Here is a 72,089-nt window from a genome sequence, read left to right as displayed (position 1 = left end):
CGCTTCTGAATCAAAGCCGAAAGGACGTTCAGCGGCCGACTACGTCGTTAACCGGGCCGAAAGTAATCACTAACATAGGATGTTGGAATGTAAGAACACTATACACCATTGGAAAATCTGCTCAGCTTGCAAAGGAGATGGAAAAATATGACATTGATGTCTTGGGAGTAAGTGAGTGTAGATGGACAGGGCATGGAAAGGTCAAGTTGAGCACAGGAGAAAGTGTGATTTTTTCTGGGAGAGAAGATAATTTACATCAACATGGAGTTGCAATAATGATGTCAAAGAAGGCAGAGCAGGCATTGATAGAATGGAAACCAATAAACGATAGGATCATTTATGCAAGATTCTTTTCAAAATTTTTGAAATTCTCAATTCTTCAAGTATATGCACCCACCAATGAAACAAATGAAGAGGATAAAGACAGTTTTTATGAGCAACTGCAAGCAATTGTAGATAGCATTCACAAACATGACGTACTTATTGTGATGGGAGACCTTAATGCTAAGGTTGGAGAGGATAATGAAGGCTGCGAAAGCATCATGGGAAAACATGGACTAGGAGTGAGGAATGACAATGGAGAGAGGCTTGTCGACTTTTGTAATATAAATAACCTTGTGATTACTGGAACAATTTTTCCTCATCGACAGATACACAAGCAAACGTGGGTTTCTCCAGATGGAAGAACTAAGAACCAAATTGATCATGTAATGGTAAGCAGACAGCACAGGACATCTGTACAGGATACAAGGGCCATGCGGGAGCTGATATATACAGCGATCATCAACTAGTGCGTACCAAACTCAAGATTAAGTTGAAAAGAAAGCAACAACCAAAAGTAACAAGAAGGAAATTTGATACAACCAAACTCCAACAGACTACCATCAGATCAAAATTCAAAATTGAACTTAAAAATAGATTTGATGTACTCCAAGATTATGAGGATGTAGAAGAGAGTGTAGAGAAGAAGTGGCAACATTTTGAGAATGCTTACAAAGAAACTGCACAGAAGGTTCTCGGGTACAAAAAGAAGGGCCAGAAACCATGGATCAGCAAGGAATCATGGGATTTAGTAGAGGAGAGGATAAAGCTGAAGAGTGACATTGAACAGACAAAGTCAAGCAGAATCAAACAGAACTTAAAAGTCGAATACCGGAGCAAAGACAAGGAAGTCAAGAAAAGTATGAGAAGGGACAAGCGGGAATGGGCTGATGATCTCGCAGCTCGGGCAGAACAAGCAGCAGGAAATGGGCGAATGAAGGAATTGTATGACATTACAAAGACTTTAAGCAATGATAAAAGCAGAACAAGCAACGCTGTAAAGGACAAATCTGGGAACATATTAACAGAACAATCAGCAAGGAGAACAAGATGGCGAGAACATTTTGAAGAAGTTTTAAATAGACCACTACCAAACAACCCAGTATCAGAGGAGTTAAATGAACATGAAACGGTAATCGAGGACATAAGTGATCAACACATCTCAAAAGCAGAAATTAGAGCAGCAATTAGAAAGATGAAAAACGGAAAATCAGGTGGCAAAGATGAAATTATGGCTGAATTGTTGAAAGTAGACATAGACACAACTGTAGACTGGCTCGCAGGCCTTTTTAACACAATCTGGGATAAAGAAGAAGTACCCAAAACATGGAAGCAGGGGCTCATAGTCAAGTTACCAGAGAAAGGGGATCTCACAGAATGCGGAAATTGGCGAGGCATTACGTTGACTTCTGTCCCAAGTAAAGTATTTGGAAGAGTACTTATTGATAGAATTAGAGATGGAGTAGACAACAAGTTGAGAGATGAACAGGCTGGATTTAGAAGTGGAAAAAGTACAGTGGAGCAGATTTTTGTTTTGCGGAATATTATTGAGCAAGTCGTAGAGTGCCAGTCAACCTTATACATTACGTTTGTGGACTTTGAAAAAGCGTTTGACTCCGTACACCGAGAAAGCCTGTGGAAAATTATGGCTAGCTATGGAATTCCATCAAAGATAATAAGAATGGTCCAGATCTTGTATGAAGATAGCGAGTGCGCAGTATTAGATGAAGGGGAGGAGTCAGAATGGTTTAAGGTGAAAACCGGTGTGAAGCAAGGAGATGTAATGTCTGGCTTTATTTTCTTGATTGTGGTTGATTGGATTATGAAACATGCAACAGAGGGAAATAACACAGGAATCAGATGGAAATTTATGACAAAATTAGAGGATTTGGACTTTGCAGATGATATAGCTCTTCTATCATCTACCATCCAACACATGCAGGATAAGGCAACAAAGCTATGTGAATTTGCAGCAAGAACTGGTTTAAAAATTAATACCAAGAAAACTGAAGTGCTTAGAATAAACAGCAAATCCAACACCAGGATAGTCTTAGCAGGCCAGCAACTAAACGAGGTAGAAAAGTATACATACCTAGGTGCAAATGTCAGCAACCAAGGTGGAGGGGGAAGACATGAGGAACAGAATTTGCAAGGCAATGGGATCATTCATGAAGCTCAAACAAATATGGAATGCAAGCAAACTCACTTTAGGAACCAAACTGAAGCTGTTCAAATCTCTGGTAATGTCAGTATTATTATACGGCTGTGAAACCTGGAAGATCAATGATAGTGATAACAGGAAGTTGGACACTTTTCAATTCAAATGTCTCAGAAGAATACTGAAGATTAGATGGCCATATGTCATTTCAAATAATGACTTACTAAAGAAAACCAAAATGAACAGGACAAGTGAAGAAGTAAAAAGAAGGAGGTGGAAATGGATTGGCCATGTGCTAAGGATGGAAGATAATAACCACTGCATGACAGCACTTTCCTGGGCTCCAGAAGGCAGAAGGAAAGTTGGTCGCCCTAAGACAACATGGAGGCGGACAGTGGAAAAAGAAAGGAAGAAATTAGGGTGGAGGTCATGGAGTGAAGCCAAGCCAGTAGCTAGAGAAAGGGACAGCTGGAGGAGGAGACTTGCAGCCTTATGGGCCACAGGGCCCGAAGAGGATAGCACAGCACAGCAGCACATAACGCATGCGTCAATTCACTTCATTCCAAGTTTGAAAGAAAGATCATTCAACACAATGCGCACTAGTGGTTAACTGTCAATGTGCTTCATTATTTTCTTCTGTAAATCCTTTTCGTTCCTTTTACACAATCTGTTTCTTGCAAAACAAGGTTTTTAAATGGGTTTTGTTCAAATTTGAAAACCTGCACGATATTGAAAATGAAAGCTTGTATGTAAGATGATGCTAAGTATACTTGTAAATATCTTTTTTCGTTAATTTTGATATAAATATTGCATAACGAATTATCGCATAAAGAATTCCAGCTGGCTTAAAAATTTCTAACACACGTTAATGTTTTTGGAACATTTCCAGTTTGAATTGTCTAAACTTCAACATGAATGTTGCATGGTATCAAATTCACACGTAAAGCTGTAAGCACTTGATCATTGTCATTCTTTGCTCAAATGTTCTTTAGAAAGTTAAAATATAACATTTTTGCACAACCTAAAGAAATACAGTTGGAAAAATTTTCTTGAACAAACTTCAGTGAAAGCATGAATAACATAACACCGTCAAATTATAAAATAGATAATGGGGACTAAATTTAATGAGATACACAAACTTTAGGAAGCGGTGAGCGAGTATGAAAAAAGCGCCTTTTGATCAAACTTGGAATGATCTGCATTGATGCTAGCATTATGTAATCGTTAATTTCTTTGCAACCAATGAACCGTGTTACGAGTCGTACTTGACTCAAGGCCAAAATCACCTTTTACCCGAACTCACACGAATGCACAACACAAATACACTGTTTGATTTTAAGCTAACAAATCTAAGTCTTTAATTGAAAATAGAGTATGCTTGGTACATATAACAACAATTACTAGTACAATAAAATCACACAATCAGTTTTATTATATCGGTACTTAACCAGCGGTCTTCTTGTTGGTGATTCTAGAGTTCTTGCAATGTTCTGGACGACTGATGTAATATATCCTTATTCACTTGTCCAGCGAAAACCAGCGAAGTCCAGTGTACACTTGTGGTTATAATTATTCTTGTGTATGAAATCCTCACACAAAAATGATGATGCTTTCTCCAATCTCCTTTGCGCTGCTTTCTCCACAAATATATCTCCTTGCGCTGCTTTCTCCACAAATATATCTCCTTGCGCTGCTTTCTCCACAAATATATCTCCTTGCGCTGCTTTCTCCAAAAATGGTGTTTCTTTCACCATTCTCTCTTTCTCCAGGGAACAGGTTTCTTTAACACAGCTCCGCTGTTTTTGACAGATGCGTTGTCTTCAAAATACCAGCAAACTCCAGCAATTTGACAGAAGAACTTTTAATCCTTTGATGAGGAAGAGCACATTTGTTTGCTCGCTATCTCCTTCGTTGCTGTATTAAAATTAGCTCAATTATTGGCTATATAAACTGGTTAAAATGTACTTCTTTTTTGAAGCACGAAGACCATCACACACATGTGGAGTATCTCAATCTCCCATGGCATTCTGTAAAGTCCCACAAAAGCCTCCAGCTTTTTATATCAGTACTCATGCAAAAAACCCATCATCTATTAATAAACCATTACTTCAATCACATTTTCACAACATTGCTGCAATCTTGGGATTTCCCAAGATTAATTATACACATTCACCTTTCACATTACATCACTTCCTGGTTTTTTTTTCTGACTATGGTGCAATATACTGAACTGGGGATTTCCAAGTTCCAAACATAGATCTGACTTTGTTTACACTAATTTGGGGAATTCCAAAAATGACTTTCCACACCATTATCTTGCACGTACAAGGGGCTTTCCCATCTCATGACATACCTTCAGCTTGTAAACAAAGTTAAATAATTAAATTAAATCAAATTACTCAGGGCACATCACAACCGAATAAAACAAAATTTTCGTATGTGATGCACAATAAAATTGGCTATGCACTACATTTTAAAATTTTTGATTCTGATGTCTATGTCTCGACTTACGTTCAATTTTATTCACTCGGTAATTTTTTCTGGGACACCCTGTATTATAAACAATTCTCATTATTAATGTTAATCATGTTCATTTATTATGCGCAGTACTTAATTACCTTATTTGCGATAAATAACAATATCTCTTGCATAATGCAAATTCATCAAGTGACCAGTTACATTTATAAAATTCTAATTCTAACAAGCGATGTCTCAGAATACAGCTGCTTCTTTCAAATCCAGAAGCCATTTGTTGTGACTGGTCACATAATTCTCTTTATTCGATTACCCTAATTATTAAAATAAATAACACAATATTTAATTTTGCACAGGCAAATTCGTCACATATTCACTATACTTGATTACCGACTTACAATACATAACAATATTACTTTACACAATGACCATGTTATAATAAATGACAATATATCTGTGGCATTTGGTTCTCTTCCCTTAAAGGGGCATTTCGTGATCCACAGCCTCATCCCCCACTTTTCCCAAAAAAGTTGAGATTTTTACACCACTGGATACCTCTGGCTACATAATGTTTATGTACCAAATATTTCTTGCAGATTAATTCGTTTAGCAAAAATATCGCCAAATTTGAATTTCGTTCTGGTATACCAGAACGAAATTACAACACATTGTCTATGGAGCAGTGTAATACACATAATCATGCATAACTCGCAAACGCAAAATCGGAATCAACTGAAATTTTGGAAATAAGCTTTTTTCGTGGATATCTACTGAAAAATGTCATAAAAGAGGATGCTAGGATCACGAAATCCCCTTTAATACATATTGGCTCCTTGTTGAACGTGATAGTGAATTTAGTGAATTGTGATTCACGTAATAATGAATTTAGTTAAAAATGCTTTTTTATTTCATATTGACATAATCTCAAGAAACATAACACTTCCTTTACATTTTAGTGCAATACTATACATTCACAAATGTGTGCCCTCTACGTTCCAAAAAGCTGGCTACGCCACTGTACCCACAAGCCTGTATTTGTAGCATTCAGGACGGTTAGTGTTATAGGTAAATATTTAATAAATAGCTCTGTCATTTGCACACGGGCACTTTGCTTCATTCACAGGCTAAGGAAGTGGGTGGACAGGGTGGACGAAGTCTAGGAGGGCCGAGGGTTTAGGGGCCCTAGCAAAAACTAGGGATCATAAAGGGCTGATAAAGGAGATGTTAAAAGGCCCGCACTGCTCTTTGTCCATAGGCCAACAAACAACTTGCTACGCCGGTGGCTGTATTAACAATTTCACATCAATTAATCAATCAATTTCCGGAAATCCCGCCTCTTATCTTAGGCGCACCACTGCTCAATCTATCTATATCGCCATTTTACAACATTATTATTAACACAACTAATCTACTACCATCACTGTACACACGACTACTACTGCCCTGGGGTATAGGGAGAATACAGGTAACAAGCCCGGGGATGATCCCACTACTCTTTTCGAGAAGGCCTGCAACTTTTTACATGCTCAGGTTTGAATCGTCTGACACACGATACCACCATTTTACGTGACTATTCGAGCCACGAGACGCCGGACACCCACTGTGTATATCCTGCACATTCTACACAGTGGATGGGAGCGAGGAGAAATTGTCACAATTTTATTCTACTAGACTGAATGAGAATATGCTTATGGAATTTCCGACCTATTAGAGCTATTTAGAGTGAGCAACAAGGATCGGACAGGATGAGGCTTCGAACCACATCACGTTTTGAATTTTCTTTACGCAAAGTTGTCGTTAATTTCATTAATAAATTGTGTATGCATCCTGCTGCTTTGAATCTCGGGTACTGCGTCATCATGTTTCCCAATATTCTTTAGTTCGTGTGCAGATTGGATAATATGGCCTTTGTTTTGGTTAACTTGGTTTTGTTCTCTTTTCATGTTCCGTTTTTCAGCTCGCTTCTGTCTATAATCAGAAATGACATCAACAATTGTGTAAACAAATGGATTAATGGCAGAATTAATAGGCAGCACAACAGTTATGCACCAAGCAAAAGCAGACGGGGATATAGTAATTACCCTGGTTTGAACTAAGACCCCGATGATGATTATCGGAGCCCAACAGCAGAAGTCTGTGGCAACTATGGCTGATACTTTTGTTGTGAGCCTGATCTGTTCTGTCATATCACGAGTACGTCCAGATTGCTTAGCGGATTTGTGAACTGCCTTGACTAATTCAATGTAACAACCAAGTATTACCAGGAAACATATACAGTTGAGGCCTAGGAAGATGGCTGTTGAATAAAAGAGACCATTCGTCAGACCTACGAATTCGGTATTAAAAGAGTCCATGAAATAATACTGATATCGCACATAAAGTGTACCAACTGTGAATTGTTTAGGACCAATGTTGTATGTCCGATATATTGTTGTCAAAGTTAAGGGTAGACCAATGCAAACATGAGAATTGTCATAAAATTCAAAACTTCTTCCTGACAAAGCGGATGGAACAGTGTCTAATGCAAATGAAATAATCCATATCAAAATCGAAACAATTGTGGCTGATTTTTTTCGTAATTTGCGTGTTGAATAAGGAAACTTGACAGCGATTAGCCTGTCTATGCTTATCAATGTCACAAAGAACACAGAGCCTTCACTAGATATTATTGACAAAGCTCCTGCTACTCTGCAGGTAATTCCAGATCGCCAGGTTTCAGATTGCATTGGAAAATTATCACCAAAATATAAATCGGCAGAAGCGATGATCATTAGATAGATTCCCATAAGTAAGTCTGACACGGCAAGATTACTCAGCAATATTTCATTCACTTTATTTTTCTGAGCCCTTTTCTTTCTGGTAACTAGCACAAAAATATTTCCTCCAAGTGCATTTAAACCGATGAGCCACATTATCACTATCAATGTTCTATCAGAAAGCAACCTATCACATGTAAGATACGGTGATCTATTTCCTGCAGCAACACACTGGATATGACTAGGGGCATAACATTGACATATTTCATGCTGACTAACAAGCAACATCAAATCATTTGACAGAAAAGAAAACGAATTGCGATTTATTCTTGTTAACGTGTTGTTTACGAGGTTTAAGGAGTTCAGACGAGTCAGGTGTTGTATGTTTGGAATCTCCTTCAATTTATTTGCTGACAAATCAATAACAATTAGACTCACCGTGTCTCTAAATATGTCCCTATCTAAATGTATCAGATCATTATTTGATATATTAAGCATTTGTAACTTCCCTAAACTGTCCATCACATATGAGTTCAATGATCGTAATTGGTTAAATTGAACATAGAGTATTCTCAAATTTAAAACGGTTTTGAAGATACCCGCAGGGAGTTCAGTTAACTTGCTGCCATTAATTGCTAGTATTGCCAGTCTTTTTAAATGTGAGAATATAGCCACGTCGAATATAAGAAAGTCATTTCCACCCAATGATACTGAATACAACTTGCGTATATCTTTAAAATATCCTTTATGTAAGAAAGTCAAATGATTTCTGTTTAAAAGAAGTACATCCAAATTAACTAAATTTTGAAATATTCCATCAGGTATTGAACGTAAGACATTGTTTTGAAGTGAAAGCACTTTCAGATTTATCATACGGTAAAATATTGTCACATTCAGATTCATTAATTTATTTCCATCAAGGTTCAGTTCCTCTAAATGGATCAAATTTTGAAATATCCCGTCGTGCAATGTATTCAACATATTATTGGAAAGCCAGAGTATTTTAAGCTTGTTTAATCTGTTCAATGCCTGGTGAAGTACTGATATTTGATTTCCATCAAGCTGCAGTTCTTCCAAATGTATCAAATCCTGAATTATAACACCGATTTCTGATATACGATTTCCGTCAAGGTTCAGTTGTTTTAAATTAATAAAATATCGAAATATATCAACTGGTAATGCTCTTAATTCATTATCCGAAAGCCGAAGAGTTTTGAGATTGTTCAAACCTTGAATCATTTCTATATGCAGATCTGTTATCTCATTTCTACCGAGGTCCAATTCTTCCAAGTGTATCAAATCTTGAAATATCCCATCAGGTACTGTACTCAAGGAATTAACAGAAAGCAGTAGTGTTTTGAGATTCTTCAAAGTTTGGAATATTCCTACATCTAGATATGATATCAGATTTCCACCAAGGTCAAGTGTTTTCAAATTTATCAAATCTTGAAATATTCCAACAGGCAATTGATTCAATAAGTTATCTGACAGATTTATTACATTGAGATTATATAAACCTTGGAATATTCGTACATCTAGATTTGATATTTGATTTTTAATAAGACTTAGAAACTCCAACATGATCAAATGTTGAAATATCCCGCTAGGAATTTTTTCCACTAAACTCGTGGCAAGTCGGAGCATTTTGAGGTTGTTTAATCCTTTGAATATCTCTACATCCAAATGTGATATCTCAGAGTTTATTTTAGTGCCGGATGCAACCGGAACATTGAAACTAAAGAAAAGTCCCTTTAAATTGTTCAAATATTGAAACATCCCACCAGGTACTTTACTCATTGAATTAGAATTTAGAAATAAGAAATGCAGGTCCCTGTTCAATCCTTGAAACATTCCTACATCAACATTTGACATTTGAAGGTTTAACATCTCCAAATTGGTCAAATATTGAAATGTTCCACCAGGTAATATACTCAAGACGTTGTCAAGAAAAGTTAGTGCTATGAGATTCTTCAATCCTCGGAACATTCCTACACTTAAACTTGATATCTGATTAAATTCAAGCAATAAATGCTGCAACTTTGTCAAATTTTGAAATATCCCATTAGGTAATGTAACCAAATGATTATGCCCTAGGTACAGATAGGTGAGATTGGTCAAATCTTTGAATATAAATCTGTCTAGTTCTGATATGTGATTCATACCCAGGTTCAATGATTCCAAATTTATCAAATTTTGAAATAAACCAATGGGTATTTTGGTTAATTCGTTAAAACACTAATATGTTTGACAGTCAACTCCTTTATTTTATTATACTTCAGATCCAGCCGTTCCAGATTTACCAAATCTTTGAAAATGTCATGAGGTAATGTACTTAAAAGATTGACATCTGCTACTAGGGTCTTGAGATTTTTCATACCCTGGAATATTTTTACCACAACATCTGATATCAGATTTCCTTTAAAATTGAGTTCTTCCAAACTTTTCATATCTAAAAATATCCCAGCAGGTAATGTACTCAAACAATTATCAGTAAGCTTAAGTATTTTGAGATTGTTTAAAGTTTGGAATATACCTACATCTAGATCTAATAACTGATTTCCACTAAGGTATAATTTTTCCAAATTTATCAAATCTTGAAATAACCCATCAGGTAAATTTCTCAAAATGTTATCAGAAAGTTCAAGTGTTTTGATACTGTTCAAACCTTGGAAAATTAATGTTCCTAGTTCTGATATGTGGTTTTTATGCAGATCCAGACTTTCCAAATTGATAAAATCTTGAAATATCCCAATAGGTAGCGTATTTAAATCGTTACTGTGAAGTAACAGAACTCGAAGTCTACTTAAACCACTTAAACTTCCAGCAGTCAAATTCTTTATTCTATTATTATGCAGGTACAGCTGTTCCAGATTTACCAAATCTTGGACAACTCCGTCGGGTAGTGTGCTCACCAAATTGTTATTTAGCTGCAGTATTTTAAGGTTGTTCATGCCATTGAATAGAGCTGTATCCAAATCTGACATCTGATTGCCATCAAGGAACAGGTGTTCCAACGTCTTCAATTCTTGAAATATTTCATGAGGGACTATACTTAAGTAATTGTAACCAAGGCGCAGTATTTTGAGGTTATATAAACCCTGGAATAATTCTACGTCTAATTCTGATAATTGATTTGCACGAAGGTTAAGATGCTCCAAATATGGCAACCTCCAAAATGTTTTTGGATTAAGCACAACCAGACGATTACTCTCCAGATTTAACACCTCTAAATATTTCAGGTCTTGTAAAGAGTTGCCAGAAATTTGCACAATGTTATTTCCTGATAAATCTAAATGGTTTATGTAAAATGGGTAACTGATCATAGCTGTATTATTTTGACCATGTGCGCAATCTTCATACACTACTTCTCTGTCACCAAGATAGGCTGCACAATTTGGTGGAAATTTAAGCTTACAGGAATCGATCAATTGTGGATCACACATAAATTTACTGTTGTACCCTTTAACATTATGACACTGTTTACTTACTTCTTTTTTGTCGTTTTCTTCTTCAGGACATCTAAATGAGGTATCATTAAAACGTGCCTCCCCTATGTAAAGACTTGTATTACCTTGCAAATGAACCAGGAAACTTGACTCAAACAATATTGAACTACACGTTTCATTTTGTATATTGAATACTATATACTTATTCTTACAGTCTTCAAAGTCTCTGTTTCGTTCAATATAAAGGAACGTCGCCTCTGTGTGGTCGTTATTTCCGTGTACGTGTAGCTCAGCGAAGGTTCCTTGCAATTTCACTTGAAGGATACATATGTAATCTGCGCTTCCTTTGAAAAAAACTCCTCCTTCGGTCTCGTTATCAATAAAGCATGGGTATGTTTCATTGAGAGGCATATTCCAAAGAGGCTCTATTAACATCTGAGCTGCAACGATCATCCCATTCATCACCGTGTTGTTGTTGATGGACAACGTCAAGATAATGACAGAAAGTTGAAGGAAAAATCGGAAACAGATGCATTTATTTACACCAGCATTATCAGCCATTTCGGTCATGTTGCTTTTAGATCGCTGAGGCAAAAATGCAAGAAATGAAATCAGCAACACCCCATATATTGAAGATCACTATCAGTCTGCAGAGTCAGAGTGAATTCAAAAATGCAAACTTAGTGCCCAGCTTGTAACTGTTCAAGTAAAAGAAAAATAAAACCACACAGAATATTTTAATACATACTTTTGTAACGGTGGGCAGGGGCAACCGTAGTAACATCATGTACTGCATACCTTGCCCAATCCCCTTACCCCGATTCAAACATATAAGGAAGGTTATGCCATAACCATACCCCAGCCAACACACTACGTTTTTACGACGTTCGCTGACGTTGTACTTAGGTTGTAATAAGTTAACGTCGCACAATGACGTATTTACAACGTTATTTTCTGTAATTCAAACTTTGTTACAACGTTCGGCCGGGCTTAATAGGGACGTTTGAATAATACGTTCATAACTTGACGTTGACACAATGTCATAATGACGTTATATCAATCAATCAACGTCCGAAAATAACGTTGTTACAACACGAATACGAATTCACAAATTGACCTATTTACAACGTAGATAACTTTCATACGACGTTGTAACAACGTAATTGTCAGGTGGTGGCTGACATGATCGAGCCGGCAACTTGTGAAAGCGCCCGGTCGTATGGCATTTTCAATATACTTGGTTAGTTTTGTGGGGTTCATTATCGAACCCCAACGGTTTTAGCTTGTATTTATATTATTTATTAACATAGGCCTATTTGTTTGTGATATTTCAATCGTTTTAAAATTTCAAAATAATCCCATTCAATAACACGGTTGACGAAGAAAATTTACTGAATTTAGAGAATGCAATGCGGCCACCACCTGGTAATTGTTGGCTGGCAATGATGTTGGAGTCGTTGGAAAACATATTGTGTGGCTAGAGAGATTGCGATTTTCAAACGTACGTATCATACGCCCGTGCACGTCACATTATAGAGTGATTTTGAATAGATGCACGGGCGTATGATACGTAAGTTTGAAAATCACAAACTCTAAATGGTGTCGAACGCTATTGACAGCATAGTGTTTACTAAACACGACGAACTATAGCCCCGGTTATCTAGCCTAAGTCCAACTATATAAATAAATAAAAAAAACATCTAACAACTCATAACAAATTTGTGAAAATGAAAATATTAAATTTTTCGATTATACGTACCTCATCCTCAACTGCACGGTAGATTTAATTACGGCTGTTGTTGGTTCTGGATGTGTAGAATAAGTATGTGTTCTTCTGTCCGTGATATTCAATATTATAAATATCAGTTAGAATTCAATAGCGAAAAGGTGTAAATCTGATAAATTGAGTACTCTGTCGCTAGTTGAAGTAGATGTTCAAGTCGATGACAATTTTAATAGGCGTCTTGTCTACCTTCATATTCTGAAATCTACGATTAATTTCAAAATATATTAGTAGTTGATGTGGATTAGACATGTTGGTGGTGGATCAAAGACAATGGGGTGGCCTACTATGTTCGGCTCACTTGGCATCGGCAATTCAAAGAAAATGACTCTATCTAAACTCAGCGCTAAACTATAAACAAGGTCTGGTTTTGAGGACGTGGCAATTATTGGTTGCTTAAAACATTCACCAATGGTGTGATTCTCAATGTCGGTGTATACCTCCACCAATGGTGTGATTCTCAATGTCGGTGTATACCTCCGCCAATAGTGTGATTCTCAATGCCGGTTTGCCACTTTGAATTGCCTGTTTGTTGAGGGTATAAACGGAATTGATTTTCGGTTTTAAATTTTCTAGAAAAGCGCAACTACTCACCACGCACGTCAAATATATCAATACAAATAGACACTTTTTGCAGAGTTAATTGATAACTGGCAGTAAAGCTTCCATTAACTGTTAATGACAGTAAAACTTCCAGTAACAGTTCCTTTTTCCGATGAGCTAATTATATCTCAAAAGTTTTTTTATTTAACTTAAGTTGTAAATCTCCTAGAAAAGTAGCTAAAAGTGCAACTACTCACCACGCACGTCAACAAAATAGACACTTTTAGCAGAGTTAATTGTAAAGTGGCAGTAAAACTTCCATTAACAGTTCCCTTTCCGATGAGCTAATTATATCTCTTGTTTCATAAGTTTTTGATTTGATGTATTTTGTAAAGGCAGAAAAATAATGCCAATAGTATTGATTTAGAGGAAGCTAACACCCATTAAAACTTGACATGCCCAATATCAAGTGACTCAAGATCTTAACCTTTTGTCGATTGGAGTCGGCAATTTTCACTATTTTCTTATATATAAAATTATTCAAAAGTAAAACCATATTATTTAGAATCGGTATGAAAAATGCATTCAAATCGTTCCAACAAGTATAATGTTGAGTTTAGTGGCTCTTGAAATATCCCTGCAAATATCACAAATATTTCTCAAAAATCTGTCTTATATAATTATGTTGACGCAAGTAGAAGTGTACAAAGTGCACTTTCTATTAAGAGCACGATACAATTCAATCATTAGAATCACGCGGTATAGCTGTGATAAACAAGTTTAAAAATAAACGACGGATAGGCCTAATTCACCTGTATTGATTTAGTTTTGTGAGGGAAAGGACGTCAATCCGAACTTGATCGAAGTTTATTTAATTAAATATGACCGCGAAGCATGAGCAGTTTGCAGTTCATTTATAATGGCGTTCCCGGACTTTTTATCGAGGGAGGGACAAAGAAAACAAAATTACCCAGTGAGCATTATTCCGGCCCGATTTTGCTGGGATGTAGGCCCCCTGTGCGAAAATTTCAGTTTCATTATTTGAAGTGAAAGTTGCCCGAGAAAGTTTATACACATTGGGTTTATTACGCGCGAAGGCATCTATAATTGGGAAAGTCTACATTGATCCTTTTGATTTGTGTTGTGAGGGGATCCGGAGTCAGGAAATTCTGTCTTTATCCTCTTGATTTAGTGTTGTGAGGGGGTCCGGAGTCAAGAAATTTTGCCTTTAGCCTCTTGATTTAGTTTTGTGAGGGCATGAAGAGTCGTGAAAGTCTAACTTGTTCCTCTTGATTTAATTTTGTGAGGGCATCCAGAATCGGAAAAGTCTACATTGATCCTCTTAATTTAGTTATGTGAGGGCACCCAGAGTCGGGAAAGTCTATACATGTATTTGGATTGACTACAATTATCATTCCATACTCTCTTAAATTGCCCGATTGAATATTCCATCACAAAGATTGAATTTTCTCGCCGTCCTGAATTAGGGACAAATCGTTTTCGATTGTATATTCAGTCGGGTGATTTGCATTTTTCAAACTTTCTTTTCAATCAAAAAGAGTGATTCTCAATCTTTTAGTGATTGAATTTTCAGTTGAAAGGATTGATTTTCATTTTTATTTAATCTTTTGCCGTCCCAGGGACAATTCCTTTCCAGTTGAAAAAATGTTCTCTCTAAAATAGTTTGAAATCTCATTTCAAACATATGCAACACATGTCATTTGGATTTGGCAGTACATTAGGAGTAACACTTGACTAGATAATGAAATCAGTCTACAGAGAGTTAGAGTGAAAACAAAAAACATTTCAATCTATTTAGATTGATTCCTATCATCATGATCATCAATCGTTAAAAGATTGACATATTTCAATCGGCCAATCATGGTCGGCCCCCCCTGCCAATATGATGACCCACGCAACGCCACTGACGAGCATTGTCATAACTTGACTGATGCTGAACATTTTAGTGGAAGATGGCTGTTGTAAGGAATGGGAAAATTAACAGAATTTAAAACAGACTCTCTTAAATTGGCCGATTGAAATATTTCAATCTTTTAACGACTAATGATAGGAATCAATATAAATAGATAGAAAAATAGATTGAAATGTTTTTTGGTTTGACTTTAACTATTTTTGTAGACTGATTTCACTTTCCACTCATGTGTTACTCCTAATGTACTGCCAAACATTGGCGTCAATCCCGGGGGACATGGGGGACGTGTACCTCCACCACAACCTTTCGGCAAAATGACCCATTTTTGTGTACTTTTCAGCCACTTTTTGACAATTTAGGCCGACCCCCTCCTCACAAAAACAGACACCCCCCCCACACACACACACACACGTCCCCACACATTTCAAGCCGGATTGGCGCAAATGCTGCCACATGACATGTGTTGCATGTTCGGAATGAGATTTCAAACCTTTTTTAGAGTGCATATTTTAAAACAAAATTTCAACTGATAAAGATTTGTCCCTAATTCGGGACTGGAAAAGATTGAAAAACAATGAAAATGAAAATTCAATCGAAAATGATTTGCATCTAACTTTAATCGCTAAAAGATTGAGAATCACTTCTTTTGATTAAAAAAAAAAGTTTGAAAATTTAAATGACCCAACTGAACATACAGTCGAAACCGATTTGACCCTAATGCAATCTTTTTGATTGAGTATTTAATCGGGCAACTCAAGAGAGAGTATAATCGTACTAATCCTTTCATGAAACAAATTCCACCTTGTAAAATATTGTGTCATATTATCCCAATTTCTGCTCCAAAAACCCACAACAAGCTCATTAATTCATTGTGTCAAATCGGAAATAATGAATTAAAACGGTACACCATGCAACGTTTTATTCCAAGTCAGGGGAGTAAAGGCCCCGGCAGACTCCAAGTATTCCACGTAGAATATTTGATGTAACATATCTACGTTATTTTAATCTATTGCCAAAAATAGTATCGATTTTACATCATTAAACATTAGTTAGAACTTATACATTACTAGAAATAGAATACGAATAGATTAAATAACGTAGATATGTTGAGTGGCAAATAGTAATGCATTGAATGTAATTATGGTAAAGAGTCCTTTGTGTTTGAATGTGACCAACAACCCACTCGGCAGAACAAAAGATAGAAACATTGCTGCAGTCGCTTTCAGATGGCCTCATTTTGATCGCCTGTTGATATACATGTCCTGAGTTAAAGCGTCAGGAGTCGAATCTAATTTGCAAACTGCATTTTGCCTAGTAGTCTCTAGTGTCTCGGTGCTTTTGACTCCTCTAGGCTAGGCCATTGGGTCTTTTGATAGAAATTGGTAATTTTTATTTTGCTTTTTGATATTTTTTAGCCGAATATGTAAAATTCAATTAATTAAATAATAAGAGAGAATTATATCACTGTTTATTCGTGCACTTGATGCTCCATCACTGCAAACCACAACATGTTATTGTATAATGCTTCTCAAATATGACACCTGGCAGGTATTGCAGATGGGGGCTTTCTTGCAATAAGTAACTCCTCGAATATGTTCCATTTCCTTCAGGTTATGTGGGGTACACCAGAATTGATGGAGACCAATGCATCGGTACAGTTGACACAACCATTGGAATAAAAACAGTCAGATCTAAAATTGATTGCTCCCAGCATTGCTTAAATGACGTCAGATGTCGTAGTTTCGATTTTGTTCAAGGGAATGGCAGTGCAGGTGGTGTGTGTCGTCTTCAGACGAGTAAAACAACTGCCGAGTTACTCGATTAAGAAAGCTGTGATTTTTACATAGAATCGCTTCTCATATAACAATAGATTCACAATATATTTCTCCAGGACATATTGACTTAGTTTGGATTATAGTGTATAATGCCGTTGCAGTTTAAGTTTCACGTTTTTGCAAGTGGAGGAATACCTACTCTGGAGTGGCCGCGTAATGATTTGGAAGGAGGGGGCAATAAGTGGTGGTTAATTTGTAGGAAATATACATAATGGCCACTTGACCACCCACAACGTATCATGGGTATTTGATGTACCCCCTCAGAAGAGACAAACTTTTGCAAAATGAAGGCCCATTTGAAGCCATTTGGTGGGCCATTTTTGGTACTATTATTGTGTACAATTAAGTTTGATAAGGCCAAAAATTGGTGTAACGAAGGCTGAATTTAATCCATTCGTGGACATGTTTGTATTATTGTATAAATTATTGCTTTAAATAGATAGTGTTGGGTGTCCAAATGAGAAGCGATAGAGGTGAGAAACCTTTGTAAACTGAATGTTCAATTGAAGCCATTTGTTGGGCTATTTTGGTACTGTTATTGTGTACAATTTTAGCTTGAAAAATCCGAAAATTCCCAAATAATTATTGATGCCATTCGTGGACACTATTTAAGAAATAAAGGGTAATGCCTTATCCTTTACACCCAAATAATGTGTCCGAGGCAGTAAAACGTAAATAATGGGTGAGGCGCAGCCGAACCCATTATTTAAACGTTTTTACTGCCGAGGACACATTATTTGCGTGTAAAGGATAATGCTGCACCCTTTATTTCTATTCTATTACCATAAAATAGTGCGATTTATAGAGAAAATATCATTTTTTGGCACAAATATTTTAAGTTGTTTACTTCAAGGTGGAGCGCGTACGCGTAAGTGACAGCGCGTATCGCGGAAATATTACACGCGTAACCAAGCGTGATGCTGTGCGTAGAATGTGTTACGGCGCTCGACCCATTATTGCAGAATAATGGGCTCTCACGTGACGCGTTTCAACAAATCACAGTGCGCGATTTTGAATTGGTCGTGGAGGTAATAGAATATAAATTATTGCTTTCAATATACAGTGTTGGGTGTCCAAGAAGCGAAAAATTGGTTTGTTTATCCATAAACAGGGGGTTCGAAAATCTGGCAAAATAAAGGTCCAATCGAAGCCATTTGGTGCATCAATTTGACATTTTCTTTCAGGGTCTTTCAGGGGGTACTACACCCTGGCCAATTTTGTGCTTATTTTTGCAAATAAAAAAAAAATTATAGCACATTGGTGACAGGTAAGACATGTATATTATAGGGCAAGGACTACAACTACTGCACTGACAATTCAGCAACTCAAAGCACGTAGTTATTGATGTATTGATCAAATATGGGTTTCCCCTCATTTTTGACTGTAAGTCCAGAACTGTTGTCTCTGCTGAAATAAAATTTCCAATGCAGTAGTTGTAGTCCTTGCCCTTATAATATGCATATCTTACATGTCCCCAATGCGCTATAATTTTTGAGAAAAATGCAAAAATAGGCACAAAATTGCACAGGGGTGTAGTAATTATCTATGTTCATCCAGACGTGTGACACACATCACATTATGGGTTTAATTAAAGTGGGAGGGCCAGGCGAAAGTGTGGGGGTGGGCACTGGCCACTTGGACTTGTACCTGTCAAAAATAATCCTCGATATAACGGGAATTTGAAAAACTGAGGTCATCTGAGGTCGAAAGTCAGTTATCATGGTTATGGGTAAAATGTTAAATTTGCTCGTTTGGGCTTAAACGTGACCACAATTTGTCAAGAAAAACACATAATTGAGATCAATAAATTGTTCATAATGGCTGCGGTCAAATTTCATGCAGAGGTCATGAAAATCAGAAGCCACCGTCTAACAGTCGTGGTTAGTGAGCCACAGCAGATCTAGTTTGTATTTGTCTTGCACACACGCCACTATAATATTTATGAAATGAAAGTCGCCAACATTTGTGTGCTAAATTCAAGCTCTCAGATTTTCTTGATAATTAATAAACAACAATCAGTAACGGTGATTCTTTATCGGTTAACTGACAAATTGATGTGTACGAGTTGATAAAGATAAACTGGTCTTCAAGTCTTCACGTATGGTTCTCCAAACAAAGCTAGGCTTCTCCAAGGAGTAAGGCGATGATGCTCATATTATGCAGATGTGCATGAAGAGTATATAACAACAAACGGTGTGAATAAAAAGAACTGGAGCGCTGATTAAATGACTTGGTGAGTAGCAGTGCAAAGAGGTAAATAAGATTTTCTAGATTCATGAGCGCACTGGGCATATTTTGTGGCTGAATTTTCTCAAGCAATATATGTTTTACTAATACACTGATAGGAAATTTATTCGGAAATACATGATATACTTTAATAGTGGTCGTGCGTCTTGAACTCACCATCCAAAAGAGGTGGCGATGTTACATTTTCCCAAATTCGACTCAAATTAAATGATGATATCTCTGCCAAGCAAGAAGCTATTGTCATGCTTGTGGTCACATTTTATTGCTAAATGCACTTTCAACCCTGTAAAAAGAATTCCGTTAGCCTTTTTAAAACTGACACTGTGCTTCATGTAATTCAGAATGGGCAGGATGGCGGAGGTGGGGGATGTGGTACACACAAACTCTATGGGATTGATATTTTAGTGCATAGTCTGCCTCTGTAAAGACTGTAAATTGGATTTTGACTCTGTTAAGGGTTGATAATTGTGGATATAATCTAATTAGAAACTCGATTGGTGTAAAAATTCATAATATTTGTGATGTAACGCTAAGGGTGGCGAGTTCAGGACACAGATCAAACTTCGGTGCATCCCCATAGATGTAAACATTAAAATACCGAAAGGAAGAAAATGTTCGCAAAATCTTGAAAAGCGCCCTCACGCTTAATTTTGTCCCAAAATGGCAATTTTTTACAAAAACGGAATGTCCGATTTTCATGAAACTTTCAAAATTAGGTACCCTTAACTCATTGACATATATTTAGACACCAAAATCATAGCAATATGCCAGAAAAAGGAGTACTTTGACGGATTTTGTACGCACATCCTCTCCTCCACAAAGATAAGGTATGGTGACACAAGAGGGCGCTGCACACTTTTTTCTCAGACCTCCTGCCAAATATTAGGTCATTTCATGCTGAGATAGATTATATAGAACAAAAAAACTGTTTAGAAATTAAAACAAAGTATGAGCTATCTATAGCCACTCCTACTAAAAGGCCCTTAAATTGCTCATTCCTCACATGATTTTGACTGTTTGCAGCTCGAAACGACCCTTTTACTTGTTCGCCGTCAGCTCCCAAACACCCACCACTGAAATGCTAATAATTTAATTGCTTGTAGGTTTTATATCATGAAATTTGATTTGAATCACTCGAAATTCGCATCGTTAATTATTCAGGTTTATAAAGAACAACCATGATTGGCTAAAATAATGACATAATGATATTTACCTCCAATTATCGAAATGTACGTTACTTTTGCGCTCGGCGCCGATATATTATAATAACTTTATACTGAATTTCCACAAACCACACAGTTGACTGGTTGGTCTAGCGGTTGGATTCTCGCCTTGGGTGCGAGAGGTTGAGGGCCGATACCCGATCAGGAGAGTTAGAAATTATTTTCTTTATTTGTCCATTTTTAACCCAAAATTGTTTAGTTTTATATGAAGATGTACATATTACACTGGGAAATATATTTTATGTCCTATTTCTATCGTGGGAAACTATACAATTTTATTGCGTTCAACATACGGGCGAGCAGTGGAGGAGCTACTACATGTAATAATCGTAGCTAGTAGATAAATAATAGTAGCTCGATGGTTTTCATTTAAAATGTAAATCCCTTAAATTGACTTGTCGTTATTCCATTATTCTTATTACGGTCTCTCTCTCTATTTTTATTTAGCTAGGTCTACAGCTGGATGAAAGTACACAACTGGTTCACTAAATGTCAAGTTAGCGGTTAACTGGTAAAAATATTTATCAGAATGCAAAAGCGAATAAAAATCAAAGTGCCTACAATAATATTCTATAAAATTGAAATCTCTGTAAAAAAAATTATTCAGAAAAGAAAATGTTTGTAGTCCAGGATATACCAGGCTTAAATGTGCATCCTCCCAGGACTCTACCAAACCAACTTTTTTAGCTTCCTTTTATGGTCCTATACCATATCAAGGTAAAAGGTCAACACAGTGGTCAAATTTCAAAATTGCTCAAATTTTGTTAAAATACACACCAAATTATTTCTCATTTCAAGGATTCAGGAAAAGTATAGTTTGACCTACCTGCGACATACCGTTCTTGAGTTATAAGCAAAAAGGTCAAATTTTTGGGGTCATATGAAAAGGATTGACTACAAAAACGATTCTCTTAGCATAGCATACTAGGTCAGATAATGTTGGTCAGGTCAAGATAATGTTGGTCAGGTCAAGATAATCTTGGTCAGGTCAAGATAATCTTGGTCAGGTCAAGATAATCTTGGTCAGGTCAAGATAATCTTTGTTAGGTCAAGATAATCTTGGTCAGGTCAAGATAGTATTGGTCAGGTCAAGATGATCTTGGTCAGGTCAAGATAATCTTGGTCAGGTCAAGATAATCTTGGTCAGGTCAAGATAATCTTGGTCAGGTCAAGATAATCTTGGTCAGGTCAAGATAATCTTGGTCAGGTCAAGATAATCTTGGTTAGGTCAAGATAATCTTGGTCAGGTCAAGATAGTATTGGTCAGCTCAAGATAATCTTGGTTAGGTAAAGATAATCTTGGTCAGCTCAAGATAATCTTGGTCAGGTTAAGATAGTATTGGTCAGCTCAAGATAATCTTGGTTAGGTCAAGATAATCTTGGTCAGTTCAAGATAATCTTGGTCAGGTCAAGATAGTATTGGTCAGCTCAAGATAATCTTGGTTAGGTCAAGATAATCTTGGTCAGCTCAAGATAATCTTGGTCAGGTCAAGATAGTATTGGTCAGCTCAAGATAATCTTGGTTAGGTCAAGATAATCTTGGTCTGCTCAAGATAATCTTGGTCAGGACAAGATCATCTTGGTCAGGTCAAGATAATCTTGGTCAGGTCAAGATAATCTTGGTCAGGTCAAGATAGTATTGGTCAGCTCAAGATAATCTTGGTTAGGTCAAGATAATCTTGGTCAGCTCAAGATAATCAAGGTCAGGTCAAGATAGTATTGGTCAGCTCAAGATAATCTTGGTTAGGTCAAGATAATCTTGGTCAGCTCAAGATAATCTTGGTCAGGACAAGATCATCTTGGTCAGGTCAAGATAATCTTGGTCAGGTCAAGATAATCTTGGTCAGGTCAAGATAGTATTGTTCAGCTCAAGATAATCTTGGTTAGGTCAAGATAATCTTGGTCAGCTCAAGATATTCTTGGTCAGCTCAAGATAATCTTGGTCAGGACAAGATCATCTTGGTCAGGTCAAGATAATCTTGGTCAGGTCAAGATAATCTTTTTGGACATTTCAACAAATAACTTCAAATGCATCAAGGAACAGCATTCATATTTTAATTATTTGGATGAAATGATCAAACTATAGAGGGCTCTAGTTTAGATTTTATATATTTTACACCATCAGCGCTAAACTGAATTTATTACAGTAAAAGTTAAGTCAACCCACTAGTATTTGAATTTCCAAATGATAGGAATAATAAATTAGCAAGACTTGTTTTGTTGTTATCCATTTTTCCTCATTTATTTAAGAAAAATAGTACTATGTTTTGATTTTCTTTTTGCACTTGATGTAAAAGTAAACCAAATAACTACAGGTTCTTTCATTTTGAAATTACTTATCTAGTCGGAGATTCTTATAGAGATGAATTGGAAAACTACGGGCCTACTGGTAACCTCCCTTACGATCGGACTCTCACTATGTTACATAGGTTAGTATCCTACTATTTAAAATGTTTGATTTTTCTTATGGTCGAAGCAGCAAAATCAATATATTATTGAAAAATAACACTTTGATGTTTTGTAAAACTTCATTCTACAAATCATATACTTTAAAACCTTGCTTGATTTATTGTTGTTAATGAGTTATGTACGTTTTACAAAAGTGTTGTTGTTTCAGCCCTCTTTACAACATAACTCAAAAACCACAGGACCTACAAAACTATATGATATTTGAATTCTTCTACACACTCGCTATGAAATGATCAATGCAAAATTTTGCCAAAGCTCCCCAGCAAACACAAAACGTTTTCGAAATCATTCGCAAAAGGTTACAAAAGGTTGTCAGAAAACGTTTAAATGTCGGGTTATATAAAGGGTATATTAAGAGTATAAAACGTTTCCATAACATTAAAAAACATTTTTTGATAATCTACAGCCCAGCAAACACAAAATGTTTTACAGAAAGGGTTTAAATGTCGGGTTATATAAAAACGCATAAAGGTATAAAAACGTTTTAGGGGTGGTGCAATAATTATGTGTACCCCTGGGGTGAATTTTCAAAATGGTCTGCCAAAAACGCTTGCCCCCCCCTTTGGCCATGCCAAAAATCTTTACCCCCCCTTTCGACGTGCCAAAAACCTTTGCCCCCCCCCCTTTTGACGTGCCAAAAACCTTTGCCCCCCCCCCCCCCCCCTTACACAAGCAAGATTTTGGGGAACCCGAATTTAAAACCTTAAATTGTCTTATCATATAATGCGAGCGCAGCGAGCAGGAAATTTTGCATATTTGAATGTGTTCCTAACGTTTTTCTATGCCTTTTTAGGGCGTAATGTAGAAACGGTACCCAAAATATCTGTGCCAAAAATAGCTTGCCCCCCCCTTTCGACCTGCCAAAAATCGCTTGACCCCCCTTTGACCTGCCAAAAATGCTTGCCCCCCCCTTCTGGCCTGCCAAAAATCTTTGCCCCCCTAAAATTCACCCCGGGGTACACATAATTATTGCACCACCCCTTAATAACATTCCAAAAACAGAATGTTATTTTGGGGTTGAAAAAATATTTTGCGAAAAATGTTTGCCCAAAATATGTGCAATAACGTTTTAAAAACGTTTTCATGACCTTTATATAACCCGACATTTAAATGTTATTAAAACGTTTTGAATTTAAATTTCAGTTTTCACGTGGAATGATCAACTTCACCATGTTTACAAGTACATTGATAGTTTGACGACACCCTTGCGTAGTCATGTGGTTTTCACAATATCGTAAGTAGAGAAATTAATCGCTCTCAGCCAAAGAGGGTCGCGGTCGGGGCCTGTATCAACGATTCGTCGGTATACCGTGCCCCAAAATTATGCGAAAGATGTGGCGCAATTTCATCTGATGCAGCGCAATATGATGTGCAGTCTCAGAACAAACAAAATTAATAAATTTACAATTTTTAAGACATTTACTTTCAACATGGTGGGCCTAAATATTTGTCAATAACAATGAATGTCAGTGTTTTGTTTAATTTTGAAAAGTGGTACAGTGGTGTGTGATAGGGCTTATTTTCCAATTGTGGCCGTGGGACATTTTAATGTAATATTACACACATCATGTAGCTAGTAGATCACCCGTCTTTCGCGGTTCGTAAATGCATAGGGTTTGGTGGTTGGAAGTTTACTGGGACTATTTTACCACCTACACTTTGTGAGACTTCACAGTTAAAAAGTGTTGATTTGGATTACACATTAAAATCGCGGTTTTGACTTAATTGCTTAATTTGGGTGATTTTTGAGACTTCAAAATTGTTAAATTGGATATTCTTTCAATGGTCCTACAACACAAAAGCATCAAACACTTTAACTATTTCAATAAACAAACACTCTAGTAGGCCTACTTTTGACAATATGATCTCCATAAAGGACATTCACCCTTTGAACACTGAATACATGCTAATGCTGACAAATTAGTTAAATAACTTGTGAGTTACTCCTGTGTAATGGTATTAGTGACCAAAATCAGACAAAAATAATAGGATCTGCAACACTGAATACATGCTAATGTTGACAAATTAGTTGAATAAACAATGCATGTTGATTACCTGTATGCTACTCCTGTGTAACGGTATGAGTGACCCAATATCAGACCAAAATCATAGGATCTGCGGGTGTTATGTTAAACAGCAACCCAATAGGTGATCTTTCAGTACTTTTGACACTAATTAACTTAATTTGACACCCTTATTACGTAAACAAAAACAAAAGTTGATGTTTTTGGGGTGCGGACGAAACCCGATATAATGTAGACTTACGATTTCGCCAAACTGCCTAAATTATATTAAGTGCTGTCCTAACTTGTGCATAAATGTGTTATTTCTCCTACAGTTCTTCGTCGAAATATTCAAATAAAGCTGTCATACGAGATCTATCAAACCAATGCAAACCCGTGCAAAGGATTGTTTACATCAACATTCATAAAACAGGGAGTGGAACAACCACGTCAATTCTAGACCGGTATGGATTTGCGCACAATCTGACATTTGTCGTACCAAAATCGAAAATTAATCCACCTGTCTCCATAAATATATACAAGTTTGATTCAATGATTGGTTGCTATGGCAAGTTTGATATGTTGACTAATCAGGTAATCTACCAGAAAGAGGAATTGGATAAAATTATACCAAATGCAGTTTACATCACCACTTTACGACAACCCGTCTCCCATTTTGAATCACTATTTTACCAATTTAACGTTGCAGATCATTTGGCCATTCCTGCAGGAGTCGAAGATCCGATAAAAGCGTTTTTTAAGCATGATCGTTTTGAATCTGACATCGAAGGTTTTCATAAAAACTTTCAATTACGCTATCTTGGCATAAGCGATAGTGAAATAAATTGCAATGATTTTGCACGTATATTTAATAGGTTGGATTCGGACATCCATCTTTTTATCATTCTAGAATATTATCTGGAATCACTGGTTCTTCTAAAGAATCTTTTATGTTGGGATATACATGATATTGTCTACGTACCGCAACATGTTAGGATAAACTCTAGCCGGCATGGAGAAATATCTGAATCTCTAAGAAGTAAAATTGAAAGTTACAACTTCGCTGATATGAAGCTTTATGATTATTACAATAGAACATTATGGAAAAGAATCGCAGCAGCCGATCAAAACAGGTTTTGGCGGGACGTTAACGAGCTTCGGAAAAAGACATCAGCAATGCATAAAATGTGTGTTGACAGTACAGGAGTCACGCATGGAATATGGATTGAAAACATTGCACCCACTGATAAACAATTTTGTAATGATTATGTGCGACTTGTCGGGCGCGATGGAAATGTCATATTAAAGAAAGAAAGAACTGATGAACTTGTAACAAGCTGCAAAAATAAATATGGCATATTGTGAATGCGGAACGTCGTGACTGAGACTAAAAAATAATGGCAAACTATGAGGAGAAGTATAGAGCTAATAATTTGATAAAGGATAGTTAAATTTTAAAAACAATTGTATTGTTTTGAGACCCAATTGTGTATCTATCGTCTTATAGAACACAGGAGATACTAGTATATTTGCGAGACGTAAGCCAACGCCCAATATGCCCAAGTATTTATATTCTATATACTTTTTGACCACATAAAAAAATTACCCACAAAATGGGTACAGAAATCTCCCACAATTACAAAGTCGCCCCATTGACCGACCAGAATAGCTTATCTAGGACATATGTGTGATAAGTGCGAGGGGAAAAATTTGCATTTTAATACCAAATGGGCAAAAAATGTGGTTAATTCAGGCCAAAGACAGACCAAATACTAATCACAAATGTTTGTAAATTTTGAGCCGGGCGCAAGATTGTACAGTAAAGAGCACTAATTCTTGTTCAAAGGCAGTTCTTGATTTATATTATATTATATTATATTATATTATATTATATTATATTATATTATATTATATTATATTATATTTATATTATATTATATTATATTATATTATATTATATTATATTAAGGGGACCGGGGGCACAACACTTAATCCTTCCGCATTTGGTGTAACCATGAAAGAAAGAGATGGTGTAACCCTGTCCCGGTTGTGCTGTATTATGTTCATGTGATATTCAATGTTTGTAACTGTTTGATAATAACTGTGTTTGGACAATTTTGGATTGGATTTACCATTTTGAACTGACGTTGTGTTCATGGAACTTTACTCTTTAAATTTTTGGATAATCAGTATGCATGCTGTATAGTTTACTCTTTCCCCTGTCCTGTCTATCTAAACATGTTTTAGTAAAATGTCAAATGACAAGAATCTATTTTCATAATTATAAAACAAATAATGAATGTTTTCTCATTCGTACAATGGAAAGAATATTTTCATTCGGTGAAAGATGGATTATTCCATTCAACTCGGCGCCTCGTTGAATGGAACATTCCATTTTTCACCTTATGAAAATATTCTTACCATTGCACTCATAAACATTCATTATTTGTATATTATCAGAGCAATACATGAGCACTGCACCTAGAATGTTATGGGATTCTAAAGTAATACTGTGAAATAGCAGAAAATGTGAGTACTAAACTTGATCTAAACTAAATTTGCGCGACTTTCCCCAAAAAACCCATGCTCATTAAACTGAACACAAATTGTAACACACGTAAAAATCATTAGTTTATAAGCTAGGTAAATAATACTATCATAACAATAATACATACACTACAAGCTTATAGCTTTCCGATGCACTGTGATTTTTCTCTCTACGATGTTTGGTTCCAGAAAATAAATTTAAAGGTGGCTACGTGCGTCAATTTGGAAGGCAGATATTGCAAGAGCTAGGCATATCCTTAACGGTCTGGGACCTATGCCCGGGGAACTTTAATTCAGTATGCTGTGTTTTTGACCATAAACTAGGGTAAACATGCCATATTAATGTATTTTCTGAATATTTTGGTTGCAAACATATAAATATTTATGTACATTAAGGACAACTACGTACCTACGACGTGTCGTTATATTATAATCATTATAAATTTACTTTTGTGTGGAAAGTTGCCATGTTGACTAAAATATGGCTTTTTTTAATGATATTTTCTAGTAGATATCCACAAAAATAGCTTATTCCAAAAATTTCAGTCGATTCCGATTTTGCGTTTGCTCAATAGACAATGTGTTGTAATTTTGTTCTACATATAGTGTACCAGAACGTAATTCAAATTTCACGATATTTTTGCTAAAAGAATAAATCTGCAAGAAATTTTTTGTACTTTGACTATTTGTAGCCAGGTTCCCAGTGGTATAAAAATTCATGATTGAAAAGTAAATAAAATTTGTTCCATTATCCATTTTTTGTTAAAAGTCTGGTCAACTGTCGATTATACCAGGTAATGTGGACATGTCAAGATAATCTTGGTCAGGTCAAGATACTCTTGGTCAGGTCAAGAAAATCTTGGTTAGGTCAAGATAATCTTGGTTAGGTCAAGATACTCTTGGTCAGCTCTCGAAAATCTTGATCAGCTCAAGATGATCTTGATCAGGTCAAGATAATTTTGGTCAGGTCAAGACAATCTTTTTGGAGATTTCAACAAATAACTTAAAATGCTTCAAAGTACAACATTCATATTTTAATCATTTGGATGAAATGATCACACTATAGAGGGCTATAATTTAGAATTTATACTTTTATACCAACAGCGCTAAACAGAATTTATTACAGTAAAAATTAAGCCAACCCAATGGTATTTGAATTTCCGTTATCATTTATTTAAGAGAAAAAATATTATGTTTATATTTTCCTTTTGCACTTATCTAGTCGGAGATTCTTATAGAGATGAATTGGAAAACTACATGCCTACTGGTAACCTCCCTCACGCTCGGACTCTCACTATGTTACATGGGTTAGTATCCTACTATTTAAATTGTTTGATTTTTCTTAAGCTCAATTTAAAGTCGATCGCTGAGCGATTGCGATACATGACTTTTGAAAAACGAGGAGCAATCGCCGAATTAATGCGATGAATCGCTTATCGGTTTTGCTTTGCATTTATACTAAGGGGCTGTGCAATAATTATGAGCAATGGGGGAGGGTAAAATGGGGGGGAGGCAAGAAATTTTTGGCGAGCCGAAAGGGGGGGCAAACAGTTTTTGGCAAGCCGAGAGGGGCAAGCGATTTTTGGCACACATTCATGGGGCGCCTTTTAAATAAAACGCGCTAAAACGGCTTAGGAAAACGGTACGGAAACGCTTAAATATACAAATATTCCTGCTCGCTGACCTCCCAACATGTATCAAGAGCATTTAAGAGGACTTGTCCAGGAAATTCGACTTTTGGGTGGCAACGGCCAAAAATAGATTTTCCTTATAAGTTGAGTGGTAAGAGGCCTTTGTCTCATATAAACACTGGTGGTTTTATTTTGACAATTTATATCTTGTTGCCATAGTAACGGACATTTTATCCATTATTAGCCAATTTAACCAATTGTCACACTTTCGAGCAGTAAAATACCCTTTTATTAGAGTAATTGTACCTCACACATAAAATTTCTTAATATTTTCTTATAATTTTCCCTATATAGATGGAAGGCTTAGTAGCAAATACATTGCATAACAAATTAGAATGGGGTCAGAATTGGGCTATACCATTTATTTTAAATAGGGTGTTTTTGATAATTTTGAATATTCCCATTTAGGCCTAACTTCTGGGCTTCATAACCCGTATGGTAACGCTTCATTTGATTTGTCATTTTAGGGTTGACTTGATGGGACATTGTTACATTGAAAATGGAAGAAATTAGTTTGGGGAAAATCATGTGGTAAACGGGGTGTTGCCAGAAAATGTTGCATACTTTCAATTTTGTAAATGGATTAAGGTGCATCATAAAGCTGATTCTCGCATAGAATACTTGTATAAAATTGTACTATTATCGTGTACAATAGTTTAGTGTACTTTGTATAATGTATTTATATAAAAAAAAATAGCAGAGTTGCCATTCCGCAGGTAAGTGTTGCCATTTTGGCAAAAAATGTACTACATCTGTAAAAAGTTAAACGCATGCTTGCAACACTGATGGTGTTCATGATGAACTATAAATAATAAGCCGTACTTTGATATGGACTTGTCATGAATAGCTGCATACAACTAAAATTGACATTAATATAATAATATTTGGATTGTATTTACCATAAACTACTACATAAAATTTACTTTTGTGTGGAAAGTTGCCATGTTGACTAAAATATGGCTTTTTTTAATGATATTTTCTAGTAGATATCCACAAAAATAGCTTATTCCAAAAATTTCAGTCGATTCCGATTTTGCGTTTGCTCAATAGACAATGTGTTGTAATTTTGTTCTACATATAGTGTACCAGAACGTAATTCAAATTTCACGATATTTTTGCTAAAAGAATAAATCTGCAAGAAATTTTTTTTATTTTTACTATTTGTAGCCAGGTTCCCAGTGGTATAAAAATTCATGATTGAAAAGTAAATAAAATTTGTTCCATTATCCATTTTTTGTTAAAAGTCTGGTCAACTGTCGATTATACCAGGTAATGTGGACATGTCAAGATAATCTTGGTCAGGTCAAGATACTCTTGGTCAGGTCAAGAAAATCTTGGTTAGGTCAAGATAATCTTGGTTAGGTCAAGATACTCTTGGTCAGCTCTCGAAAATCTTGATCAGCTCAAGATGATCTTGATCAGGTCAAGATAATTTTGGTCAGGTCAAGACAATCTTTTTGGAGATTTCAACAAATAACTTAAAATGCTTCAAAGTACAACATTCATATTTTAATCATTTGGATGAAATGATCACACTATAGAGGGCTATAATTTAGAATTTATACTTTTATACCAACAGCGCTAAACAGAATTTATTACAGTAAAAATTAAGCCAACCCAATGGTATTTGAATTTCCGTTATCATTTATTTAAGAGAAAAAATATTATGTTTATATTTTCCTTTTGTACTTATCTAGTCGGAGATTCTTATAGAGATGAATTGGAAAACTACATGCCTACTGGTAACCTCCCTCACGCTCGGACTCTCACTATGTTACATGGGTTAGTATCCTACTATTTAAATTGTTTGATTTTTCTTAAGCTCAATTTAAAGTCGATCGCTGAGCGATTGCGATACATGACTTTTGAAAACGAGGAGCAATCGCCGAATTAATGCGATGAATCGCTTATCGGTTTTGCTTTGCATTTATACTAAGGGGCTGTGCAATAATTATGAGCAATGGGGAGGGTAAAATGGGGGAGGCAAGAAATTTTGGCGAGCCGAAAGGGGGGGGCAAACAGTTTTGGCAAGCCGAGAGGGGCAAGCGATTTTTGGCACACATTCATGGGGCGCCTTTTAAATAAAACGCGCTAAAACGGCTTAGGAAAACGGTACGGAAACGCTTAAATATACAAATATTCCTGCTCGCTGACCTCCCAACATGTATCAAGAGCATTTAAGAGGACTTGTCCAGGAAATTCGACTTTTGGGTGGCAACAGCAAAAAATAGATTTTCCTTATAAGTTGAGTGGTAAGAGGCCTTTGTCTCATATAAACACTGGTGGTTTTATTTTGACAATTTATATCTTGTTGCCATAGTAACGGACATTTTATCCATTATTAGCCAATTTAACCAATTGTCACACTTTCGAGCAGTAAAATACCCTTTTATTAGAGTAATTGTACCTCACACATAAAATTTCTTAATATTTTCTTATAATTTTCCCTATATAGATGGAAGGCTTAGTAGCAAATACATTGCATAACAAATTAGAATGGGGTCAGAATTGGGCTATACCATTTATTTTAAATAGGGTGTTTTTGATAATTTTGAATATTCCCATTTAGGCCTAACTTCTGGGCTTCATAACCCGTATGGTAACGCTTCATTTGATTTGTCATTTTAGGGTTGACTTGATGGGACATTGTTACATTGAAAATGGAAGAAATTAGTTTGGGGAAAATCATGTGGTAAACGGGGTGTTGCCAGAAAATGTTGCATACTTTCAATTTTGTAAATGGATTAAGGTGCATCATAAAGCTGATTCTCGCATAGAATACTTGTATAAAATTGTACTATTATCGTGTACAATAGTTTAGTGTACTTTGTATAATGTATTTATATAAAAAAAATAGCAGAGTTGCCATTCCGCAGGTAAGTGTTGCCATTTTTGGCAAAAAATGTACTACATCTGTAAAAAGTTAAACGCATGCTTGCAACACTGATGGTGTTCATGATGAACTATAAATAATAAGCCGTACTTTGATATGGACTTGTCATGAATAGCTGCATACAACTAAAATTGACATTAATATAATAATATTTGGATTGTATTTACAATATCTACAGTTAAAAGTTCTATATCAGTTTCTCATAGGCTTAATCCCCCCTTGAAATATGTGTAAAAATTCCGATCTTCTTTGCTCGTTTTGAAGCCTTTTGGGCACCTTTTGAGATATTTTATGACAACCAGTCGATTGCAAATCGATGAAAGTTTAACATATGATTCAATGTATGGGTAGCCTGAAGTTCCACCTCGTTTTCCAGGTACGAGGCACTAAACAGCGCCCTCACTGTTTTTGATATGCTCTCAAGACTATTTCGCGGACCTATTTTCTCGATAATTATAAAAATGCAACTTTTTTGGCGACTTAAATTCATGCATAGGCTTTACACTTTATTTGAGATATAATTTGCTACTCTCTCTGATTATTTGTATAAAGGGCAGCCCAAATACCTCAAAAAGTTTTTGTATTTTACCGGAACTCATTAGGGTTACACAAATGGCGCATTGATTTAATGGTGTGCTCCCTTCAAGGGTAGGCTACCGAATGTTCATAAAACTTTTGTTATTATGTTCTTGAAATATAAAATGTTTTGAGTAAAACACTCAAGGTTTGAGTGCTCTGTGACATTAGCCCTATTAGATTTATATGGTGAATTCTGAAAATGTGCACATTTTCAATATTTTGACCTCTATTTAGATTTGAATTAAATACCAATTATCTACCTTTAGTTTTTGACCGTTTATCTACTAAAAACCGATTTAACCCTGTAGCTAGAACTACGAAAAACAACCCCCTCTCCTAACATTTTTTATCCGTCATAAAAAACACATGTGCCTGCGCCCAAACGACCTAAGCTAGTCGTAGATCCATCCTTTGCTCTCATTTTAGTGATAAAATGTTCTTACCCGGGTAGAACCCGGGTAGAACCGAATAGTGTGTCTTTTCCTTTTATATTGAGGAGAATATTCACTGAAAATTAAATTTTTGTATAATTTTTAGCCCAAAATCAATTTTTCCTACCGTATATACTTTTGTACATGGGCAGAATTTCCCAAATTTTCATGGGCACCCTCACATTATGACATCATAGCAACATTGTGTGGGGAATATTTGTACTTATTTTTGGTATTACTGTGTAGAGGAGACCCATAGCTATACATTGGTATCAAATATAATGGTATCAAAAATTAGGGGGTTACATTATTTCTGTTGGTAAATTAAAATGATTTTTTTTTCCGAATTCAATTAATGTAATAATAATAATGATAATGATAATGATAATGATAATGATAATGATAATGATAATGATAATGATAATGATAATGATAATGATAATAATAATACTAATACTAACAACAACAACAACAACAACAACAACAACAACAACAACAACAACAACAACAATAATAATAATAATAATAATAATAATAATAATATAAAATACTTAAAATGCAATTTTCCAATTTTTTAAAATAGAAACACTGCTTTTTTGGAGAAGTTGTTATTCATTAATATTTTATAAATTGTTAAATGCTACCAAAATACTTTGTTATGCAAAATGGTTCTCTACTAGTAAGATTATCCCTGAACTAATTTTTCTTGAACTAAAAATGAATGATTAAAACCAAAATACTATAGAAACACTGTATTTTCAGCATTTTGATATTTCTGTAATCTCATAGTTATATTTGCAATACATTAGGCTTACAATCTCCAATAATTGTAATTTTCCCAATGCTAATATTACAAATATAGGCGAAATAGACAAATAAGAGATTGTAAAAATAGGGAAATTTCTAGAAACACTGTGAGCATACAGATGATTTCCCAAACCATTTTTTTCTATAAATTCTTAAAGCATACTTTAATCTTCCAGGAGACAAAAGTTTGTTGAATTGGAAGCGTTGGCATGATACTTACAACCGTTTCAACCATACAGGTTTTATATCCTTTTTAAAATATAAAAAACACCCCTCTTAGAAAAAGTGGTATCTCCCAAATCAAAAGGCCCTCAGTTCCCATTTAGGTCCTGAAACACAGACAAGACCTGGACCTAAATTCTACCCTCACCAACTTGAATGAACCCGCTCTAACTTTCTTCCAGAATGATATCGAATTGACAGAAAATTTTACACATAATTTTGCCAAAATCACTCAATTTAAGGGGAAAAGAGCAATTAGCAGTTTCCATGGCAACAAGAAGCTGGTGTCACTATAAATGTTATTTTTGATACATCACCCTAAAGTATCATTGATTGACACAATATGAAGAAAATTGATGATTTTGCGTTTTGCCACAAATTTGAAAAATAAGTCTATTTTCCTGGACAAGTCCTCTTAAGGTTTGTAAATTGAGATCCCAAACATTTTTGGATTTTGGCGAGCCGTTTGGAAATGTTCCCCCCCCCCCCCCGGCTCATAATTATTGCACAGCCCCTAATTACGGCGATCGCGATTGCAGGCGACAATTAAAATATTCAAAATCGGACACAAAATTAATTTTTAGAACATCCAATGCTGTCAATAATTATTGTTTTGAATTAATTTATCTCCGAAAGTAGATGATCGAGAATATTATCAAAATAATAGACCCAGTTGATAAGAAATGATTGGTTGACATCGCTGGGAAATTGAGATTTCTTCAACTCGCAAAAGCGGCGTTATTTTTAACTCAGCGATTTGTATCGATTTATCGGCTCTACGCTCTGACACGCTCTTACACTGATGCATGAGAATCACTTTTCTAGAATCAAATATGAAACTGCTGATACACTCTAAATATAAAATAGTAGAATTTGCTCAATGTTAAGTAAAAAGGGAACGGAGCAGCAAAATGAATCAAATGGAACTTGATACTGCATTTTTACTCTACTTGAGTACAATTTAATCCTCATTTTTCTCGTTCATTTTGTTGCTCTATTTCCTTTTTACTCAACATTGCTCCATAGCCCACTGTATCGTAATTTCGTTCTGGTTAAACAGAACGTAATACACATTTGACGATATTTTTGCCAAACGAATTAATCTGCAAGATTTTTTTAAATAAACATTATGTAGCCAGATGTTTCCAGTGGTATAAAAATCTTCACTTTTTGAGAAAGGAGGGGGGGTGAGGCTGTGGATCACGAAATTATACGTTCGTGCAGTGAGAATAAGGATCCGTGCAGTGAGAATTAAAAATCCGTGCCTAAAATATTTCTATACTATTCAAGTTTCAACCAACAAATTCCTTTTCAAAGTAAGACGGATCGAAAAATCCTATGCAAAAAAGGCTTTCCGGTTACATACTCACCCCCCTCCCACACACACACCCACACCCCCCCCCCCCCCACATACCCCCACAAACCCTCAATCATACACATTTCTCGATCCCCATTGGCGGAATGCCTTAGGACAAGTAATTGCATTCTTAGTAACGTTTGTAAAACATAATACCAGTTAAAGGTAGGTGGTCAATTTGTGAGCATTGAGCCCTGGTACCAAAACAATCCAATTCCCAAGAAGTTTTGAGGTCAATTGCACTACCCAATTTGACATTAGAAGTCAAACCATGTTTCACAATGGTGCATAGAACGATATGTGTGGTGTACTACAATTGGGGATGAGTCTATCACACTATTATTCATAACATCTAAATAGAATATATTTTATGCCTAAAATTTTACCGGGATTCTGGGAAATATATGAGCTTTTTTCTGATGACAAAATCTTTATTTTGATAGGGAAAAGTGGGGAATGAGGCTGTCGATCGGGTCACCCATCTGGTATAAGTAAACAAGCTGTGTACCGCCATCGCGATGCAGCTATATACAAATATTACAATTCAATTCAATGGATTGAATTTTAATTAAAAATCTATAAACCCAAACTTAATGAAACGGTAGGCACTGTGTGCATTTTATGCAACTTTGTAGAGTGAAGTTTTAATTCGTGTTTTTGCATTGCGATCAACATTTTTAGAACAAAAAATTAGTAAACCAAGTCAAGCTGTAGCTAAGTGAAAATAACGGCAATTAAATCAATGGGATTTACAATTTAAATGAAAATCGACCCTTCGAAATAACTCTAAACATTTTCTTTTTTGATTTTATAGAGATTATAATTTTATGATATTGGAGGCACAATGTGCATTTTATTCAACTTGTTTCCATTCGGGGTTTTTTTGCATTCCGATTAACATTTTTAAAACAAAAAACCATTAACATTTTATAGAGATTGTAATTTTATGATATTGTAGGCAACATGTGCTATTTTGTACAACTTTTTTCCATTCGTTTTTTTTTTCATTCCGATTAATATTTTTAAAACAAAAACGCATTAACTTGACAGTAGTGAACCGGGTGTGTACTTTCATCAAGCTGTAGCTAGGTAGAAATAATGGCATCGGTTAATGTTTTCTTTTTTGATTAACATTTTATACAGATTGCAACTTTATGAAATTATAGGCATATGCAGAATTTTCATCCGTTTTTTGCATTGTGATTAATATTTTTAATAATAATACTGATAACTTGTCATTAGTGAACCAGGTGTGTACTTTTATTGAGTTGAAATTTACATCATAAAATAGTGAGATTGCCGGGTGAGATTGTTGGTCTAACGGTCCGTCTGGTTAACATGTTTATAATCTGAAATACTCTTAGGGTGGTCTTAACCCTGGAAGTATGGAAACTTTTGGAAATCATAACTTCTAATTTTTTTCTAAAGTATATAAAAGTATACATATTTAGAATGGAAGTTAATCTGCAAGATTTTTTTGTGAACATAAACAAAATCTCATTTTTTTAAATGGGGAATGAGGCTGTGGATCACGAAATGCCCTTATAATCGTGTGACCAATCGTGGAAAACATTCTTAGAAGCACCAATAAAGTTGTCCTTATATTACGCGAACACTTGGTTAACGTGAAAATGATAATAATTATGTTAATTTTAAAGCTTACATTTTATTTAGAATAAAAGTTGTGGTGTACCCCAGGGGTAACTTCTTTGATCAATATTAATTATATAAATACATGAAATCATTAGTAAGGTATTTTAAAGTAAGAACAAACACATTGGGGATCAATTTAATAATAGGCCTACCAGAGGAAAGGGAAGTTAAACATGACAAGAGAAAGGGCAGTTTGCCAGGGAAGGTTTAGACGCATTGATATATACGGGATATAGCCTCCCCACCAAACTGGGGAAGAAACACACCCCCCCCCCTGCATGGGCATTGAGGCAAAGGTAACTAACAACATTTCATTTGCCAACGTGCTTTGTCTTTCTTCCAATAAAATAGCCACAGACGAAATATAAATAAAATAATAATAAAACGATTATCTAGACTAGATCCCAGAGTCTGATCTAGACATAAACACATCTTAGGTACGTACATGTATCATAATAGAGAGATTGCGATTTTCCAAACGTAGACGTAGGACGTACGTTTTTACGTACGTTAACACGTACGTTTTTACGTAGCTATGTATTGCAGTGAGGCCACATACTTTACCAACGCTTGTGTTGTGGCGCTATGTCCTATAGTCAGTCATCTGGTGATTTGTTTTGCATGAAATCAGCCCGGGGTAGTCGGTGGGGTCAGGGATCAATAAAGGGATCTTAATCCTCTCTACGTCATACATAAATTCGCCCAGTCTCATTTCCCTAATATTAAATTACTCGCTTACACTCCACGCCGCTGCTACATACAGAATACTCAAGTCCAGCGCACTAATCCACTGGACCACATGACAGTTCGGTAGCCATATTGAATTTTAAACATATAGGCTATAGGCAACTCCAACATTGATCGGGTATAGAGGGCGCAACACTAAATCACTCCGCATTTTATGTAACAACGAAATTCGGCTAATATAGTCCATAGTGAATATGAGATTGTAGCGACCATATCTACCGACATGTTCACTTTAAATCACTCAATATTGGCGCATATGAATTCGACAAGTGTCTTTAATGATAACATGCAGAAAAAAACTGGACAATTGATCTCAAAAGCAATTCTCTGTGGCGGATTAAGAGAAAACCCCATTTTGAAATGTGAGTGGTGAGTTTAGTATATTTTTAGCTAATTTTTTTTGCACCGCAAAATAGCGAAAAAAAGTCAATGGTCATCGATATATGTCGACAAAAGTTTTGGAATCTAGAGAAACAGAGCTTTAATTTGATACCAAATTTATTTTGCCAAGTATTGCAGGGACGCCAGGAATGGCGCTTGAAGTAGGCCGAATTCACACGTTATCCTATGGGACGCTGAATTAGTGCTGCGCCCCCTTGTAACGGCCGTCGTTATGAACGCGTTCCTTTTACATTCTTCGCGCAAAATAAGAGATGCGCTTCACAAAATGTGTTCTATTTCAATCATGATGATAAACAAAGATTACAAAAATCATTCTCATGAAAAATTATTGGAAAAAAACACTTTATTGGCCGAGTAGGCGCCTACAAAGTCTAGATATGCGTCCAAAAATCCTCAAAAAGGCTCAAAAATGGATTTTAAAGTTAATAGACATTGTTAATCTGCATGAAGCCGTTTTGCTGAATATTCAGTAGGCCTACGCAAAAAGATCGTAATTGTTACCACTGGAACGGGGGGGGGGGTATTTATACTTCAAACTCAGTAATAAATGATTTGCAAAAGAAAATGGCAACACTGATAATCTAGAAAAGAAATTAAACTTGGTTCAAAGACGTGCTCAAATTGTCGTCTGTCACTAGTTTTGTGGGTTTTGTACAAACTTTCGCATATTGGAGGAAAAGTCAAAATATTCGATTTTCGGCATTTCGGCACTGATCTTTAAAACATCATTTCTTTTGAACGGAATGTCGCAGAGACATGAAATCTTCAGTGTTGAGCTTCAAATTTTCTCTAGTTTACATAATGAGTAATAAATGTGGATTTTAAACCTTTTAACACCTTATAAGAGGGCGCAACACTAAATCACTCCGCATTTTATGTAACAACGAAATTCGGCTAATATAGTCCATAGTGAATATGAGATTGTAGCGACCATATCTACCGACATGTTCACTTTAAATCACTCAATATTGGCTCATATGAATTCGACAAGTGTCTTTAATGATAACATGCAGAAAAAAACTGGACAATTGATCTCAAAAGCAATTCTCTGTGGCGGATTAAGAGAAAACCCCATTTTGAAATGTGAGTGGTGAGTTTAGTATATTTTAGCTAATTTTTTTGCACCGCAAAATAGCGAAAAAAGTCAATGGTCATCGATATATGTCGACAAAAGTTTTGGAATCTAGAGAAACAGAGCTTTAATTTGATACCAAATTTATTTTGCCAAGTATTGCAGGGACGCCAGGAATGGCGCTTGAAGTAGGCCGAATTCACACGTTATCCTATGGGACGCTGAATTAGTGCTGCGCCCCCTTGTAACGGCCGTCGTTATGAACGCGTTCCTTTTACATTCTTCAAAATTCGCACAAAATGTGTTCTATTTCAATCATGATGATAAACAAAGATTACAAAAATCATTCTCATGAAAAATTATTGGAAAAAAAAACACTTTATTGGCCGAGTAGGCGCCTACAAAGTCTAGATATGCGTCCAAAAATCCTCAAAAAGGCTCAAAAATGGATTTTAAAGTTAATAGACATTGTTAATCTGCATGAAGCCGTTTTGCTGAATATTCAGTAGGCCTACGCAAAAAGATCGTAATTGTTACCACTGGAACGGGGGGGTGGATTTATAATTGAGACTAAGTAATAAATGATTTGCAAAAAAGAAAATGGCAACACTGATAATCTAGAAAAGAAATTAAACTTGGTTCAAAGACGTGCTCAAATTGTCGTCTGTCACTAGTTTTGTGGGTTTTGTACAAACTTTCGCATATTGGAGGAAAAGTCAAAATATTCGATTTTCGGCATTTCGGCACTGATCTTTAAAACATCATTTCTTTTGAACGGAATGTCGCAGAGACATGAAATCTTCAGTGTTGAGCTTCAAATTTTCTCTAGTTTACATAATGAGTAATAAATGTGGATTTTAAACCTTTTAACACCTTATAAGAGGGCGCAACACTAAATCACTCCGCATTTTATGTAACAACGAAATTCGGCTAATATAGTCCATAGTGAATATGAGATTGTAGCGACCATATCTACCGACATGTTCACTTTAAATCACTCAATATTGGCTCATATGAATTCGACAAGTGTCTTTAATGATAACATGCAGAAAAAAACTGGACAATTGATCTCAAAAGCAATTCTCTGTGGCGGATTAAGAGAAAACCCCATTTTGAAATGTGAGTGGTGAGTTTAGTATATTTTAGCTAATTTTTTTGCACCGCAAAATAGCGAAAAAAAAGTCAATGGTCATCGATATATGTCGACAAAAGTTTTGGAATCTAGAGAAACAGAGCTTTAATTTGATACCAAATTTATTTTGCCAAGTATTGCAGGGACGCCAGGAATGGCGCTTGAAGTAGGCCGAATTCACACGTTATCCTATGGGACGCTGAATTAGTGCTGCGCCCCCTTGTAACGGCCGTCGTTATGAACGCGTTCCTTTTACATTCTTCGCGCAAAATAAGAGATGCGCTTCACAAAATGTGTTCTATTTCAATCATGATGATAAACAAAGATTACAAAAAGTCATTCTCATGAAAAATTATTGGAAAAAAACACTTTATTGGCCGAGTAGGCGCCTACAAAGTCTAGATATGCGTCCAAAAATCCTCAAAAAGGCTCAAAATGGATTTTAAAGTTAATAGACATTGTTAATCTGCATGAAGCCGTTTTGCTGAATATTCAGTAGGCCTACGCAAAAAGATCGTAATTGTTACCACTGGAACTGGGGGGGGGTATTTATACTTCAAACTCAGTAATAAATGATTTGCAAAAGAAAATGGCAACACTGATAATCTAGAAAAGAAATTAAACTTGGTTCAAAGACGTGCTCAAATTGTCGTCTGTCACTAGTTTTGTGGGTTTTGTACAAACTTTCGCATATTGGAGGAAAAGTCAAAATATTCGATTTTCGGCATTTCGGCACTGATCTTTAAAACATCATTTCTTTTGAACGGAATGTCGCAGAGACATGAAATCTTCAGTGTTGAGCTTCAAATTTTCTCTAGTTTACATAATGAGTAATAAATGTGGATTTTAAAACCTTTTAACACCAGGGCGCAACACTAAATCACTCCGCATTTTATGTAACAACGAAATTCGGCTAATATAGTCCATAGTGAATATGAGATTGTAGCGACCATATCTACCGACATGTTCACTTTAAATCACTCAATATTGGCTCATATGAATTCGACAAGTGTCTTTAATGATAACATGCAGAAAAAAACTGGACAATTGATCTCAAAAGCAATTCTCTGTGGCGGATTAAGAGCAAACCCCATTTTGAAATGTGAGTGGTGAGTTTAGTATATTTTTAGCTAATTTTTTTTGCACCGCAAAATAGCGAAAAAAGTCAATGGTCATCGATATATGTCGACAAAAGTTTTGGAATCTAGAGAAACAGAGCTTTAATTTGATACCAAATTTATTTTGCCAAGTATTGCAGGGACGCCAGGAATGGCGCTTGAAATAGGCCGAATTCACACGTTATCCTATGGGACGCTGAATTAGTGCTGCGCCCCCTATAGACCACTTGACATGTGACGTCATTGCCCGGCAGTATGCGCGCGAATTATGACAATTTCCATTTTTCTTTGCCCTGCAGTCTGCGTACGTATCGTAGTTTGCTCAGGGCACGTGCATTTCAAATGGCCCGCCATATTTCATATAGTACAAGAAAGCCATTGAACAGTGTAGCGGTTTGTTTGAACATATCGACAGACAAGTCCCTCAATGATTTCATATTAGCATAATGACAGTGCTCATCAGTTAATAGCCACTTGGTGAATATATGGGCATTATCAGCTATCAAAGAGATGTCTTATGCAGCTGCCAATCACGATAGAGGCTTGAAAACATTTTGTTATAAACCCAAAAGTGATATAAGGACAAAACTGTGCATGTTGGTACTTGATTGTTTGGATTCTTATATGTTGAAAATCCCTTGTAGTAGTATTTTTTATGTGTAGTGTATATTGTTTATAAATTATACAGCTTTTCAATTTTGGGCATTAATGCTCTGTTGCACTGTTTTCATCAACCTATTTTATCGTAGTGCATTTCTTATGTGTGTGAGCCGAAATGTCGTGGTAGATTGCAATCATGCTTTTGTTGAACTGCACTCCGCCATAACTACGGTGAAGGACACCGGTTCAAATCCTTTGTTTGGAGCCAATCGATAAAAAGAATGCAGGGCCTCTATAAGTTAAGAAGTGATGTAATAATGGCAATAGATGAATACAATGTTTGAATAGATCGCCCAACCATGCCAACACAAGCAGATTGCACTAATCACCTGTGTATGTCTGCAAACATAGATTGAATACAATACAGCTCTTTTCAAAAATACTAATCTTATAGGTGCGAGTGAACATCCTTTCTTTGACATGTATGGTTCAATGCATAGGTACCACGTGAACGTTGTAGTGCAGGGCGATATAATAATAATAATAATAATAATAATAATAATAATAATAATAATAATAATAATAATAATAATAATAATAATAATAATAATATGTAAATAAATAAATAAATAAATAAATAAATAAATAAATAAATAAATAAATAAATAAATAAATAAGTAACCGATCAGGAATTGTGCATATCTGAACGTGTTCCTAATGTTCCTAAAATATCTGAGCCAAAATGTCCTTGCCCTCCCCACCCAACTTAATCTCCCCCCTATAATACTTCACCACCTCGGGGATACCCAAAGTTATTGCACCACCCCTCAACTGTACAAAAACACATGATATTTTGACTATAACATTCGTAGAGAAACACTCGTTCTCTACGTTTCCTTTACCTAGACTCGAGGTAAAATCAGCCTATTTCCACGTGGAACCATGGTGGAACGTACGTTTTAATGCTATGTTGAGTCCAAAATGTCAAATCGCAAGGTCATTTTGTATACGCAAAGTATCACACACATTTCAATAGACAATCTCTGCGTATGAATATTGCGTTTAAATTTAGTCCATTTTTAACACATCGCTGTACCTTTATTATAATGATTTGTTACAAACAAAAAGGATCATAATAATAATTAGACTTTCCTTCGTATGTTCATTATCTTTGACTGTCTATAACATATTGTGAAATGGACAAATTTTGTGCATTTTCAACGATGTATCTACGTCGATTTCGCACGTGGAATATCTTCAAAAATAGCTAAATACGTGACCTCGCTTCGATACAGGAGAGTGGTTTTGAATAGATCAACGTACGTCCGATGTCTACGTTTGGAAATCGCAATCTCCGTAATAATTCGCCAGTGAAGTGGTTACATAACTCCCTGGTAACTAGATCACGCATCTTTTGGAATCGGTAGTACCAGGGATCGATACAAAGGGATGGGCATCCTAGTATTACGTAACAAACCGGAAGATGTAGCCTAAGTCTAGACAAAAGGCGGATTAGCGGCCATTTTGTCTTCTACATGATTTTATTCACGTGTCCTTATACTTTAGTACACAAATATATAAGTTAACAGGTTTACAATTATAAAATTATATTTTGTGTATACAATATATTCTGTAGTAAATCGATCAAATGACGGTGATTGTTCAGGGTATTATATGCTTGATAGAATTTAAAAATTGTCTGACCAGCTAGTATTCTCCTCCGCCGTCAGTGTGATTCCGGTCACTCCACGTACCGTGTTGCGAAGGTGGAGGAGACTAAAGCTGTATTGACGAACACGCATGCGTTAAAAATGATGTAGCCTTAGTCGGTACAATAGCGTGACGTAGTTCCCGGCATTGTTCCTATGCACTTTCACCCTCCTGGTAGTACATGCCATAGACTTTATGTTGCGATCATTTCGATCGTGGTGCAGAACTCAAAAACGTGATCCAGTTAAAAATAGTGATAATTGGATTACACGTAACACTTCGCTAACGAATAAAGCCACCGTAATGTATGACTATGCATAAGAGAGCTGCATACGTGCTGGCTCTCCGTACAACAAAAGAGGTTGCGATTCACATCCTTTACACAAACAGTCCCGCCTTTCGTCCGCAAGGCGTCGAAATATACTGTTTTAACCATCACTTGGTTCGTTAGACGTGCTGCGTGCTGCCATTGACTATTTTCCACCACGAAGAAAGTATCATTTTTAAAATAACGTCATGATAATGTACTCCAATTTAAAATCCGGGCATTTTCGTCAACTTCAAAAACAAACCCGGTTGATCAATTGAGCGATGGCATTATGCAAATTTTCGCTGGTGAAAAAAACTAAATAAATCGGATTAACTACCATAGCAATAGGTGAAAACAATTTTGAATATATCGCCGCGCTACGCACTCATCACCTATGTATGTCGTTATGTATGTATATACAGTTGAACCAGTTGCTAATGTTCGCAATCTTGGGATATATTTTGATCAGACTATGTCTATGGACAAACAAGTTGCTGAACTCTGTCGCAGACTCAATTATCAGATTCACAATATTGCTCGCATCCGCAGATACCTGGACTCTGAAACCTGCCACCATATCATTAGATCTCTTGTCACATCTCGCATGGACTACGGTAACTCATTGTTAACTGGTATTAAAGAAACTCATCTGCACAAACTCCAACGCATTCAGAATACAGCCGCTCGTATAATTTATGGACTTAGACGTCGTGAACACATAACACCTTACCTCCACACCCTGCATTGGCTTCCGGTCAGACAGAGGATCAATTTCAAACTCTTGGTTCTCATTTACCAAAGTATCCATCATGAGGCTCCTGTTTATTTGTACAATGATATATGTCTCCACTCATCCACTGTTACCAATACTCGCATACTAAGATCTGCAATGGACACAACTCGACTGCACATCCCAAAGACATCCAAAACAATTGGTGATCAGGCCTTCTATGTCGCTGGTCCACGCACCTGGAACACACTGCCCATATCCATCCGGGAAGCACCAACCACCAACACTTTCAACACATTGTTAAAATCATATTTGTATCCTTATTAATTGTTCTTTGCATTGCTCATTTTTGTTTCATCTTGCTTGTTTGAGGTTCGCTCTTTTTGTTATGCGCCTAGATCTTATTGAATAGGCGCCTTATAAATCTCATTTGTATGTATTTGTATGTGTATGTCTGCAATCGTAGATTGAATACAATACCGTTCGTTTCAAATATACTGATCTTACAGGTGCGAGTGATCAGCATGATATGGTTCAATGCAGAGGTACCATGTGAACGTACCGGTGCAGAGCGGTTTATTCAAAAAATGTTTTCACCTATTGCTATATGGTAGTTAATCTGATTATTACATAACTTGTTTTTCGAACATTAAATTTCAGTTTCCACGTGGAATGATGAACTTCACCATGTTCACATTGATAGTTTGACGACACCCTTGCGTAGTCAGGCGGTTTTCACAATATCGTAAGTACAGAAATTAATCGCTCTCAGCAAAAGAGGGTCGGGCCTGCATTAACGATTTGTCGGTATACCGTGTCCCAAAATTATGCGATATCGGTACAATGAAGTAGAAAAGGTTCTTCTTAACCATTTGTTAACCAACTACGGCCCACATCATTCCATAAACCATTTAACAACAACTCAAGGACTTTGCAGCTTCAAGAGCGCATACCCTAGACATACCACAAATTGACCTTCGCAACCAGGATCAGCTCCCCGTACGGGTTACAACTAGACAATATGCAGTACGTTCCTTGTCCAGGGGAATTTCAAAAACTCAATTTTCCACGAGAGCATACTAAGCCACCGCCAGGGTTCGAACCCGCAACCTCTCGCACCATAGTCGAACGCCTTATCGATTGATCTAACTTGATTGATGTGTAATGGAATTAGTTACTCCTGTGTAATGGTATTAGTGGCCCAATAGCAGACAAAAATCATAGGATCTGCAACACTGAATAAACAATACATGCCGATTTACTATTGCAGACAAAAATCATAGTATCTGCATAAGTATGTTATAGGATCTGTTATGTTAAACAACGACCCGAACTAGGTGTATAGTTGGTGGTGAATTAGTCCGCAGTGATCGTCCAGTACTTTTGAAACTAAATAACTTAATTTGACATCCTTATTACGTAAACAAAAACAAAATTTGATGTTTTATTGGGGTGCTATTCTTCGCATCTCAAAATTCGTTTCCCGATATAACATTGTATAATGTAGACTTACAAGTTCGCCAAACTGCCTAATTTATAATTGATATTTGAGTGCTGTCCTAACTTGTGCATAAATGTATTATTTCTTCCACAGTTCTTCATCGATCTATCCAAATAAAGCTGTCACACGAGATCTAACAAAACATTGCAAACCCGTACAAAGGATTGTTTACATCAAAATTCCTAAAACAGGGAGTGGAACAACCACGTCAATTCTAGACCGATATGGATTTGCACACAATCTGACATTTGTCTTACCAAAATCGAAAATTCATCCACCTGTGTCCACAAATATATACAAGTTTGATTCAATGATTGGTTGCTATGGCAGGTTTGATATGTTGACTAATCACGTGATCTACCAGAAAGAGGAATTGGACAAAATCATACCAAATGCCGTTTACATCACCACTTTACGACAACCCGTCTCCCATTTTGAATCACTGTTTTACCAATTTAACGTTGCAGATCATTTGTCCATTCCTGCAACTGTCAAAGATCCGATAGAAGCGTTTTTTAAGCAAGATCATTTTGAATCTGACATCAATGGTTTTCATAAAAACTTTCAATTACGCTATCTTGGCATAAACAGTAGTGAAATAAATACCAATGACTTTGCACGTATATTTAATAGGTTGGATTCGGAGATCCATCTTTTTATCATTCTGGAATATTATCTGGAATCGCTGGTTCTTCTAAAGAATCTCTTATGTTGGGATATAGATGATATTGTCTACGTACCGCAACATGTTAGGATAAACTCTAGCCGGCATGGAGAAATATCTGAATCTCTAAGAAGTAAAATTGAAAGTTACAACTTCGCTGATATGAAGCTTTATGATTATTACAATAGAACATTATGGGAAAGAATCGCAGCAGCCGATCAAAACAGGTTTTGGCGGGACGTTAACGAGCTTCGGAAAAAGACATCAGCAATGCATAAAATGTGTGTTGACAGTATGGGAGTCACGCATGGAATATGGATTGAAAACATTGCACCCACTGATAAACGATTTTGCAATGATTATGTACGACTTGTCGGGCGCGATGGAAATGCAATTTTAAAGAAAGAAAGAACTGACGAACTTGTAACAAGCTGCAAAAATAAATATAGCATATTGTGAATGCCGACCGTCGTGACTGAGAGTAAAAAATAATGGCAAACTATGAGGAGAGGTATATAGCTAATAATGTGTATTCAATTCTGAGGCCAATACATTACCAGTATTTTTGTGGAAGAACGAGACGTAAGCCAACGCCCAATATGCCACTCACTGCATTTCTAGCAATGATCTAATAAAGACAATCTTGTTGAGTTATGATATATTAATTGGGGGGGCTGAAAAAATGACCACAAATTTTCCTGGGAAATTTGAGTTTATATGCTTTTCTATGGGGTTGACACATAATTTTCATGTCAAAAGGAGGGGGCCCCAAAAACGTTTCGCGATGAATTTTTTAATTCTCAGCGTGATATTGCTCCGGCAACTTTTATTTGTTGAGTAACATTATAGAAAAAGAAAAGAAATAGTACTACATTACAAACAAAATGGATATCCTATCCTTGATTCTATTTAATATAATGTAAAACAGACATACTTCGTGCATTATTCTGTGTCGTCTGTACGTTCATTTTGTACGTGCAAATATTTAAAATACTGGCTAAATAAGAAACCTTACAACGTCACACGACTTGTGTCAGTGAATATTGTAAAAATAGGGTACTAGTACAAGTTTAACAGATTTTTAGTTTTTTTAGATTTTCTATTTTTAGTTTTTAGCTATAAGCTACTATATGCAGGGTTTTTAAAACTCGAGACGTTTTGTTTTGTGCCATATAGCTGTTCAAGTGGCGGTCATGCTTCATGTTTCTATTACACATTATGATGACACGGTTGCCATATTTGGGTGTACGTCAACTCGCGTTTTGTTTATGTTTCTCGGTTTAGAGACTCCCCCTCCACATCCACCTCGTCGAGTAAACCAAAAGTCCGCTGTCTCGACGAATGAAAGAATACTAGCTCCAAAGAATAAGCCCAGGGCACCACCTAAATCACCTGTGGAAATAAATAAATAAATAGATAAATAAATAAATAAATAAATAAATAAATAAATAAATAAATAAATAAATAAATAAATAAATAAATAAATAAATAAATAAATAAATAAATAAATAAATAAAAGATGCATGTATAATATCGAGGGCTTAGAACAAGAACTAGCTATGTCCACAATTACATGTTACTCATTTCGGCAACAAATGGATGGTTAATTCTGCCCTCCATAATGAATGCAAGTGACTTTGGGGTATATGCATGGTCACTTAAACAGTTAGTATGGTTAGTTAGACGCAAGTGACCACGTACGTACATACCCCCAAAGTCACTTACATTATAATTATAGAGGGCACAATAAACCGTCCATTTGTTGCGAAAATAAGTAATGTAATTGTGGACATAGCTAGTTCTTGCTCTAAGCCCTCGATATATTCTCGTTCATTAATTGGTTAAACGAGTATCATGTGACCAAAATAGTATACAAATATTTACTGTTCATGCGGTCGAGGGAAATTAGTAGGCGCACGGTCCCCAGTTCACCGAGGGGACCAATAGATTCCACCAGATACCGAATTTGGAGCAGTAAATATTTGTTTTATTTCTTCATTAATATATTCTTTGTTCATTGATTGGTAAAAATATTAGAAGCGCAAGGCTTTTTATCATAGACATATAGGCCTAGGCATTCATTTAGGCTAGGCCTAGTCAGGGCTAGGCTGTCCTTGCTTTGTTTTTAATAAATGCACATGCACGCAGCACGCACAAAGTTGAAGGGCTATAGTTTACCGTGAAAATGTTGTAACCTCCATGCAATATCGCTGCGAAACGAGAAACCATGTTCTCTGTTATTTCACCGTCAATATTAAGACACTGATCCTGATACTCAATCAGATTATGCCAAGAAACCGCCGTATTTTAGCTGCAGTTCTGTGGTGTCTGTGTGCTTTGCAAGACAACATGACTTGCTACATATTAATACCCCGAAAACCGGTACTGAAATCCCGCGTACGTGGCGAGTTGCACCGACCACTAGGAACTGCGACGCAGCATCGAGGTCATAGGGAAATAGTAGTGAAATAGTTAAATAGTAGTAAAATAGTTGCAAAATAATTAAATCTATTTTGATCACATGATACTCTTTTAACCAATCCATAAACGAGAATATTTAAATGTAGGATATTACTGTTTTGCAAAGCAGTCAAAAGGCCGATTAATGAGGAATGGGTCCTATTGGAAGTACTATTTCCCGGGAAATAGTACTACTACCGGTATTTCCCTCTGAGAGCGTATACCTCATTGACGCGTCGCAGTTCCTAGTGGTCGATGCAACTCGCCACGTAGGCCAACGCGGGATTTTAGAACCGGTTCGAGGTATTAATGTGTAGCAATTCATATTGTTTTTCGAAGAACACAAGCAACACTGGAATGCAGCTAAAACACGGCGGTTTCACGGCATAATCGGAGTTATATCAGGATCAGTATCTTAATATTGAAATAACAGCGAACAGGGTTACTCGTTTCACGGCGGTATTGCAGAGGTTACAACATTTTCACGGCAAGCTTTAGTGACCCAAGTGTGTGCGTGCTTCGTTCATGTGCATTCGATCCAAACAATGCAAGGCCAGCCTAGCCTTGACTAGGCCTAGCCTACATGTATGCCTTGGCCAATGTCTATGATAAAGGCGATACGTTTCTAATATATTAACCAATCAATGAACAATATTAATATATTAATGAAGGATATAAAGACCTGACGGTCTCGGGAAAATAGTAGGCCCACGGTCTCCACCTCGAGGACCAATAGATTCCACCAGATCCCGCATGAACATTAAATATTTGTATAGTATCGAGCTATCGAGTCATGCAAACACTGTGACAAGTAACTTACAGATAAACTGGAAAACTTCATATGACGGCTGTTCCTGTATTTTCTCCACTTTTAAGTCGCCATAAAAGATATCAACATGTAGGAAGTTTTTCCTATCAAATTAATGAATATAAATGTTAAAGTTAATTAACAATAGTTTATAAATAAATTTATAGGCCTTATGTATAATTGTATTGCAAATCTGACGTAGAATTAAAGTAATTAAGTGACAAATGAATTATAACTTGGTTGGATTACGAAACTGAGGATTATTTACAACATCAACATACTATATACCTCATATATTCCGTTGCTAGTTCAATGACATCATTATTAGAGGCAATATCCAAACCTCTTTCCCAAACCATATTCTGGGTGCTAATGTAGATATTATGAAACGCCTCATGGAATCCGTCTTCGATAGAAAACTCATCATATGTCCTACCAATGAAATCTTCAAAACCATCCGTGTCGTTGAAATATGGATGTTCTCCACTATATTCAAATGCGTCCACCAATGGTTGTCTATACAAGCCTGAATACAGGTATTTGATGGCGAGTTTTGTATACTCATTCCAATAATTAGAAGTTGCAGTAGTATTATCCAAACCACCATACATACTTTCCATGGTGTCGTAAAACACAACTTCGGTGAAGGTAACGAATAGATCGAACTGCATGTTACCGAAGATGTAACTCATGACGTAATCAGCTAGAACTTCAGTAGTGTTGGGATATACATCATAGAACGCAGTGCCATTTTCATTCACGAAGGTCTCCATAAGAGAATGGTACACCTTCTCACACATATCATAATAAATGTATTCAAAGTCTATCTGTGCAATATCCCTGAAATAGAATTACCGACAGAATACAAATGGAATATTATTTTGGACATCTGGCAGAAACGACAAGTATGCTTGAAAAACACAGAATTCTTTCAACTATTTTCTGGCCAAACGATGCAAATTTTCTTGAAAGTTGACCTGTACAATGTTATCTGATTTACTTGACTCTACATCCGGGTCATTTACCGTGTTTGCTGTCCCTGGCTGTATGCCGTTGCCACGTTTAAACTAAGACATCGCATCCAGTTACAGCAGTTCCAGCGTAATGTCTAGCTATGAACCCACTTGAACTAAAACAGACTAAAGAATGTGGCCAGTTGTAAAGAAGTTGAGACATGAGACCTACCCAGATGATCCAATCAAAGAAAAATATATTACTTCTTAACCTATCAAAACAGTTACCATCTCCTTACCGTACAGCTTCACCGAATCCAGCTGCTATTAAGTCATAATCGTCTCTCATTGATAAAGTTGTTGCCACTCCTGCAGATGGAAATACCATTTGGGACATGGTTGGCTTGTAGAGTATTTCCGAACACATATCCGGGCAGGAGCAAATTACGCTTCTCTGTTCTGCAAAGATGACTTTAGCGGGAGAAATAGGAGAAGAAAAAGAAAAGAAGAATATACCTATCTATTGTGATATATGCAGATTCCCTCCAAAGAGGGATATGCGATGGATCTACTTCGACAAGTTGAGCTCTAATGAATAAACGTCAGTTCTATCAAAAAGATAGTGGAACATAATGGATGGAAACAGAACAGTTTGCCGAATAAGCTGGTATAGGTTTCCTCATAAATCTATCGGATATTAATAGTTTTACTCACCTCTCTCTTCATAGAAGCACTGCAATTGCTCTGGAGAACAATAGTTTGCACCACCTAGGAAAAATGATGGTAATTGTAAATTGATAGACTATTATGCTAGATGTTTGAGATGAGGAGATTTGTCCATGTACTTTCTCTGCTTTGATTAAAACGATATACTTAAACAATTTAAACTGAAGAGGAAAACAAGTCTCTGAGTTTTACTATAATAAGTTACCATACCTGGCATGTAAAAGCTACGACATCCACATCTAGAAACTATATAACCAGTTTCGCATTCCAGATAGCATTTTGACTCTGTGTACTGCCCACCAAAGTATTTAAGCGTCTGAGTTCCGCATTCACCATACGGAGATGGCAAGGTAGACATCATTGTGACATCTAAACGCACAGGTGTATGGGTCCCTGTTTGAAGTTCAATGCCATAGTCCAAAAGATTAGGGACTTCTCCTCGTGGATGTACAAGCATTTTGAAACCAACGGATTCTCGTGGAGCGGCTACGACGTCAGCTTCTTCAGCATTGAGAATAAGACTCAATCCTTGTCTCTGACCTAGCATAAAATAAGAAAACAAATGAGGTGAAGATATGAAGTAAGATGCCAGCTATAAGTAATGAGATTGTATCCAAAGGCAAATCGTGATTGCGATTTTTTAAACGACCTAATTAAATCACGCTTTCAAATGTAGCTTGACTTGTGCGACTTCTCTGCTAGTAAATATCGCACTGCGACATTTAAAAACTTCTTTTGTATAATTTGATCAAGGTAATTTCAAACCTGACTTCCGATTATATAACAAATTGAATTGAAAACCGAAACGGTTTGCTACAAATTTTAAGTTTCTAACAAAGGGTACATACAAAGATATCAATAATGACGTCACTCAAGAGCTTAGGCAGGATAATAGGAAACCACGTGACCAAAACCAAAACCAAAACTAAAACTAAAACACAATATTTGAAATGACCGAATGTGTCGGTGCGTTGTCAACTTTTCATGCGCAAGTCCTCGATCAATGTATAAGCCAACACACACCCACAATCACAAACACGCTTTATTGAATTAATCGCAAAAAACTAATCTTCTCAAAATAACTACTCTTTTTATATCTCATCGTCTACACAGGACAGTGGAAATTAATTCGACACGCATCTTACCAATTCAATGATTACTTTTCAACTTACTTTTCAATCTCTAAGTATTTGATCTAATTTTCGCGCCTAGAATTCTGGTTTTATTAGATTGCGATCGGTGATGGTGATAGACGGATTTACAAAAAAAGTGAAAAAATACACATGTAACAACCAGTAAAGAAATAAAAATGGTCTTTGTTATCTGTTATATAGCATGAGTCGATTTGATGAGTTCTACATGATTTGTAATACTGACGTCAGACAATTCAATTCTATCAGTCCTGCCGAGTAATTTCAAATAGACCATATGTAGAAGGTTTGATTTGCCTTTGACAGACATGTCTTATTCTATTGCTAGAGACAGTATAACTCGTAGAAATCAATTACAAGAAGCGGTAACGCAAATTGACACATGCAATACAATGGAAATGTGCTACATTGAGTGTGTGATGATTTTCGGACTGTTGTTAAGTTCACAGCTGCTGACTTCAAACGCTGTTTCAAATATCGCGTATAGCGGTGGAAGAATAGCGGTTGAAAATTCTTTATAAGTCTGGGACGCAGGTTGGAGCCCAATATAAACTCTTAGCAACTTAAGATTAACCGATGAAGTCAGAAATCGGCTTCCCGAATCGGGTGGACCAAAACTGATCACCAAACTGATTAAACATGCGCAACTTCGCCACCAAATATTTTTGTTATTTTAGTAATTACATAAATGTTTGCAACAAGCTTCAGACTCGACTGCGAATGTACTAGAAATGATTCATGCTGGGATTCGTATATGATAGAAATTCGATATGACTGCAATCTGCATCTGAAAAGTGACAAAAACCAACTTCATGATCTGAATCTCTTGACGGCTCACCGGATGTACGTAAACGTTTCACCTGGACAAAATGGTATCTACAAAATGCATCAAGACGCGAAACCATAGAAGTGTGAAAGCTACTTTTAAAATAAAGAGCTAACCTGCATTCGGGTGCTATAGATGTCACTCATCATGGCGGATTCAAACGCTACACTAAACTTGCCAATCATATGCACATCAGAAAATACTTTATACCTCACTGACAACGCCACGGCAGAGGGGTGGCTTTATACTGTTACTGATAAAATCATTGCCACTATTATTGTCCCTATCTTACCAGCGATTGGTATAACTGGGAATGCCACTTTCCTTCTGTCAATCGTAACACTTCGTCGAATGCGCAATAGTCTTAATGTGTATCTGTGCAATCTTGCGTTAGCCGATTTGGCGTTTCTTGTAGCTACCTGTTACTGGTATACGGTGATGTTTGTCGGTGATATTCAGATTTCAGGTGATCATGCCTCGCGAAATTCCGACTTTGATTGTGCTATGTATTTGCTTTCAACGCGTATATGGTACGCAGCGTCTGTTACATTGTTAACTCTTATTTCCACTGAGCGTTTCTTTGCAATCTGCGCTCCACTTCGACACCGTTTGATGATCGGAAAATGGCGCACTTTGAAATTAGTAATATTGGCGTGGTTACTTGCCCTTATCTTAACCGGATTTATCATGCCTGGAAAACTACATCTGAAGAAATCGTGTTTAGTATGGCCACCTGAAGACGAATATAAAAATCTACCCGTTACATTCAGGCATTGTGAACCTATAAGTAAAATAGCTGAGGTAATTTCAGAGATGATCACTCTCCTTATATATATTTTATCGTTCGCAGTTAACGCTGCTTTATACGCAAGAATTATACATGCATTGAGTCGTCGATATATCGGGTCACCGGATGACTCCAACGCAACCAATTGTATTTCGAAGTCAGATACACTACGCAATCAGGTAGCGCGGACATTGATAATCAATGGTGTCGTCTTCTTCGTTTGTCAGACACCATATCGCATTATTTCACTAGACCGAATGATCGAAGCAATTCGAGAATTTCCATTATTGGCCCGAAACACACACTATACACTTAAGACTGTAAGTCACGTGTGTCTCTTTCTGAATTCCATCATTAATCCTTTCCTATACGTTATAAGTTGTCGTCATTATCGCCTTGCTATGCGAGATGCGTGTCTCATGTTTCTACCGTGCCGTTGGCGTTTAACAGCTAATTCTCAGGAACGAGGACGTAGTTTGGGCAATCAAAGCCTGCCTAATATTGAACCGAATAACTTGATCAAAAAAGATGACATACTTAGTGCGGTAAATTGTAGCTGAGCATGCAAAAGTAATAGTGTTTCGTTACTGTTTAAGTTTACAGTAATAGAATCGTGCGCTGGTGACATGAATCTTGTCGATCAACTATAACATAATCACTCATCTAATCATGTACCGATAACTTGCATCTGAATTTCTTGACCACTCACTGGATGTACGTACTAAGACGTTTCACCTGCCCAAAACGATTATCTACAAAATGCAACAGGGACCAAAAAGTCCAAAATCATAGTAGTGTGAGAGGCTGTTCAATTTCTCATGAATATGTGTAAAGAGCTAGGCTGTATCCGATTGCTATAGATTTCAATCATCATGGCGGATTCAAACTCTACACTAAACTTGCCAATCATATGCACATCAGAAAATATTTTATACCTCACTGACAACGCCACGGCAGAGGAGTGGCTTTATACTGTTACTGATAAAATCATTGCCACTATTATTGTCCCGATCTTATCAGCGATTGGTATAACTGGTAATGCTGCTTTCCTTCTGTCGATCGTAACACTTCGTCGAATGCGCAACAGTCTTAATGTATATCTGTGCAATCTTGCGTTAGCCGATTTGGCGTTTCTTGTAGCTACCTGTTACTGGTATACGGTGATGTTTGTCGGTGATATTCAGATTTCAGGTGATCATGCCTCGCGAAATTCCGACTTTGATTGTGCTATGTATTTGCTTTCAACGCGTATATGGTACGCAGCGTCTGTTACATTGTTAACTCTTATTTCCACTGAGCGTTTCTTTGCAATCTGCGCTCCACTTCGGCACCTTATGATGATCGGAAAATGGCGCACTTTGAAATTAGTAATATTGGCGTGGTTACTTGCCCTTATCTTAACCGGATTTATCATGCCTGGAAAACTACATCTGAAGAAATCGTGTTTAGTATGGCCACCTGAAGACGAATATAAAAATCTACCCGTTACATTCAGGCATTGTGAACCTATAAGTGAAATAGCTGAGGTAATTTCAGAGATGATCACTCACCTTATATTTATTATATCGTTCGTAGTTAATGCTGCTTTATACACAAGAACTATACATGCATTGAGTCGTCGATATATCGGGTCACCGGATGACTCCAACGCAACCAATTGTATTTCGAAGTCAGATACACTACGCAATCAGGTAGCGCGGACATTGATAATCAATGGTGTCGTCTTCTTCGTTTGTCAGACCCCATATCGCATTATTTCACTAGACCAAATGATCGAAGCAATTCGAGACTTTCCATTATTGGCACGAAACACACACTATACACTTAAGACTGTAAGTCACGTGTGTCTCTTTCTGAATTCCATCATTAATCCGTTCCTGTACGTTATAAGTTGTCGTCATTATCGCCTTGCTGTGCGAGATGCGTGTCTCATGTTTCTACCGTGCCGTTGGCGTTTAACAGCTAATTCTCAGGAACGAGGACGTAGTTTGGCCAATCAAAGCCTGCCTAATATTGAACTGAATAACTTGATCAAAAAAGATGACATACTTAGTGCGGTAAATTGTAGCTGAGCATGGAAAAATAATAGTGTTTCGTTACTGTTTAAGTTTACAGTAATAGAATCGTGCGCTGGTGACATGAATCTTGTCGATCAACTATAACATAATCACTCATCTAAATCATGTACCGATAACTTGCATCTCAATTTCTTGACCACTCACTGGATGTACGTACTAAGACGTTTCACCTGCCCAAAACGACTATCTACAAAATGCAACAGGGACCAAAAAGTCCAAAATCATAGTAGTGTGAGAGGCTGTTCAATTTCTCATGAATATGTGTAAAGAGCTAGGCTGTATCCGATTGCTATAGATTTCAATCATCATGGCGGATTCAAACTCTACACTAAACTTGCCAATCATATGCACATCAGAAAATAGTTTATACCTCACTGACAACGCTACGGCAGAGGAGTGGCTTTATACTGTTACTGATAACCTGCGCTCCACTTCGGCACCGTTTGATGATCGGAAAATGGCGCACTTTGAAATTAGTAATATTGTCGTGGTTACTTGCCCTTATCTTAACCGGGTTTATCGTGCCTGGAAAACTACATCTGAAGAAGTCGTGTTTAGTATGGCCACCTGAAGACGAATATAAACATCTACCCGTCACATTCAGGCATTGTAAAGTAAAATAGCTGAGGTAATTTCAGAGATGATCACTCTCCTTATATTTATTTTATCGTTCGCAGTTAAGGCTGCTTTATACGCAATAATTATACATGCATTGAGTAGTCGATATATCGGGTCACCAGATGACTCTAACGCAACCAAATGTATTTCTCAGTCCGATACCCTTCTTCGTTTGTCAGACTCCATATCGCATTATTTCACTAGACCGAATGATCGAAGCAATTCGAGACTTTCCATTATTGGCACGAAACACACACTATACACTCAAGACTGTAAGTCACGTGTGCCTCTTTCTGAATTCCATCATTAATCCTTTCCTGTACGTTATAAGTTGTCGTCATTATCGCCTTGCTATGCGAGATGCGTGTCTCGTGTTTGTACCGTGCCGTTGGCGTTGGCGTTTAACAGCTAATTCTCAGCCTGAACGAGGACGTAGTTTGGCCAATCAAAGCCTGTCTAATACTAAGAATATTGAACCGAATAACTTGATCAAAAAAGATGGCATACCTAGTACGGTCAATTGTAGCTGAACAGGCAAAAATAACAGTACTTCATTGTTGTTGTTTTTCAATCAGCAAAGACTTTGATTTGATTTCAATTATTTGATAACTACCTTGTAGTACACCTTTTGATCATTATTATCTTTTATTTTTGACAACTTTGGTGATGTAGTTCGACCACTTCACACGACATCATTGCAAACATTTTGTATATAATGGTTATATTACACTACTAGAGCAACACGTACGCACACCCATCCCCATCCAGACTAATACACCCCTACACCCCCACACACCCAGTATATAAACTGGGCTCAAAAAGATTTTATCACAAGGTCATATCCTGTCCATAAAAAGTTTCTCATATCCTCCATAAAAAGTTTCTTTTTGAGGCCAGTTTAGTTTATAGTAAAAGAATCATGCACTGGTTACATGAACCTTGTTCGAGGGGTATCAAAAGTTTTAGAAATCGCCCAGAAGTGAAAGAGCTATATCAATGAAATTTTGTCAGTGCAATCACTGGTCCTTATGTACACTATGGTCCAAAAATTGTCTCATAAGTATGTTTACTTTTTTTACAGGTGGCACTAGATGCCAATAACCTGCTGCCCCAGTTACTGCGCATAAACTGCAAGATTGAGAAAATTGAGGCAAGCAGCATTATTAAGATCCTGCTTTTGAAGGGTTGGAGTGCCTAGAAAATTGATGATGAAATGAAAGTTATTTTCGGTGGTGATTGCGATATGTCACTGTCGCTTTTTGGAAAAGGAATTTTTATTTCATCACAGATTTTCTGGGCACTGTAACCCTTAAAATGGAACTTAATCATGCCGCATGCCTCAATTTTCTCCATTTTGCTGGTTACGCGGTTACATAGGCAGGTAGTGACATCTAGCTCCTGTAAAAAAAAGTAAACATACTTATGAGACCATTTCTGCACCATAGTGTACATAAGGACCAGTGATTGCACTGACAAAATTTCATTGATATAGCTCTTTCACTTCTGGGCGATTTCTAAAACTTTTTGATACCCCCTGGTAGATCAACTATAACATAATCGCACAACTAATCATGCACTGGCAACCTGAATCTTGGTCAATCAATGCTAACATATTTGCATAATTAATCATGCACTGGTAACCTGGATCTGGCAAGTCGACCTTAACAAAATCACACAAAACTATCGTCCAGTGTTCAAACTATAGACTAGTGTCTTATTACTCGGATTTTCAAAATACTGGAAAATTGTTAACAGGTGTGTTGATTATATTAATGAAATACAATGTCAAACGGTTTAAACAATTTCGCTACTTATGTGGCCTTAGATACCATTAGTAACTCGGTAGCAAAGAATAAAACCACTATAGGGGTATTCTTGGATCTGTCTAAAGCATTTGATAACATTGACCACAAAATAGTCGAAAACTACGGATTTATTGAAAATGATTTCAAAGTTGAAAAGCCTGCCTCTTCAGAACCCACCATTGGATCAGCATTCAATGACCATGTTATAGAGGACGCGAATAAAGTATTTTGGTCAAATATAATCTAATCTAATCCAATCTAATCTAATCTAATCTAATCTAATCTAATCTAATCTAATCTAATCTAATCTAATCTAATGGTTAATATCTAGACCGCTACATTCCTTACCAGGTGTTTTCACCGAAATCTTTTCGTCATTTGCAGCAGAATTAAAAGTAAAACAGACACCATAGTTGGTGATAATGGTGGTAAAATTATCTGGGCTGCAGTCTCGACCATTAAATTGACACCTTGAATGTGAAAATATTTGAGAGAACATTGTGATCAGATGAAGAATTCTACCTGATATTTTATTTAACTGATATTCTTTTTTTTTGAATAATTTCTTCAAGTTTTTCTATTCTACGCAATGATCCCCCTTTTTTTTTTTTGAAAAGCACGAATGCAATTGCTAATCATGAAAGTAAAGCTTGAATTGCGTGAAAATTCCAAAAGTGGTCCAACTCGTTTTAGTTAATTGAGCATAGCGTTTGAGCCCGAACTAGTAAAGATAATAAGTAAAGTTCTTTCTGTTAGCCAAGATGCTACTGATTCCATTTTATAATTATAACATTGTTTCACTGATCTCTTCTATTTTTTTCGAAAAGCGAAATTGCGATTGTATAATTTTTATTGTTACAGTCTGTACAGTACATGTTTTTATATTCAATAGTAGATACAAAAAATAATATTCTTGATACGTACAGTTTAATCATACTTTCAATAGGATGAGCGCTATTCACAATAAACTCATAAAGGTTCTGGTCTCCAGGGTAACCATCTATAATTGCTGCATCATCGTTCTCGACGTCGTTAGAGATTCCGAGCTGGGGAAACAAGTGGCGAACTTCATTCAAGCCATGGCAGTAAGCAGGTACCCAGCCACCGTACAGCTCGGACAGCTTTCCTAGTCTACATTGTGTTAATGTTAATGTTAATGTTAAAGTTAAAAAAGATCAAAATAAGTCCAAAACAAGCAAGCAACAACAACAAAACCTCTTACCATTCGCTGGCGATGTAATAATCGGATTAACTACCATAATATATAGCAATAGGTGAAATCAATTTTTGAATATATCGCGCTGCACTACAAGCAGGTTGCACTCATCACGTGAGTATGCCTGCAATCATAGATTGAATACAATACCGCTCTTTTCAAAGATACTAGTCTTTAATAATAATAATATGGTACAATGCAGAGATACCGCGTGAACGTACTAGTGCAGCGCGGTATGATCAAAAATTGTTAACCTATTGCTATGGTAGTTAATCAGATTACTTGATCACTTCGCCAACGAATACTTTGTTCGTCAAAGATATGTGACAGATCGACGCCAGGGTGAACAGCTTCATTCATCATACATTCATCATTCCCCATCAAACTGTCATATTGGTAATCAGTATCTACCATCCTATGAGGGATTGACAACTGCGGACAGGACCGGATTTACATTTTTTGGCACCTGGGCACGGCATGAAATATGATTGGCCTCTGGCTCTTCGGATCGAAGTGTTACATCCCCACCCCACCACTGTAATCCACGTTTTTTCAAGAATTCTTACTTGAGTATCCTCAAATGACTAAAATGCGCGGAAGCAATTTTGCAATTTTAATGCTAAAATGGGGTTGGCCAACGACCGAGTCATTGGAAGTTACACATAACAAATTGTTACTTTTTCCAACCTTGTTTTTAATTTTGAAATTTTTAATTTGTTTATTTACGGTTTGTTTTGCGGTATGTAATTTACGAGACCCGTGTTCAAGGCTTGTGCGAGCTGTCAAGCCGAGCACATGTAGCTGTATGTAACGAGAATTGTAGAGTAAAAGGAAGACTTGAAGACTTACCTGAACATATTTGTATTACAGATAGTGACAGAAGGAAAATCCAGTTCATCTTCGTTAACATAAGATAATTTGGTGTTGGTTTCACGAATGATCCATTTTTCTGTGCAACGATATACTTGAAGCAAAAGTCCGCACATGGCGCCCATTATGACCAACAACCAGAACAACCTATATGAAAGTACATATCGAGGGTTCAGAACCACAAAGCCGTAACTTACTATGACTATGACCAGTTCCCACAAAATGAGCGTAGTTGGCTCCTTTGCATTGGTCTTCAAACATCAATATTTCCTCCACAATGTCTTTTGTTTTCTATCGACTTTTTTCATGATTAATGGACTGTATCTTCTATAGTGCCCTAGTGACTTTATGCTCATTTTGTGGGAGCAGGTGATTGTGAGTTGAGGCTTTCTGGCTCTCAACCCTCGATATAATAGATTTTTTATAAATAAAAGGTAAACAATAGCCCATTTGCCAAGCATAGGCAATAGAGCGCTATATTAGTGTTATAATCAGGGAAATTGAGCCCCACGTTGGGCGCCAATTTATGTAACCAGTACGACGCCCTGTTACAAAGTAAACATAAAATGAGCCATAGACATAAATAAAATAGATTGCTAAAGGACCAATCACGTGAACGAGCTAGCTTGCACGAGTGAAGTCATTTTTGTCAAAATTATTTGTGCAAAATAAGAACCAACATTTTTATTTTTTATTTTTTATTAATATACAATATCTGCTTTTCCTTAAAAAAATGTTCTGCTTTGTTATGTTATCACTTCAAAGTTGTAAACGCTGCTCTCCAGGACTACTCTCCAGACACTATTTGTCTGAGAGAGCGACGTTGTGTCTTGTTAACTCTCTAGACTCTTATCACGTCTCGCCTTGATTTCTGTAAAGTTTCGCTTTGACTATATAGTATCACTTCCGATCAAATTCTTCGCCTCCAGAGAATCCAAAACTCTGCCGCCCGGCTCATTGTTAAAAGAACGTAAATATGATCATATCACCCCATACTTTATGAGCTTCGTTGGGTACCAATGAAATTCCGAATTCAGTTTAAATTATATGTGTTTGCTCGGTTCTCTGTACTTATATTCCTCGGCGCTCCCTCTGTTCATCATCTGAAAAACTTCTCTGGACCCCGCGTGTTAATGTATCATCTTCCGGTCGGCGTTCCTTTCGTTATGCTGCCCCTGTAGCTTGGAATTCCCTTCCCAACGCCATCCGCAATATCACTTCTCTCGCTTAATTCAAATGTAGTCTTAAAACTCATTTCTTCCAACATGCTTTCCCTGAATCTTAAGGGTATGTGTGTTTCACTGTGTGTCTGTTGCTTTTTTGTTTTCGCGCCCTGAGATCTTTTTGATTTTTACGCGGTATAAATACGCTCCGTTATTATTATTATTATTATTATTATTATTATTATTATTATTATTATTATTATTATTATTATTATTATTATTATTATTATTATTATTATTACTCTTACCTCCTGAACATACTAATATCGGATCCTCCAATGTACTTGATGTATCCTGAGAAGTTGTTATCCTCATTGCCATTAGAAGAAACTGATGTCTCATTGGCGACATCATCAGGAAACGTCTTCTTCTCTTCAGTCGCTCCAAATTCAGATATGAAAACAGGCTTATTGTTTGGAATGTCCCATGCGGCAAGAACCACTGGATCATGATGAGTAGATTTCTTTATATGATACATAATTCAAGTTGCGATATTGCAAACCTATTATTCTGTCTCTCTTTTTCAGGAGTAAGAACCTATATCATCGCAATGCGTCCTGACACTACCGTCAGGAATCAGACTTGGTGTATTAGCATTTGCTTGTAATGTTATAGAAACCAAATAATACGAACTGGCGGAACCTAATTTGTTTGTTCAAATACGTTTTGATAATTAAAAGGTATGGTAATTATGAATATATAGTTTGTTTAATTAATTAAAACATGTGACTTTAATGTGGGACATTTTATGGCTGTAGATGGACATTCCATATCCGATTCACCGGGTCTCTTGGTTGCTAATGACTAGTGATAAACTCTGAATTTATTAATTGATTGATTAATTAAGGGCTGGGGTATGAACGTTTGGACAGTATTTATTGTGGGACATTAGAGCACATCAGACATATCGAATTGCATTCTGAATACGAAGAATGTCATTCTGATATCAAATAATTTTGATTTTTTGAAATTCGCAATTTAATACACATTTTATGGCAAATCATTAAAATTGATATTTTTGATATTTAACAGTACTTGAAGTAAACTTTATAAATCTGATGATTTATACTTAAAGTGTATGTAGGTGGGATGAAAAGCCGACGATCAATTGAAAATTTTGACCTTTCGTATTGAAAATATGGATTTTTTTACCCAAAACACCAAAAAAAATTAGGTCTTTTTGGAAAAAAATCCATATCTTCAATATAAAAGGTCAAAATTTTCAATTGACCGTCGGCTTTTCCTCCCTGCTACATACACTTTAAGAATATGTCATTAGATTTATATAATTTACTTCGAGGACTGTTATATATCAAAAATTTGAAAAATATCAAATTTTTATCATTTGTCATAAAATTTGTATTATATTGTGATTTTCAAAAAATGAAAATTATTTTATATCAGAAAGACATGCTTCGTATTCAGAATGCAATTCGATAGGTCTGAGGTGCTCTCATGTCCCATAAAAAATACTGTCGAAACGCAATAAACGCTCATTTTAGATCCCTTAAGATATAGATGGCATAATCATTTCGTAAAATTGCTAAGCTGATTTCGCTGTTATATTTCAACCGTATACTGTCTATTTATGCATTTGCATCATAGGCATGCACCAAGGCCATACAATATTTTTAGTATGATTGATAACACTACCTTGCTTTGCGTCTTCGTTCTTGCTTGGTCCTGAGACTAGTACAGGGTGTCCCAAAAAAAGAGGCCCCCTCATTGCGCCCTCTTTTTCTCCTATTTCTGAAAAGTTGATTAAATATATTTTGGTATTTAAAGAAACCTTTAATCGTTAGCTTTAATAAACCAAAACAACTATTTCAATCGGCTCACAACTTTTGAAGATATGCCCTTTTGAATAAAAGTACCCGTTTTTCACTCTGTCCACGGATAGCAAACAGAGTGGTTGGGATGGCTCATGCTGTGGAGTGGCCTGCACGATCACCAGACCTCACACCACTTGATTTTTTTTCCTTTGTGGCAAAATCCAAGATCTTCGCAAACGTATTACTGAATGCATTCGCAAGTATCCGGCGCACAAGGATGGTACGCAACGCAATTGATGCAATGAGGACCAGGGCTGAAACCTGCATTCGCCAAGGAGGCAACCAGGTAGAGGGCAGAGCAGCACAGTAAACTCACTTCAGAAGAACTAAAGACAAACCAAACAGCCTTTTAGGGCTACCTTTTATCCTAAAAAGAGAAATGACTTATGTTGTAAATAAAAACAAAGAAAGCAAGAAACAACAAAGTAAGAAAGTAAGAAACATAATAAAACAAAAAGGCATAAATAACCAAGAAAAAATAAGTAATTGCAAGTAAAGCAAAAGAAGTCCCATTCGGCATCCATTTTACCCACAAATTAATGACACTATTAACAAAATCCATTGCCCATAAACCCACCGGTAAAGCCCATTCTATAAATAAAGTTATTTTATGAAGTTCTCATTGAGGAATGTTTGATATTAATGCATGGTATGTGTACTCTTTTCAATCTTTGAAGTAGCGAAACCTTCTCCGTGGACAGAGTGAAAAAAGGGGGTACATTTCTTTAAAAGAGCATATCTTCAAAAGTTGTAAGCCGATTGAAATAATTGTTTTGGTTTATTAAAGCTAACGACTCAAGGTGTCTTTACATACCAAAATATATTTGATCAACTTTTCACAAATAGGAGAAAAGGACGGCGCAGTGAGGGGCCTCTTTTTTTTTGGGACACCCTGTATACCTGAATTTGGTCTGCATAAAAAGTTGTTGTTGTTTTTGGGTTTTTTTTATATTTAATTAGTGGGCCTAGTTTGTATGGGATTTCTTAAATATTTGATAGATACCTCCAGAAAGACATGAACATGGTGGGAAGGGGGAGAGGGAGAGGTTGTGATGGTAGAATTAATGTTAGAGGATGGTGGTAGAGTTAGTTTTTGATATTATTATTTTGTATGATTATCAAAATGTGCTACTAAATTCAAGGTATTATTTTTAAAGTTAAAGGTATAAAAACTTAAGACTTAAAAACTTAAAAACGACTGTCAATATGAGATTAGGGTGGCAGCATGGGGAAGGGGAAATTATGATAATGTGATAAAACAAGTAGATATTTCAGGTCATCACTTATTGTCAGTGAAATGATGTTTATTCAATTCTGAGAAATGCAATACAACTGAGTTTTGAATTTTGAACTATTTTAAACGTCGAATTTTGGTCAAAATGGACGGGAGGAAGGGGTTCAAGATGCAAGGTGTTTTGAGGCAAAATTGTATTTTATAGTAAAGAGAATCACATTTTGTATGTTTGTAATAAATTTGTTATCTTTTAAGACTAGTTTGAGAAAAATATGGTTAGTTCTGTGTTACAGATACTATGTTTTGCGTCAAAATGTGTTAAGTCCATGCCGGAAATTGCGTTTTGTGTCAAAACGTGTTAAGTCCATGCTATTTTTAAAACAAATTAATAAAAAAAAAAAAATAGAAGTCTCTAGATTTTAACTTAACATGTTTTTTATGGTCCTATATACATGTATGTCACCTTCACTTCACTCTAATTTTATAGAAATCGAACTCTTTTTCATTGCCATAAAGAAAATTCTGATTTTCTTCAAAGTGAATCTTGTGGACTTTAAAACACGGTTTGGAAATAAGCTTTTCATTTATAAAATCTATATATTTATTTAAATAAATACAAAAAGACACACAAATGAATACCATATTATAAACAATTCTCATTATTAATATCAATTATGTTCCTTTATTATGTGCAGTACTCAATTACCTTATTTGCGATAAATAACAATATTTCTTGCATAATGCAAATTCACCATGTGACCAGTCACAACCTTTCAGCATATGAATGAAATCATGCTTGAAAAATTAAGATAAAAAGGGAATGCTTTATTTTCAATTACACAATTTTAAGTATAACAAGCGATGTCTCAAAATACAGCTGATTATCTCAAATCCAGAAGCCATTTGATGTGACTGGCCACATAATTCTCTTTATTTGATTACCTTAATTAATAAAATTAAATAACACAATCTTTAATTTTGCACAGGCAAATTCGTCACTTATATTCACTTATTTAATTACCGACTTACAATAAATAACAATTTGATTCATTAATTTTCTTGATGTATAACTTCGTCATAACTTTACTAAATTACCTGTGGCATATGCAAATTTATTTCACTCCATTGTTTTCCTTCCCTTATTTGCCCCCCTTCCCTTAATACATATTGACTCTTTGTAGAACGTGATAGTGAATTTAGTGAATTGGAATTCACGTCATAATGGTTTAGATTAAAAATGCTTTTTTATTTCATATTGACATAATCTCAAAAAACATAACACTTCCTTTAATTTTTAGTGCAATACTATGCATTCACAAATGTGCGACCTCTCCGTTCCGACAAGCTGGCTACGCCACTGTACCCACCAACCTGTATTCTTGTAACATTCCGGAATAGGGTTATAGGTAAATACTATATAAATAGTGGACAAATTAGGGCTCTGTCATTAACACGGGCATTTTGCTTCATTCACAGGCGTAGCAAGTGGGTGGACATGGTGGACGAAGTCTAGGGAGACCCCGAAGGTTTAGGGGCAGAGTAAAAGCTATGGCTCATAAACGGCTGATAAAGGAGATGTTAAAAGGCTCGCACTGCTCCTTGTCCATGGGCCCCCAAAACCCTTGCTACGCCGGTGGTTGTATTAACAATTTTATATCAATTAATCAATCAATTTCTGGGAAAAAAAAACGCCTCTTATTTTAGGCGCACCACTGCTCAGCAGTGACAATCTATCTATATCACCATTTCACAACATTATTAACACAACTTATCTACTACCATCACTGTACACACGACTACTACTGTGGGATATAGGGAGGGTACAGGTAACAAACAGGTAATAAGCCCGGAGTGATCCTTCTACTCTTTTCGATAACGCCTGCAACTTTTTACGTGCTCAGGTTGGAAACGTCTGACACAGGGAACCGCCATTTTACTTGACCCCCTGAACCACGAGACGCCGGGCACCCACCGTGTATATCCTGCACATTCTACACAGTGGATTAGAGCGAGGAGAAATTATCACAATTATTGTACTCTACTAGACTGAATGAGAATATGATTATGAAATGTCCGATCTATTGGAGCTATTTAGAGTGAGCAACAAGGATCGGGCAGGATGGGGTTTCGAACCACATCACGTTTTGATTTTTCTTTATGCAAAGTTTTCGTTAATTGCATTAATAAAACCAATATCACAATTTGTATTCATTCTTCTATTTTAAATCTCAGGTGTGGCATCTTCATGTTTGCCAATATTATTTAGCTCGTGTGCAGATTTGGTAATTTGGCCATTGTTTTGGTTAACTTGATTTTGTTCTTTTTTCAATTTCCGTTTTTCAGCTCTCTTCTGTCTATAATCAGAAATTACATCAACAATTGTGTAAACAAACGGATTAATGGCAGAATTAAAAGGCAACACAACTGTAATACACCATGCAAAAGCAGACGGGGATATAGTAATCACCCTGGTTTGAACCAAGATCCCGATGATGATGATCGGAGCCCAACAGCAGAAGTCTGTGGCAACTATGGCTGATACTTTTGTTGTGAGCCTGATCTGTTCTGTCATATCACGAGTACGTCCAGATTGCTTAGCGGATTTGTGAACTGCCCTGACTAATTCAATGTAACAACCAAGTATTACCAGGAAACATATACAGTTGAGGCCTAGGAAGATGGCTGTTGAATAAAAGAGACCATTCGTCAGACCTACGAATTCGGTATTGAAAGAGTCCATGAAATAATGCTGAAACCGCACATAAAGTGTACCAACCGTGAATTGTTTAGGACCAATGTTGTCTGTCCGATATATTGTTGTCAAAGTTAGGGGTAGACCAATGCAAACATGAGAATTGTCATAAAATTCAAAACTTCCTCCTGACAAAGCGGATGGAACAGTGCCTAATGCAAATGAAATAATCCATGTCAAAATCGAAACAATTGTGGCTGATTTTTTTCGTAATTTGCGTGTTGAATAAGGAAACTTGACAGCGATTAGCCTGTCTATGCTTATCAATGTCACAAAGAACACAGAGCCTTCACTAGATATTATTGACAAAGCTCCTGCTACTCTGCAGGTAATTCCAGATCGCCAGGTTTCAGATTGCATTGGGAAATTATCACCAAAATATAAATCGGCAGAAGCGATGATCATTAGATAGATTCCCATAAGTAAGTCTGACACGGCAAGATTACTCAGCAATATTTCATTCACTTTATTTTTCTGAGCCCTTTTCTTTCTGGTAACTAGCACAAAAATATTTCCTCCAAGTGCATTTAAACCGATGAGCCACATTATCACTATCAATGTTCTATCAGAAAGCAACCTATCACATGTAAGATACGGTGATCTACTTCCAGCAGGAACACACTGGATATGACTAGGGGCATAACATTCACATATTTCATGCTGACTAACAAGCAATATTAAATCATTTGACTGAAAAGAAAAGGAATTGTGTGTTATTCTTGTTAACGTGTTGTTTACGAGGTTTAAGGAGTTCAGACGAGTCAGGTTTTGTATGTTTGGAATTTCCTGCAATTTATTTGCTGACAAATCAATAACAATTAGACTCACCGTGTCTCTAAATATGTCCCTATCTAAATATATCAGATCATTATTTGATATATTAAGCATTTGTAACTTCCCTAAACTTTCCATCGCATATGGGTTTAATAATCGTAATTGGTTAAATTGAACATAGAGTATTCTCAAATTTAAAACGTTTTTCAAGATACCCTCAGGGAGTTCAGTTAACTTGCTACCATTAATTGCCAGTATTGCCAGTCTTTTTATATGTGCGAATATAGCCACGTCTAATGTAAGAAAGTCATTTCCACCCAATGACAGTGAATACAACTTGCGTATATCTTTAAAATATCCTTTATGTAAGAAAGTCAAATGATTTCTCTTTAAAAGAAGTACATCCAAATTAACTAAATTTTGAAATATTCCATCAGGTATTGAACGTAAGACATTGTTTTGAAGTGAAAGCACTTTCAGATTTATCATACTGTAAAATATTGTCACATTTAGATTCATAAGTTTATTTCCATCAAGGTTCAGTTCCTCTAAATGGATCAAATTTTGAAATATCCTGTCATGCAATGTATTCAAAAAATTATTGGAAAGCCAGAGTATTTTAAGCTTGTTTAATCTGTTCAATGCCTGGTGAAGTACTGATATTTGATTACTATCAAGCTGCAGTTCTTCCAAATGTATCAAATCCTGAATTATAACACCGATTTCTGATATACGATTTCCGTCAAGGTTCAATTGTTTTAAATTAATAAAATATCGAAATATATCAACTGGTAATGCACTTAATTCATTATCCGAAAGCCGAAGGGTTTTGAGATTGTTCAAACCTTGAATCATTTCTATATGCAGATCTGTTATCTCATTTCTACCGAGGTCCAATTCTTCCAAGTGTATCAAATCTTGAAATATCCCATCAGGTACTGTACTCAAGGAATTATCAGAAAGCAGTAGTGTTTTGAGATTATTCAAAGTTTGGAATATTCCTACATCTAGATTTGATATCAGATTTCCACCAAGGTCAAGTTTTTCCAAATTTATCAAATCTTGAAATATTCCAACAGGCAATTGATTCAATAAGTTATCTGAAAGATATATTATTTTGAGATTATTTAAACCTTGGAATATGCCTACATCTAGATTTGATATTTGATTTTTATTAAGACGTAGACGCTCCAACTTGATCAAATGTTGAAATATCTCGCTAGGAAATCTTTTCACTAAACTTTTGGAAAGTTGGAGATATCTGAGGTTGTTTAATCCTTGGAAAATTTCTACATCCAAATGTGACATCTCAAAGTTTATTTTAGTGTCGGGTGCAACCGGACCGTTGAAAGTGAAAAAAAGTCCCTTTAAATTGGTCAAATATTGAAACATCCCACCAGGTACTTTACTCATTGAATTAGAATTAAGAAATAAGAAGTGCAGGTCCATGTTCAATCCTTGAAACATTCCTACATCAACATTTGACATTTGAAGGTTTAACATCTCCAAATTGGTCAAATATTGAAATGTTCCACCAGGAAATATATTCAAGACGTTGTCAAGAAAAGTTAGTGTCATGAGATTCTTCAATCCTCGGAACATTCCTACACTTAAACTTGATATCTGATTAAATTCAAGCAATAAATGCTGCAACTTTGTCAAATTTTGAAATATCCCATTAGGTAATGTAACCAAATGATTATGCCCTAGGTACAGATAGATGAGATTGGTCAAATCTTTGAATATGAATGTGTCTAGTTCTGATATGTGATTCATACCCAGATTCAATGATTCCAAATTTATCAAATTTTGAAATAACCCAATGGGTAATTTGTTTAATTCGTTACTCCAAAGTCGAAGAATTTTAAGACTCCTTAAACCACTAATATGTTTGACAGTCAACTCCTTTATTTTATTAAACTTCAGATGCAGCCATTCCAGATTTACCAAGTCTTTAAAAATGTCATGAGGTAATGTACTTAAAAGATTAACATCTGCTCTTAGTGTCTTCAGATTTTTCATACCTTGGAATATTTTTACCTCAACATCTGATATCAAATTTAAAGTTGAGTTCTTCCAAACTGTTCATATCTAAAAATATCCCAGCAGGTAATATACTCAAACAATTATCAGTTAGCTTAAGTATTTAGAGATTGTTTAAGGTTTGGAATATACCTACATCTAGATCTAATAACTGATTTCCACTAAGGTATAGTTTTTCCAAATTTATCAAATCTTGAAATATCCCATCAGGTAAATTTCTCAAAATGTTATCAGAAAGTTCAAGTATTTTGATACTGCTCAAACCTTGGAAAATTAATGTGCCTAGTTCTGATACGTGGTTTTTATGCAGGTCTAGACTTTCCAAATTTATCAAATCTTGAAATAACCCAATAGGTAGCGTATTTAAATCGTTACTGTGAAGTAACAGAACTCGAAGTCTACTTAAACCACTTAAACTTCTAGCAGTCAAATTCTTTACTCTATTATTATGCAGGTACAGCTGTTCCAGATTTACCAAATCTTGGACAACTCCGTCGGGTAGTGTGCTCACCAAATTGTTATTTAGCTGCAGTATTTTAAGGTTGTTCATGCCATTGAATAGAGCTGTATCCAAA

The 72,089-nt window shown here is 36.1% G+C and overlaps 1 long non-coding RNA gene across 1 annotated transcript; it reads left to right on the top strand.

Moving 5' to 3' along the window:
* The first annotated feature begins 23,089 nt into the window (after positions 1–23,089).
* Positions 23,090–46,893, top strand: LOC140136543 (uncharacterized). The gene is made up of 3 exons (XR_011856682.1): positions 23,090–23,149; positions 45,854–45,938; positions 46,788–46,893. It is a non-coding gene; the product is annotated as an uncharacterized lncRNA (long non-coding RNA).
* Positions 46,894–72,089: the final 25,196 nt, after the last annotated feature.

The sequence above is a fragment of the Amphiura filiformis genome, chromosome 16 (genome assembly GCF_039555335.1).
Source record: "Amphiura filiformis chromosome 16, Afil_fr2py, whole genome shotgun sequence".
Lineage (NCBI taxonomy): Eukaryota > Metazoa > Echinodermata > Ophiuroidea > Amphilepidida > Amphiuridae > Amphiura > Amphiura filiformis.
This window is presented reverse-complemented; position numbering and strand designations above follow the sequence as displayed.